General features: G+C 46.9%; 4 protein-coding genes across 4 annotated transcripts; 2 read left to right on the top strand and 2 right to left on the bottom strand.

The window, feature by feature from the left end:
• The first annotated feature begins 14,687 nt into the window (after window positions 1-14,687).
• Window positions 14,688-16,586, top strand: LOC119174897 (uncharacterized). The gene is made up of 2 exons (XM_037426022.2): window positions 14,688-14,835; window positions 15,314-16,586. The coding sequence occupies exons 1-2, from the start codon at window positions 14,818-14,820 to the stop codon at window positions 16,277-16,279; spliced, it is 984 nt and encodes a 327-aa protein (XP_037281919.2). The 5' UTR covers window positions 14,688-14,817; the 3' UTR covers window positions 16,280-16,586.
• Window positions 16,587-26,470: 9,884 nt separating this feature from the next.
• LOC119174896 (uncharacterized) lies at window positions 26,471-31,825 on the bottom strand. The gene is made up of 3 exons (XM_037426021.2): window positions 31,741-31,825; window positions 30,121-30,443; window positions 26,471-26,640 (listed from the first exon to the last, which is right to left on the bottom strand). Exons 1-2 carry the CDS (start codon window positions 31,747-31,749, stop codon window positions 30,177-30,179), a joined length of 276 nt encoding a protein of 91 aa, XP_037281918.2. The 5' UTR covers window positions 31,750-31,825; the 3' UTR covers window positions 26,471-26,640; window positions 30,121-30,176.
• A 22,481-nt stretch (window positions 31,826-54,306) lies between these two features.
• On the top strand, window positions 54,307-59,190 carry LOC119173972 (uncharacterized). The gene is made up of 3 exons (XM_037424752.2): window positions 54,307-54,500; window positions 56,447-56,732; window positions 58,671-59,190. The coding sequence occupies exons 1-3, from the start codon at window positions 54,492-54,494 to the stop codon at window positions 59,168-59,170; spliced, it is 795 nt and encodes a 264-aa protein (XP_037280649.2). The 5' UTR covers window positions 54,307-54,491; the 3' UTR covers window positions 59,171-59,190.
• A 5,246-nt stretch (window positions 59,191-64,436) lies between these two features.
• On the bottom strand, window positions 64,437-71,005 carry LOC119173476 (uncharacterized). Its single transcript, XM_037424285.2, has 4 exons — window positions 70,869-71,005; window positions 67,236-67,457; window positions 65,401-65,623; window positions 64,437-64,665 (listed from the first exon to the last, which is right to left on the bottom strand). Coding segments are annotated over exons 1-4 (456 nt in total). The 5' UTR covers window positions 70,878-71,005; the 3' UTR covers window positions 64,437-64,663.
• Window positions 71,006-72,089: the final 1,084 nt, after the last annotated feature.

Raw genomic sequence — 72,089 nt, forward strand, 5'->3', positions numbered from 1 at the left:
TTCTTCTCGTCCTCTGAAGTGCTCGTATATAAGAAAAAACTGCGCGCCGAAACCCTCGAGCTGAAGAGCGTGTCACGTTGTATCGTGCAGATCTCCGTCGAACCTGTTTATTCCTATAGTCCCGTCCACCTTGTGCACATACACCATGAAAGCCGTGAGTATAACGACGGGGAAAGAAACCGTTATGGCTTTTTTGTTGCTAAATCAAATAGATTGCAAGCGTATAAGCTGCGCGGTACACATCTGCCATGAATTCCTTGTATGACAATGTCCCGAAAAATGGTGTAACTTCTCGATCAGCTAAATAGGTGGTGGTTGACAGGTATGGTATTCTTAACATTATGGAGGTGCGTTGTAGTGTATCGCAATGACAATGTCACTCGCGGAGTCGCTTTTGGAATCTAAGACACAACAGATGCGTGAATTTATAAATTGAACTTCTCGAGCGGTCTAGAGGAATCTTTGTACGAACTCGGGGTGTAGTAACTTGACAGAAACGAATCATTAGAGCCTGCTTCGATTATCGCATTTAGATCTGGGGGCCTTTAGAATGAAGCATGTTAGTGTAAGAAAGAGATAGGGAGAGAAAGAGCTTATAAATCGTAATAAATTATGGTTATTCATTCACAAGCACCGTATTTAAAAGATTTCTCGTTTTATGCCATCGGTGCTCCAAGATTTCTCGCGAGCGGCTTTGCTTCATGTAACCGCGCACCTGTGGAGCGTCCAATCGGCATCTTTCTATGAGCTCTATTTTTCACCGCGTGCTGATATCACACGGATAAGAAATGCATACGTACAGTGCTGCAACAGCTTTCGCCGTTCGCTGAAATAATCAACGTGCAATCGCTTGTTTCAGAAGTCTCGCCATGTCTTACACGCTAATCTCTAAGCTTGTCGATTTACAACTGTCAGCGCGCGTTTCCCCGTACACGTGCTGACTAATCTGACATGATTAGTGGCTTGTCGAGCTGTGTTGTCCTCCTCCGAAGTGTTAATGCGGCCTGCACGACGTCGTTAGCGCTACATGCAACGAAGTCGGCGAGCTCCAGTTACTCGAAACAGGCGGGTCGGGGCGTATCGTTCTACCCTTCGGAAGCCTTGGGAAAAGCGCGCGGCAAATCCCGCTTCAGGCTATATACTGCGGTGGCTACAGCTCTTCTCCAGTGTAAAGCAGCGGTGGCGTGTTTGTCGAGTCGGGCTCTAGATGCTAACCCGCGACACCGTTTTCGACTTATCACGAATCGATACAAGCCCGTTCAAGCCGAATGCTATGGCACCCAAGCGATCGCTCCACAGTGGGAGACAAAGACGGCACGGCAGTATCTCGAAGTATGCGGTTCTTGGTTTACGTGTTCCGTTTGCCTCTCGGCTGCGATACAACGTTCACCTTCTATTCGTTATCGCCGCGCGTCTTTCGCTCGCCCATCTGCAGCATCGCAAACGCTTCAGGCAAGTTAAACAGTATACATGGTACGATTCCTAAAAAGGATGCTGCAAGCAATGCCGATAGTACACTTTGGTATCTCCTCGTTCGGCTGCTATTTAAAAACGCCCGCGGCTCGACACTTCAGTGGCCCTGGTGGGCAAGGTATATACCGATTTCTTCGGGGAAAATGGAGCGGAAAGTGAGCGAGAAATCGAGCGGCACATCGAAGAACGTGTGTGTGTATGCCCGGTGGATGTTTTTCACCTCTCCATTCTTGCACAAGTACAAAGAGCGGCTCACGGCGACGACGCTGGTACTGTCGTACCAAGCCGCGTTATAGTGCGACGGAGCACGCGCAGTTTTCTAAAGCCTTCAGTCATATTGTTAATGGTCTTTTGGCACCTAAGTGGACATCTGGGCACGTTGGTGTTCCATGATGAAGAATGGTAAAGCGCACTGAAAACGAGGACACTAGGAGGGCACACACGCGCATATGCGCTATGTATGTGTGTGTGTGTGTGTGTGTGTGCCTTCCTTGTGTCCTCGTTTTTGCCCTCCACTACGGCGTCTCTCATAATCATATGGTGGTTTTGGGACGTTAAACCCCGTGTATCAATCAATCAATCAATCATGTCCTCTTTTTTAGTGCATTATTACCATTCTTCACCTTTTGGCACCGTTTGGTTTGTTTGGCCCCCTTTCAGTCAAGTTTTATTTGGCCATGCATAGACGTGCCAATGAAGAAACATTGAGAAACCCGATGTTACACAAAATTCAAATCAAATCAAATCAAACACAATTTTATTTCAACATTTGTACAATGTTGAGGACCATGAACAAGAAGCCAGCAAAGCTTGGCAAGGTTCATGGCCCCAATGCACTAATATTGAAACTTTAGCACTCGAAAAGGGACAGCGAAAAAGACGAAGCAGGATGAAGTGTATACAACACGCCCAAACGCTAACTCTAAAAATAATTGGAGAAGTTAGGGAAAGGGATCTTACTAAAGAAAAGATGGCGTGGGTAGTGCGCAATTCCCCAATCCTTTTTTTTTTCTTTACGTATTTCTTTCATGGTGTCTCAACGCAATGCTAATTAGTTTATGCGTTACAACTGCGTCACAATGAACATAACGCGTTCTTACAGGTCCTTAATACAATCTCTGAAAGTTCGAAGAGCACGAGGCATGATATTATATATCAATGGCTGCCTGGACATATCGGTATTACCGGAAATCAATTAGCCGATGATGCAGCCCGCTTAGCCCATGAAGGAACCCGTGTAGTCCCGATTCCTCTATCAAGGAATGATGCAGCACGACAACTTTACCTGCTGGCTCGAGATCTCACACGCACGTTCTGGTCGTCTACCAGCTTCCAAAGGTGTCAATTTTATGAACTGGATCCTTCGCTCAAGCTAAAGCTACCATCACAACTTTCCCGCTCTGATGTGACACTGTTATGCCGCCTTTGGTTGGGTGTTGCATTTACAAAGGTGTACTCCTTTCGCATTGGTATGGCAGACACTCCTACATGCGACTACTGCGGAGCTGAAGAGACCATCGAACACGTCCTGTGCAGCTGCACTTGCTACGACACACAGCGGTGCCAGCTCCGGATGGTTTTGAATCAACTTGACCCCGGACCACTTTGTGTGCAGAAGATACTAGGACCTTGGGCATCTGCCTCAGTTGCGCAGAAGGCGACTAAAGCACTGCTACTTTACTTAAAGTCAACAAACTTGAGCGACCGCCTGTAGACTGTGTGTGATCCCCGAGTGTGCTCGTGATTGTGTGAACCTTCTCATCTCTCTGCAACCTCTTTTCTCCCCTTCATCCCTTCCCCAGTGCAGGGTAGCAAACCAGATTTGCGTCTGGTTAACCTCCCTGCCTTTCTTTGCATCTTTATCTCTCTCTCCCTCTCTCTCTCTCTCTCTCTCTCTCTCTCGAAGAGCGAGGTGTTTCTAGTTTTCCCGGCACAATTCGTGATGACAGCAGTCTGTTAGTATGGCGTCATGAGAAGAAAAGTTCTTGATTGGTTCACTATATGCACGAGGAATATTAGTAGTGAATCGTCTCGCATTTCGCTGAGTCATTCAGCTCGTTCTGCACTGTCAATCTCGCACGACTATCACGCGCGATCAACTGAGTTCACTCTGTTTCGCGCGTTTTTCGACTGCGCATGCGTAGATAACATCTTGTAGCTGAAAAGCGTGAATTTCTAATGTACTCAACGCTTAGTTCGAAAGCTAGAAAGGAGGAGTAGGAACGGCGTTGTTTCAGCCGACGTAACAGTTCCGCGTTTGATATTACAGACGGGGAATGAGGCCGGTATCCCTGAGAAAACGCAACCGCGCTTCAGTTGCCTTTCGGAATTGTGGTGGGACGCTCCGTGGTCTCAGCATCTCCTCGGGGTGCGTTCGAAGTCGCAAGAGCTGAGACTATAGGCAGATATAGATGTACTGCCCATATTTCCCATGATGACTGAACGAACGTGGTGCCACTGTTCGCACCAGTAAATACTGAAGGAAACTATAAGCTTTATAGGGGCGTTTTAAGATTCTTTTGTGATGTGATCCTTTTATTGCCCTCTGTCGTTGCATAATTTCCTCTTACTCTCAGCTGCAGCTCGTGTTCGTCTTCGTCGCTGCTGCGTGCGTCTGCGACGCCAGTGTGCTGCCCGCGGCAGTGCCGGCGGCCCCGTTGGTGGCTGCTGCCCCTATTCCAGCACCGTATGTCCTGCACCACGCGCCGCTGGTTCACCACCCCGTCGTAGCTCACCCTGCGCCAGCTCCCGTATTGGCAGCGGCATTGCCTGCCTACTCGTACACGTACACGTCACTCGCCCAGACGCATCCCGTTGCCGCCGCTGCACCGCTTCACGTGGTTGGAAAGTAGAGCTCGCCTAAGCGTATAGCCGGAAGCGGGTAAAGGCTCCAGCTGTACAGGTGAGTGCACGTTTTCTTGATTAACGGCTGTTAACATGGGACGCTCGTCACAAAGACATCTTTATCCGGCCAGCTCATGGGATCCCCATTTTTCAAGCTTCTTTTTTTCGTGTTATTGTGGCCTAATTCGATCGAGCATACTTTCCGACTCAGCTAAAGGGAGTCAGCAACGCTGGCTCGGCGTATTCTTTGGTTCAACAATACACTTCAGCAACTAGGGGCGCGTTGCCAGGTTTTTTTTTTTTTTCAGGGAAGAAAGAATCCGACCTTTGGGTCAAGGGAAGGGAGGAAGGGTTCCGACTCTCCAAAACACTTCAATAGCTAGGTCACTGCCAGCGTTGAAGCAATTTATTGGCGAGCAGTTCCGTCTCCATCACCTTAGGTGAAAATGATCGTCATCGCTGGCCATTGGCATTGTTCCCAGCTTTGCGTGTGCTGTTTTTAAGTGTATGATACTTAATGAAATTATTAGTTATTTTTGTTTAAATACTATTTAACGTTCACTTATGGTCGCTGAAGACAAAGCCAAGTGTGCACTAAAAATTGATGTCTTTGAATAACGCTTGCTCAGGATTTTCTCCTTCACAGGGAACGGGGGTGGGTGAAGGTTTGTTGCAGCCTGCGCTCCTTTTAAACTATTGTATAGAGTTGACCTTGCGCCCCCCCCCCCCCCAAAAAAAAAAAAGTGACTAGGTGTCCCCTGCTACGTGAGCACGTTTCTGCCTTCAAGTTCCGCAGGCATTTCGTGTTCTATACTTCTCGCTGGTCTGGTGCATACGGTTATTATTAAACTCAGCGTGCGACATCCTCCATGCGGTTGTTCACCATCTGGCAACCACGGGCCGTTGACAGGTTGCCAGGCGTCCGCGTACAGCACTCAACTCCCGATAGCTATCGCGAGTCAATCAATCAATCAGTTTATTATCATGTCATAAAAGAATGTTACAAGGAGTAAAATATACAGAAGAGGGTCCCAAAGTACAAGACTGCAACGGGACCCTCGCTGCAACGGGACCGTCGTCAGAGATCGGTGATGCGAACGATCGACTCGACCTTCAATGCCACTATGCGCGTCCCTGAATTTTGTGCGATGACCTTTCTTTGTGCAGGGAACGGAGTCCAGGTTGCCCAAGCGATCGCAGCGCAACAGTGCTCCATCCACGGGAATAAACGGCGCCGGAAAAAAGCAGTGTCTCCACCGAAGACAAGCGTGTAACGACTCTACAAAGAATATTGTTTCGAGAAATGTGACGCATTGAAGAGTGGTACTATATATGAAAGCAATAAAAGCATTCCAGGGGATGTAAAAATTTTTTTGACTTACTATCTGATCAGATCTACGTTTTCTGGTGGCTAGTGAGACCTCATCAGATATACCTGCTAAACACGAAATTCATGCGGTGTGAAAGGTAGTCTATACTTTCATTTTTTTTCAATTTTTTTTTACAATAACAGAAATAGCGAGTTATTTCTTATGCCTGTTTTCGCACCCTATGCTAAATATAATACTGACGCTAAGTCATCAATCGGATCTAAGCGCGACTAATCAAAGCGCTAGCATTCTGAAAAATCAATGTGATGCGCATGTCCAGGAAACGCATAATCATCGTTGTCATGAAGCATTCCTTTTGACTGCCCCGATATATTTCCTTCGTGAACGTTTGAGAAGTGTCGTCTACATCTCACACACAAACAACTCGTAGACAACAGTGTCTTACAAACCCGTTTCATTTTCTTTGATGACATTCAGGATATCTATACGAATGCAAACGTTGCTACGAGGTTCAAACTTTGTTGGAGTAGATGAGACCACCTGACGCCAACTGATAACACGTGGTGACTATTTGCACAAACACCAATTATACTACAGTCAGTGCTGTCTATTGTGACACAGAGAGGCACTGCAAAGCTGTATAGTTATCGACAAATGCTCAACGCAGCAGTATGGAAACGGTAAACACACAGAATACTTTTTAGGGGCGAAGCTCCTTAGGGCGTGGGCTGTGCGTCCCCTGTAGCCTGTATGTAGCCACCTCTCGTTTAGTTCTTGCAGTGTCCACTAGATGGCGGTACCGTCTCCTGTATGTCGCCTCTTCTCGTTTAGTTCTTGCAGTGTTCACTAGATGGCGGCTCCGTCTCCTGCATGTAGCTACCTCTCGTTTAGTTCTTTCAGTGCTCACTAGATGGCGGGACTTGTAGCTGATGATGAAAAGATGCAAGATGTTATGAACTAGACGGCGGTACTTGTAGTTGATGATGAAAGATGCGAGATGTTATAAAATAGGAATGATGTCACATATGACACGTGTCATTGGTGGAAGGCAATCGTTCGATTTAGTGCGGTGACGTACGCTAGGGGGAGCATTGTAATAAAATCGAGTAGGCAAAATGTACGGAAGATTCATGGTTTACCAGGTTTTCCTCCAGAGCTTCGCCCACTCATCATCATTCACTTCGTGGATATGGCGGCACTTTTTCTCAGCTTGGATATACGGCCCGTTCCCATGCAGATACGCTGCACTCTGGTATCCCCAGCTACACCCAGACAATGTTTTTACAGTTGTTTTACATGTCTCACAGTAATTGAGTTACAAAGTATTTATGTACACCTGGAGGTCCGGTAGTCAAAGGTAGCCGTGGAAGATCCTTGGCAACTACATATAGCGAAACAAACGAAACAGTATTTGTAAGAACTCCACAACAAACAGTGCTGTTTGTTCAAATGTGCTCAAGCTAAGGCTCTGTAGCTTAATTAGTTGAATAACAAAGATACTTTCTCTCGGAAGACAAGCTGAATTAGTTGAATGAGTGGTCGATTCCACTCTTTATGTTTACGAAAGATAGTGCGCTGAAGTTTGAAAGGTCACTAATTTCTGCAAACCATTACGCAGCTTGGTACAGCGTGGATAGGAGTGGTGACGAAGCAAAATGTATAGAGGAGAGCGAATAAGGAAGGCCACAATCTCAAGGCACTCATTCATACACACCAGCAGTGGTGGCCGAGTGGTTAAAGCATCTGCCTCCATTGCGGGAGCTACCGGGCTCGATTCCCAGTATCATCCTTCTATCTAATGGGTGCAGAGGTGCCCCAACTGGTAGTCGTTGTTCTAGGTAGCTATTTATTGAGAAGGTGGCCTCTACTTTCTCCTTTCACCACCCTCTCTCCCCAAACTACGCTGAGCTGCACTCGCTTATGCGTTGCAGAAAAACACCGACGCACAATGCACAAATTCATGGGGTCTCTGTTGCATTCGCTTAACGACTTGAAGGTGAAAGCCACCTTGCTGTTCTTTTCTTCGACGTGTTTGAAGTCACTGTATATGCTCCGTAAAGGTTCCATGTACAGTGGCTTTGTATGAGCTGGTCCTCCGCCACTCCCTTCCGTAAGCTTTCTGATCCTCTTCTGATTTTCTCCTGCCCCTTACCTCCATCATCGGCCCACCCACATTAGAACAAGCGACGATGTCTTGTGAAGCCGTCACGTTATTTGACGCCGTAGTGACATCAGTATGACGTCGTCGAATCCTGGGGATTTGTGACGTAATAACGACGTCATATTGCACCGTCATCACGTCATAATTTTTTTTAATCACTCTTGTTGACGCTACCGACGCTCAACGTTTGCGTTGTGCTCGGCTGTCCAAAGGTCGCGGGTTCGAGCCCTGCGGCGTCGGTCGAATTTTGATGGAGGCGAAATGGCACAGGACTGTGTACTGTGTGATTTCAGCGCGCGTTAAAGAATACCAGATGGTCAAGGTTTTCGAAGCCGTCCTCTGTGGCGTCTCCTCATTATTATATCGCTGCTTTGGGATCCCAGATATTATTACTTTAGGGGCGAAGCTCCTTATAGCGGCACCCGTTCGTCCCTCGTAGCCGTTGTAGTAGTGTGTAACAAGTATGACATTTTGACCTCCAAGGTCGGGTGCCTGTGAGAGATTTCTTCCATGCGTTGTTGAACAATAAAAGATAGTGCTCAGTGCACATGCCAATAGCTGCTAAGGGAGAATGAGAGACAGGAGAATTCGGCTTTTAGTTAACGCGCACGCTGCAAATTTTTTATTGTTCAACAATGCACAGAAGACAAAAAAGGGTTGCTACGTTATACTCGCTGGGCGTAACCTCCTAGGTTTTAGAAAGGTTTAGCGAGTGTTAGGCCGCAGTGCCATGAATACAGTGAACCAGTATATACCATGAACTCGAGGTGTTTAAAGGTGGGAAGTAGACACGAAGCGCAAGCCGTAAGAAAGTGTGCATGTGTCTCCTCTAGTTCAGTCCTTGGAATATCCGCTGGATTTCAGTGCTTCTATACGATGAATATATGATGAAAAGATGCGAGATGGTGGTACTAGGAGTGTTGAAAGGGTGGACGAACGGACACATAGACAGATGCATGGGCGGACGCACGGATGGCTGCACGGACGGATGGACGCATGGACGGACGCAGGAGCGGATGCATGGACGATAGCAGGGGTGGACGCACAGATGAACGTGCGGACGCACGAACAGACACACGCACGGACGGGCGGATGGACTCACGGGCGGCCATACAGACTCACGCATGGATGGACGGAAGCAAGAACGAATGGACGGACGGATGCTTCGTTCCACTATCCATCATTCACTCCGTGGATAGGCCGCCATTTGTTTTTATAAGGTATATGTTGTTTTCGCCTTAAAAGCGCGTTTGTTACACTCGAGCTATTTCTGCACAATCGACCCCCGATTTGATGACTTGGCGGTGGCCCGGCAGCACTCTCGGAACCGAACACAATACCGTCCGCATAACAGACGCACGGGCTACGACAGCAAGACCATACCGGTTGTTTACGAAATCGTGGGTGGAGTTGCACTTTCTCCTCGCCTCATCAAGGTCGCGAGAGCGCTTTTCGAGAAAAGCAAGAACAAAAACAAGTTTCCTCTCCTTCTCGACAGGAAGAGCAACGTGAGTTGCACATGGAAGAGATCGCGGGTGGCCTATCGGTAACGAGGGGCTCGGGGTCGCTACTGAAAGGCAGCAACTGGCTGGAAGCGAGCTCAATGTCGATTGCCGCTAGGCACGTTGCTGCATAGACGCTACGCGACAACGGGAGTTCGCTGTATGTGAACGGGCACGAAGCCTTGCGGTGAAATCGCGTAATAGAAAAGGATGAGGCCGGCGTCGCGATGCGATCGCGTGTGGCGCCTAGCGGGAATTCTCAAGAACGCGGCCGCGTGAGGTATTTGGTAGGCCGGCTTCGGATATGAGGGGCGAAGCTCCTTATTGCGCGGCATGTGCGTCCCCCGTTGTGGCACATACCCGCATACCAGTGGCACATACCCACCCTCGAGCACATATCCGCATGTCCACATGTTACGAAAAACGTAGCCAACGGCGTCGTTATCACGCTCCCAGTGTTAACGAAGCTCTGACAGCAAAAATGTAGCACATACTCTCGTTTAGTCCTTGAATTTTCCGCTGGATGGCAGTACTTGTATATGATCAATATATGATAAAAAGAAGCGATATGGCGGTACTTGAAGTGTTCACTAGATGAACGGACTCACGCACAGACGGACGCATGGACGGACACACGAACGCAGGCACGAACGGACGCAAGTAAGGATGGACTGACGCACGAACGGACGCAAGAACGGACGCCCGTATGGATGGAAGGACGGAAGAACGGACGCTTCGGCACGACTCATCAACATTTATTCCGAGGATATGCTGTTAATTTTTTCGCCTTACCTTGGGCTGCACTCACGCGCCTCCCCTTCCCAAAGGAGCAGGCAGGCGTTGTGCCCCTATAGGTGGCAGTTGTCAGCCTGTTCGCTTCATATTTCCTCTTTCTTCATGTTTTCTATGTACTCGAACATAATATTAATAATAATAATAATAATAATAATAATAATAATAATAATCACGCAATGCCTGTTGGCCCTGCTCGTGGGAGCAAATAAGAGAGAGAAATAAAGAACAGCTGCTCCGAACATAGTGCTAATTAAATAACATAAACACACGCATAGAAATCATAACAGCAAAGCTAAGGAAATGTTACGTAGAAAAGAAGCTAACTTCTTGCTAGAGCATGCTTCTTTCTTCCTTGTGCAAAATAATCATGATACTTTGGCGGGGTAAGGGGGAGGGGAGGGGGAGTATTCAAAAACCACGATATGCATGTGAGGATGGCTCCGAAAATTTGGACGATATGGTGTTCTTTAACGTGCACTGACGTCGTACAGCCCACGGGCCTCTATAGCATTTTATCTCTATCGTAATGCAACCGGCACGGCTGGGGTAGAACCCGTGACTTAAGTAATTTTCTTGGATAATTCTTGCATCTAGTGTTGTTTATACGCCCTAGAGGAAAAGCACACTTGCGAAAATATATTGTATTTACTTGTGCACTAGTTTAGCAGTAACATAGCCAAAACGACGCTTACATGGCCGGCAGTCTTATTGCTCAGCATTACAAAAGCTCATCTCTATTTTCCCATTCCTAACGAACTCGACGGGGTGCTTTGCGGAGCGTTCCTCGCTGACCAATGTGATCGCTTTCCTGGGAGGCGTGGATGGTGCGTATAGTACGTACGAGCACATGCAGGTAGAAGTCGAGTACGGAGAAAGTCCCGCTCCTTGCTCTGATTCTTCTCCCGACGGCTGCGGTACGTAGAATGACGTTTCGGATGACGAACTTCGAGTGACTGTTTTGCTCCCTGAGACAAGTAATCATTGTCTTCTACCTCATGCCTTAGTGCGGTCATCCAGACTCCCAGAAGATGGATGAATGGCAGTCTCTCTTGGGAAAGGAGGTGGCTTTCCTCCGCATTTTGTGACTTGGCGATGCCATTGTGGTCGTACACCTCTGTCTTGTGGCGACCAGAGCTTACGACGAAGTCAGTGCAGGCATGCTGGAGATAGATGAACGCAATTGGGCTAGCCTGTGGGAGATGGTAAGTTGCACATCGATCAACATACAGCTGATAATTAGCCCGATTATGGTTATGGTGCATTTGTACGAGTGGAGGCATGAGTCCGCCGTAGATATTTGCAACGGGAGCTCGAACTATGTTCGGTTTCTGTGCACTGCATTCTTATAAAACAAAAGAAATAGTTACTGTGTGCCAACCGTCAGGGCGCTATGCTTTTATTACTCCCTCGTGCTCTTAGTCCTGCAAAGAGACTAAGGTTATAGTTAGGATTCATTCGTTCGCGCTTAGTTAATTTACAGATGTAGTCCTTTTTGGAGATAAACAGCATGGTAGTCCACTTACAGATCAGCACATGCAGTCCAATGGTAGATGCATTCTAAAACGGCTGAGCACTGAGCTTAGCAATATTTCAAGAATTCTTACTCGGGCGGAAGAGTTCAGAACTTGAAAAGTCTTTTGTCGCCGAGATCCGCGACGTAAACCTGATGTAACTGTGTTGGGGTTTCGTAGCAAAAGGACGAATAAAAACGTTTTCGCCTCATTTTAATAATCAATTTATTATTATTAAACTGACAAATATGTTTCTTGATTATCTACTGCATTAGCGCAAGCTAACTTGGCACTTCTCTGTAGTGTCCGTGAAAACAGCGAGGAGGATAGGACAAATGACGAATTTCTACTATACGGCGCTTCGAAGCTTGTTTACTGCCCCGCCGTGGTGGTCTAGTGGCTAAGGTACTCGGCTGCTGACCCGCAGGTCGCGGGTTCAAATCCCGGCTGCAGCGGCTGCATTTCCGATGGAGGCGGAAATGTTGTAGGCCCGTGTGCTCAGATTTGGGTGCACGTTAAAGAACCCCAGGTGGTCGAAATTTCCGGAGCCCTCCACTACGGCGTCTCTCATAATCATATGGTGGTTTTGTGACGTTAAACCCCACATATCAATCGAAGCTTGTTTACTGAGGCTCATTGTGGCATCACCGATATTGTCTTCTGAACACTTCAATTATTGACGAGCGAAAATTTCAGGAATGTGACATTAGCTAATGAAATTCTTTTCAGATTTGGGTGCACGTTAAAGAACCCCAGGTGGTCAAAATTTCCGGAGACCTCCACTACGGCGTCTCTCATAATCAAATGGTGGTTTTGGGACGTTAAACCCCACAAATCAATCATCAATCAGCTAATGAAATTTGTTTCTCCCGAGTTTATGCTAGCATTAGCTTGTGTAATCTGATTATATAAGTTCAAGGCGCATGTGCAAGATATGAGCGAACATGCAAGTCTTCCATATACACGGTAAATGACACTATCACTCTGGATTATCGCGCGGACAATGACTCACGGGAAGTCTGTGATATCCTGTGTAAAGCACTGACGGCTGCTACATTAAGTGGTTCAGGTCTTATAAAGTTATGCAAGGGACGTGAAATGCGCTGTTAAGAAATCAATGAAAAAAAAAGAAAAATGTCTCCTCAATACTCAGTAATCTTGATAAAAAAACAAAAAATTGTGCGTGGTAAAGTAGCTGAGCCTCCGGGGTAGCGGAATGGAAAGCCATAATATATACGCCGCACCTATTGCATGTTTTTTCCGCTCTAAGACATTTCGTCCTTGACCGAGCATTTTTATAATGCAGATCGAGCGATCTTTTTCGAAGCGAAATGTTTCTTTTGCTCGTTCTGTGACCCGGACTGGAGTACTTTCACCGTGATAGAACTTCGGATAAGGAAGAGCGCAACCGCGTCCTACTTCGCTCCGTGCCTGCGAGAAAATTCAAAGAATTATGCGAAGACGAAAGGAAGACAATGCCGTCTTGGAACTGCCCTACTGACGAGTTTCGACACGTCACGAACACGCGCGCATGATAGAGCACGATGAAATTCGCTATTCAATGTTGGGCTCCCTACACTCTAAATAAAACTACTCGGTACAAGTTATGGCAACTTAGCACTAAGGGGTTTCAAGCCTGAAGGACAGCTGAGCTGGGAGGCCCTCCTTGTTTCTCTTTACATTTTTTTCTTTCTTATCTTTCTCTCTATTTCTTTCATCTTCTTGGTTGATCTGTTCCTTTAGATTCCTTTTTTTATTTGTTCATATTTCTTTATCTTTCTACTTTTATTTAGTTCTTCCCTATTCACTTTCTCTCTCTCTCTCTCTCTCTCTCTCTCTCTCTCTGCTTCCTCTTTCTTTGTTTGTCTTCATTTGCCTCTTTCCGTCTTGGTCTACGTTGTTTTGTTTTTTTTTTCTTTTTTATCTCTGTCTCTCTTTCCATGTCGCCCCTGTCTTTCTTTCTTTGTCTCTCCTTGTTACTCATTCTTTCTCTTTCTGTCTTGCTGTCTATTTCTTTTAATTATCTCTTTATTCGTACCTGTTTCTTCCGCTGTTAAGATAACTTAAAAAGAGAAAAGCGACGCTGAATCTAACGGCGATACCCTCAGAACCATGTCACACAAGGTCTATTTATTGTTGTTACAGAAGCGTCAAGCTTCCTTGATTACGTATATTACCCATGGTCCATTGACCCTGCACGACGGAACTTTCACGCTCGAATCGCGGTTGCAACGCTTGTGCTGCGGAAACTCTCCTACAACCACTCTTTCCTCGGCGCTGACAGTACTGCGACTAAAGGCGATGCAAGGTCAACAGAATATATGCCGCACAGAAGCCGGTGCTGCTAAAGAAGCGCTGGTTTATTTGGTTCTCCTTGTTCGCTTTTTGTTAGGGGAGCGAGGGGAGGGAGTAAATAATGCATGATCGACCTTGCTTGCGATTGAAACCTGGCGCTGTCTATGTTTTATGCAAATGAGGTTTCGCCGAGGTAAAAAAAAAATAAAGTTTCGTTGTTTCCACGGGCACTTCAACATGAAACGAGTACAACTACTGACAAAGAAAAGAACTAATAGGTCACACACACAGAAAAAATACCCGCTGGTAAACGCGAAAAAAATTACAATAAATCCTCGCCAGGGATTGTCTCTGCGATGGCAAATGTGAAAGCCTTCGTTATCGTTTCGGTACACAGGAAAGGAAGGAATGTGAGAATCCATACTAGAGTGGGCGACCGATGCCTGAGACAGATAAATCTGAATCGGAGGAGGAGCTCTGTAAGGAACGGGTGGAGAAGAACGGGCGTTGCAGCGAGCGAGCCAAGCTCACCGTTGTGGCCCTGCAGCGCCAAGCTCTATCTACGCAGCCGCCGCTTCCGTGCACTCGCTCAATCGAAAAGAAAACTCGCTCTGTGTTCCCTTCGAGGTGATCGCACGTGAAGAGCGTGCAGATCAGATGCGAGGCGCTGGCGCGTCCTTTGTGGGCGCTTCAATTCAGCGTCGAGGGAGGATTATCCGAGATTAAGCGAGATACGGGATTCCCGTGAACCTCCTCTTTCCAGAGGCACACATCGTCTTCTGCTCTCTCGGCCCTCTCTGGTCGACGAGGTGCCGGTATATAAGCGCAGCTTCCGACTGTCGGGCTTCTACGGGAAGAGTATATCGTCAGTGGTATCGTCGTTCGTTTTTTTCCCCTCACCAAACATGGCTGCTTTCAACGGAGTAAGTTGAGGATCATTTGATGAATCGTGCTGACCTTCGGATTTTCTTTGGATTGAACGGTTCACCAAGCGTCTCGTACTTTTTGAATGAGAAACTATAGCAACGTTACTTCTGGATACTACCTAACGATTTTTGAGTGTTCGAATTGTCGTACAAAAAAATTCAACCGATCATCAGCAAGACAACTACCTCTTCGCCTGCTTGCTTCTAATTGAGCGACTAGAAGCGTTCTTTGATATTAAAAAGTACAATAAGGAGTTTATTTTATCAGTGGTTTCCAAATAGTAGCTCTTCATCGCTGCTTGTGAGAACTTTCGTACATTTTCTATCACACGCACTTAATAAGCACCCACAGTTTTGTTAAAGACTAATCTGCTTTTTCCAGATCCTATCAAAGAATCATAACTCAGGCTCAACACGCGGCGCCACAGTTATCGCTTTCCTCATCTAAGGAATTCCATTCCAATTATCTTCGCAGGTGCAGCTTTTGATCCTCAACGTGCTGGCGTTCTGGAGCGCCGTCAACGCCGGTGGCCTGCACCCGGCCACCGAGGGATTCTCGCACACCATTGCCCACCCTGACGGCTCCACGCACCATTCCACGTTCATCAGGCACAACACGGACGTGGTGCCGCGTGACCACGACTCCGGAGTCTACGATCCACAGACGGGACACGTCGTGTCCGTCCACTCAGCCGGCGCTCATGGTTACGGCGTTGGTGCTAGTCACGTGGTTGCCTCCAGGCCCCTCGGAGCTTACGGTGCCACAACCTACGGAGGTGCTGCTTACGGTACTGCCGCCTACGGTGCCCTTGGAGCATACGGAGCCTACGCCGCACCGTCCTACTCTGTGGCCGCTGCTCCAGCTGTGTCCGTAGCCGCTGCTCCAGCCGTGTCCGTAGCTGCTGCCCCGGCAGTCGCTGTGGCACACGCACCTGCGGTCTCCGTCACCGCCCCTGCTACTACGACCGTCGTGGGCCATGGAGTCACCGGCTATGGTTACGGCGGCGGCCTCGGCCTTGGCTACACCACTGGTCTCGGTTACGGTGCGGGTTATGGTCTCGGTCTCGGCTACGGGGCCGGTTATGGTCTTGGCTACGGCGTCGGAACCGTCGGAACAGTCGGCACAGTTGGAACGGGAGTAGCCACGTACGGATCCGGACTCGCAACATATGGTGGCGGCTATGGTGCCGGCTATGGTGCTGGCTATGGTGCCGGCTATGGTGGTGGCTATGGCTACGGCCTCACCAGCCTCGGCGGCTACGGGTACGGCTATGGCCAGCCCACGTCCCGTACGGTTGTCCAGAGGGGACCGTTCATCAACAACCGTGTCGTGCAGACGGCATTCGGTGACGTCCACACCCCGCACCACGAGTTCCACCACCACGAGCACCACACCGTGCACCCGACCGGTGGCACCGCGTTCGCTGCCTTCAAGAAATAGGAAGCCCGTAAGTTGAACTGCGGATAATGGGTGGCAATGGGACGAGCAGCAAGCCTTCAAGATCAGCCTCGTCCGACCATCTCGTAGTCACTGCAGTAAAGCCAACGTGGATCTCCACTTCATACTGGCAAACTACACGCCTACGCGGTTCCTGAAAATAGATACTTCGAGACATACACACAAGAAAGCCCTTGAAATTCTGTCAGCTGTATGCTTCATGTAAAAATGCTGTTGCCTGGTTGTTTATTGTTACATATTTATAAATAAACAAGATATTTTTTTAGTAAAAACACATTTCGAAATACGATCATACTGTGTATCATTCCATGGTTTTGACATGGTTTATTCATAGCTCGGGGAAGGCTGCTTCAAGTGTTTACGGTGACACACTCTGATTTCACCATCTGCTTAGAGACATACAGCGGGTGCCGTGAGTTGTACGTAACGCGTTACAAGTAATCGATTACATTTAATCAATTACACTTTACTGAATACTTCCTTGGTGGTTTAAGCCCTTTTAATTGGACGGCTCCTTGCTCTCCTATAGTTGAGTACGAAGTACTCGAAATCGCTAAACACTTTCTCTAAACACACATTTCATTTTCTTTTAATTATGTAGTATAATCGATTACAGTTTCGAAACTGTAGCATTGTAGGCGATTCAAATACATCTTCTTGCAACTGATTACCGGTAATCAATTACTTTTTTTTTAAATCAAGTTCGTAACCATTTTATACGGCAGTTCTCGTTTAAAAAAAATGCAATCACTCTGCAAAAACCATCCATCCTGTCAAACGGGAGCTTCCACTTAAGCCTATTATTTCGTCCCATTCGTGGCCTTATTTGCAAAACCTTACTCGAGCTCCTGCGACAACAAAGCAACGACGTTTCATAGGGGACCTGGGCTCTGGCATCGAAGAAATGCGCAACTACGAGGGGATGCTCAAGGTATTCTTGCATTATAATACCACCCTTCCCTCCAGGTTCCAGCTCATGCATGGAGAGTCTCTCAACGAGGTGTTTAGAAAAAGTGGTTAAAGGTTTAGAGTATATGGGAGATGTGAAAGTCGTTCCGTGGGCCTCACAGTTGATGAGGTGTCATCGACGGAAATTACGCCCGGGCCGAGCCCATCATAACTATGCAGGGCCCGCCGCTGATGCATCAGAAGACGAACACTGACAGGTCGCCGCTGTCAATAAAACTTATAAAAATCAGCTTCGAAAAATTCAAAAAAAAAACTCCTGTTGAAAGTTAACAACTTGCAGAAGCCACAGTAAGCATTCCGGCCCCCACGCAAGCCTCCGGCCTTCCCTCTACAATGCAAGCCCCTGCAGTAGCTCGCCGTATAGTTTGAGAAAGCTTACGTTGTTGTGTTACGGCAATAAAGCTTTCAAGGTAAGCAACGCAAAGTAATCGATTACATTTCCTCAATTCCTTAGCTACTTTTCTGGAGACGTGACTGACGACTGAAACTATTTCCATTTTAAAGGGAGAATGTGTAATACGTTACTTACTTTCCGCAATGTGTACAAGTCTGCGTGATGTAATTGTACCGCATTGTGCACCAGTCCCTATGGCACAATGTAACTAAAAAGCATTCGCTCCCGTTGGTTATGAAATGCAGTCTAAGAAAAAAAGAAGAGTAATGTTACTTTTTCTGGCTAGTCGTAACTTTTCACATGCATAACTTTAATTTTAGAGATAGCCGTTAAATCTATCCTGGAATAGTTACACTCTCTTGGAAAGTCATAGCAAGCGCGGCCCTCGAAGAAGGAGTTAATGCGCATCTTTAAAGTGGTATAGATGAAAATTGATTTGATTGATTTGATATGTGGGGTTTAACGTCCCAAAACCACTATATGATTATGAGAGACGCCGTAGTGGAGGGCTCCGGAAATTTAGACCACCTGGGGTTCTTTAACGTGCACACAAATCTGAGCACACGGGCCTACAACATTTCCGCCTCCATCAGAAATGCAGCCGCCTGGTATAGATGAAAACTAACAGACAATGATGCCAAGAAAAGTGTATACGGAATGCCATTAGAAGCAATTGTAGAATATATAAATTTGAAGAAAGAAAAGTGTACGAAAAGATCACTTGCCATCGGCAGAGACCAAATCTGTGACTTTCGAGTAACGCGTTTCATCCGATGCTCCACTGAGCTACGACGGTGGTCATTCTTCCGTCCTCAGTGGTAGAGCATCGGACTCGGTATTCGAAGGTCCCAGGTTCGGCCCCTGCCGATGGCAAGCTATATTTTCGTCCACTTTTCTTTTTGCTCATGTTTACGTATTAAAGTAATTTCTAATAACATCCCCCCCACTTTCTTCAGCATCCGATTGTCTGTTAGTTCTCATTGATGTGGTACAAAAAATGTGGTCTTCATTTACAAGTGCTGTACACGTCAATTTACACGTCAAGACCCTCTAAAAAGAATATTGCTTACTCCTTTTTTTTTCTTAGAGAACAGTGCAATGCAGTCTCGTTCCCATTCACAAACGGGAACTTCTTGAAGAGAGGCTTACAAAAAAAAATGAAAAACGCTAAGCAAAGCCATTTCGTGTCTTTCAAAGTTGGGTTTATTTCCAGTACCAAAAAATTTCATGACAATGCCCTAGAGAAAGGGAAATGGGCCAAGAGCGGACACTCAGTGATAAGAGGACCAAGCCCTTCCCGCCACCTCCTCGCCCAAATAGCATTCGAGATTTTCGTGTCAAATCACGGGAATCTTGATGCCGGAGAACACAAGCTGTCGTAAGCGTAGTTCTGGCGCTAGCAGCGCAAGAAAAAAACTAAAAAAAGAGGTGTGTGCAACATAAATGTAAAGTTTGTTTGTTTTTTATCTCTTTTCTTCGTGAGCACAGATATTTTTTTGCAGATAAACTGAAAACTTTTGAAAGAACGTTCCGCCACCAAGCGACATCGGCGATGCGACGTCATAGTCAAACCAGCCATGGCGCCTAGTGAAACAGGGCAGCTCCCACTCGTGTTCCGGGGGCATCTGTTTTTTCGCTTATTCACTACAAGTTGTGCTATTCAGCGATATTTCGTGCGACAGTGGCGCTCTTCAGTCCGGCAATACGGTGTCGACTGCTGCAAGGGACGACAGCAAGGTGAGAACCCACACTCTTCTTCTTCTAAGTACTGCATAGAGTATGCGTAGTTAGTAAAAGAACTTGTTGTTGGGCTAGTTGGTACAACACTTCTAAAAGTTAATTCAAGCGCGAACACACGACACGATCACTCACACACGTACACTGTGTGTGTTTGATGTCTGGGTGTGTGCGTGTGTGAGTGATCGCGTCGTGTGTTCGCGCTCGAATTAACTTTTAGAAATGCGTAGTTAGGCTGTGTTGGTTGGTTGTGACAACGCCTCCTTTATTTCAGTGTATACTACGGGACCTCCTTCTGTATGTCCTTTTTTGTACATCTTATTATGAAATAACAATACTTGATTTGATTTGATTTGATTCGATTACAGTGTAAATACGCGTGCATGCTCCTCAAGGAGATGAATGGATGAAAAAAAAAATTACCACCCGAACATTCCGTACAAATGGTTAACCAGCCACAGCTGAAACGTGCGGCCCCGGTGTTCAGCAGTGGGTTCAACCCAACGTGGCACTGAAGCCTTTCACAATTATTGGTTACATATTCGCCATTCTTGATTAGGTTAGACAAACGTTTCGCTTGGGTTACCACAGTGTTTATTTCACGCATCGCACATATATACTGCCTCACATGATCCCGGTCATGGAGTGCAATGAGCGGTTAAATTCGTTTCGCAATGTGGTATTCACAGTGGTTCTTCTCGAACCACAGGTATACTCATAGACATCGTAACCAAAAGCCAAAGTGCCGGGGGAGAAACTCCCGCCTAAAGCGAGCGTTCGTGCCAGTGAACGCGCTCCTGCAATCATCATGTTCGCACAACGCTCCTTGTTCCGCGTAGCCACTGATTAGGTGTCTTTTTCCCTTTTTTTCAATAACCACGCATTCATTGTTCGGCGCGGCGTTGTTGCAAGCGTTTGACATCGCGAGCTTGATTGGCGGCTCGGTTTGCAGGATCGGCCTGCCACTGGCGCTTGCATTACCGTTCGCGATTTAGCGCGGCTTGGAAGACTGCCGGATCATCGGTAGGCACTTACTGGCGGCACTCGGCCTCCCGGGCCTGTTTTAGTGCCAGGATTAAATCATTGGAAGTAATATTGAAAGACGAGCTAGTTGGTATATGAGTGCATCGTAACTTATCTTTAGCGCACATTGACACACGGACAAAGAAAATAAGAGTACTACACCAGCGCTTCTATATATCAACTGAAGGTTTTATCCAGAAAAGGAACATTTATGTAATAATGTAGTCACCCTCTGCCCACTGCGCGCACCGTCGTAAATTCAAATGCATGTCTATCGTACCATATCTCATGTGTTCACTATCAACTTTAGCAGTGACACTTCTTCTTCGAAAATTGTCACTGACGAGTGGCTGATACAGGATCATTGCCTAATGTTGATGTGAAATGCATGCCTGCGCGATCTCTCGTGCGGTGCGATCATGGTGCCTAAACAAGGTGATTGTATTTGAAAAGTGTGCCTCGCATCCGCACTTTGCAGAGTGTAAGGCCAAATGCGTTAGTGGCCTGCCCTTTAAAAGATGACTGGTGCTGCCTTAGGCGAATATTTATGCAGCGACCAGTCTGCCCCACATACAGTCGTCCGCATGTGGGAAGAAGCGCTGATGTTGTGCCCGTCTTTTTTTTTTTTTTTTTGTCCGTGTGTCAGTGTGCGCTAAAAATAAGTTGCGCTGCATCATAGGCCCGGCGATTGCAAGCTCTCACGTTTCTACTGTCGGCGCTCTTCGAAAGTTGTCCGTGGCATACCGTTGTGGAAGGTTTCAGGATAACCTGATGCGCGCGTGGGGACGAGGACGTCACTCACAACGCAGTCAATGGTGCATGTGCTTGCGTACAACGCTGAGAACGACGTAAATGATTCGAAAGTGAACGGAGACCGCTCGTGACACCGCTGCCGGACAGTTTTTCGTTTCTCCTAGTCATATACAGCTTTCGCTGCAAAACTTTGCTATATACATTGATGAATGGGGGGAGAGTCTCTAATCCGGGACTCCATTGGCTCACGCTCTGCTCCTTGCGCGAACCACCAAGGCCTCTAAGACCCCCCAGTCTAGGCTGGACAGTGCAGCCTCCCACGTTTCTCTACTGAAATCCATAAGGACATCTGTATTGGATGGGTTGCTCTGGCGTTCCCATGCCATATGATAGGGTGTACCTATAGATGAGTGTTCCTTAGCCGGCATGTGTGTGAGTGGTACTTGTCAGAGTCAATTTTAGAGGGTACGTGTGGGTTGGGATAAGATAGCGTTTGTAAGCGGCGCCAGGGTATACCTGTGCGGCTTTACCGAGTTGAGGATGTGGTGGGGAATTTTTTTTTCCCCACGCGAGCCTCTGGTTTCGTAGTACTTCATTGGTCAGGTGAACCATCTGACCTGGAAGGGCTTAAGTCCCTGCACTGAAGTTACATCATCATCATCATCATCATCATCATCATCATCAGCCTGACTACGTCCACTGCAGGACAAAGGCCTCTCCCATGTTCCGCCAGTTAACCCGGTCCTGTGCTTGCTGCTACCAATTTATACCCGCAAACTTCTTAATCTCATCTGCCCACCTAACCTTCTGTCTCCCCCTAACCCGCTTCCCTTCTCTGGGAATCCAGTCAGTTACCCTTAATGACCAGCGGTTATCCTGTCTACGCGCTACATGCCCTGCTCATGTCCATTTCTTCTTCTTGATTTCAGCTATGATATCCTTAACACCCGTTTGTTCCCTAATCCACTCTGCTCTCTTCTTGTCTCTTAAGGTTACACCTACCATTTTTCTTTCCATTGCTCGCTGCGTCGTCCTCAATTTAAGCTGAACCCTCTTTGTAAGTCTCCAGGTTTCTGCTCCGTAGCTAAGTACCGGCAAGATACAGCTGTTATATACCTTCCTCTTGAGGTATAGTGGCAATCTACCTGTCATAATTTGAGAGTGCTTGCCGAATGTGCTCCACCCCATTCTTATTCTTCTAGTTACTTCAATCTCGTGGTTCGGCTCTGCGGTTATTACCTGCCCTAAGTAGACATAGTCTTTTACAACTTCAAGTGCACTATTACCTATCTCGAAGCACTGCTCCTTGCCGAGGTTGTTGTACATTACTTTCGTTTTCTGCAGATTAATTTTAAGACCCACCTTTCTGCTCTCCTTGTCTAACTCCGTAATCATGAGTTGCAATTCGTCCCCCGAGTTACTCAGCAATGCAATGTCATCGGCGAAGCGCAGTTTACTAAGGTACTCTCCATTAACTCTTATCCCTAACTGTTCCCATTCTAGGCTTCTGAAAACCTCCTGTAAGCACGCGGTAAATAGCATTGGGGAAATTGTGTCCCCCTGCCTTACACCCTTCTTGATTGGTATTCTGTTGCTTTCTTTATGAAGCACTATGGTAGCAGTTGATCCCCTGTAGATTTCTTGCAGAATGTTTATATATACTTCATCTACGCCCTGATTCCGCAGTGTTTGCATGACGGCTGATATTTCTACTGAATCAAACGCCTTCTCGTAATCTATGAAGGCTATGTATAGTGGTTGGTTATACTCTGAGCATTTAGCTATTACCTGATTGATAGTATGAATGTGGTCAATTGTTGAGTAGCCTGTTCGAAATCCTGCTTGTTCCTTTGGTTGATTGAATTCTAATGTTTTCTTTACTCTGTTAGCAATTACCTCTGTAAATAGCTTGTATACTACAGAGAGCAAGCTGATCGGCCTGTAATTCTTCAAGTCCTTGTCATCTCCTTTCTTATGTATTAAGATGATGTTAGCGTTCTTCCAAGACTTTGGTACTCTTCTCGTCAGGAGACACCTCGTAAACAGGGTGGCTAGTTTTTCTAACACAATCTGTCCTCCATCTTTCAGCAGATCTGATGTTACCTGATCCTCACCAGCAGCTTTGCCCCTTTGCATGCTCTCCAAAGCTTTTCCGACTTCTTCTATCATTACTGGTGGGGTGTAATCTGGGTTACTGCTAGTTCTTATAGTATTAAGGTCGTGGTTGTCTCGGCTACTGTACAGATCTCTGTAAAACTCCTCCGCTATTTTAACTATCCTATCCATATTGGTAGTTATTTTGCCTTCTTTGTCCCTTAGTGCATACATCCGACTTTTGCCTATCCCAAGTTTCCTCTTCAATGCTTTGACACTACCTCCGTTTTTCAGAGCGTGTTCAATTCTCTCCATGTTATACCTTCTTACATCGCATACCTTACGTCTATTAATCAACTTCGACAGCTCTGCCAGTTCTATTTTGTCTGTTGTACTTGACACTTTCATGATTTGACGCTTCTTAATTAGGTTCTTCGTTTCTTGGGAAAGCTTGCCAGTGTCCTGTCTAACTACCCGGCCTCCAACTTCCACTGCACACTCCGTAATGATACTCGTCAGATTATCATTCATTGTATCTACGCTAAGGTTGGTTTCCTCACTAAGAGCCGAGTACCTGTTCTGCAGCGACACTCTGAATTCCTGTACTTTCCCTCTCAGTGCTAGCTGATTGATTGGCTTCTTGCGTATCAGTTTCTGTCGTTCCTTCTTCAAGTCTAGGCGAATTCGAGACCGTACCATTCTATGGTCACTGCATCGTACCTTGCCAATCACTTCCACATCCTTAACGATTCCAGGGTGTGCACTCATTATAAAGTCTATTTCGTTCTTATTTTCGCCATTAGGGCTCCTCCATGTCCACTTGCGGTTTTCTCGTTTTCGGTAGAAGGTATTCAAAATCCGTAAATTATTGCGTTCTGCGAATTCTACTAGTAGCTCTCCTCTGGCGTTTCTAGTACCGATGCCATAATCTCCTCTGCCTGGTCTCCAGCCTGCTTCTTCCCTACCTTTGCATTAAAGTCGCCCATCACTATAGTATACTGTGTTTTTACCTTACTCATTGCCGATTCCACGTCTTCATAGAAGCTTTCAACTGAAGCGTCATCATGGCTGGATGTAGGCGCGCAAGCCTGTACTACCTTCATTTTGTATCTTTTATTCAGTTTAATTACGACACCTGCCACCCTTTCATTAATGCTATAGTATTCCTCTATGTTGCCAGCTATGTATCTGTGAATTAGGAACCCCACTCCCAGTTTTCTTCTGTCTGCCAAGCCCCTGTAACAAAGGAACTGAAGTTACAGTCCTGGTGTAAATGAGTTCGGGTGGAAGTGTGAACTAGCTCGTTGCCTCTGACTCCACAGTGGTCAGGAATCCATATAGCTTGTTTCCAGTCTGCCTCGAGATGGCCGTCTACTGCCTGTGAAAGTGTTCTGCGTGTTATACGGGACTGATCTTGTCTGGACTGATAGGCTTCCATTGAGTCCATAAGGTCGAAGGTTGACGCTGGGTTTCTGAGTGCGAGGGCGATAGCGACCTCCGCCATGCTTGTAACATCTTCTTGTACGGTAGATACGCAGTCGACACACCTTACCTGATTTACTACTGCCAACATGCCCTGCCCTGTAGTGACCGGGCGGTGTCCACGAAAGACGTGCTCTCGTCATCGGAGTATTTATCAGGGGCCTTGGCTCTCACTTTGCGCCTGTCTGCATGGAATAGGGGAGGGGAGGGGGTCATATTCCGAGGAAGAGGCTTGATTATGATGCCTTTGCACCATGCGTCCAGCAACCTGTCTTTGTTCTTAGCATGCGTTGGTGGTGTGATGCTCAGTTTAGCAAGCACCGCCATGTCCCTTCTGGAAATGGCTCGTCTCGTTCATTATTCGATTGTCGAGTTGGAATTTGAATAGCTTTGCTACGGTGTTGTGAATTCCCAGTTCTTGGAGTCATTCTGTGAATGTCCGTCTAGGGAGGTCCAATGTCTTTTTGAATGTATCGCGCAGTATGGTGTCAATCTTTTGTTCGTGTTTCCTATATTTAAGTAGGTAGGGTAGCCATATGTTAATTACCAGGCTGACTATATCAGAAACTTGAAAGAGGCACAGGAGGTCGTGTTCCTTCAGTCCTCTGTGCTTGTTGGTAATCGAACTAATCATGCACCTGTTCCTAAGTGCACGTTAAAGAACCCCAGGTGGTCTAAATTTCCGGAGCCCTCCACTACGGCGTCTCTCATAATCATATAGTGGTTTTGGGACGTTAAACCCCACATATCAATCATCAATCTGTTCCTAAGCTTCTGTATGGGGATCGCGTTGTTTCCTTTGTTATAATGTGCTCCTGGAATTCTGCTGTTTCCGACTTTCTCAACGTAGGGCTCTTCTATCTTGAGCTCGAGAGGTGTGTTCTTTAGATATCTGTGCCGAAAAACGAGCAATTTTGAGTTAGACAGTGAGCATTTATGACCCGCTGCGCCACCGTTTGACTGGACCGTCCAGGCTGCATTTTGGAGGTTGCGCTCCGAGTTGTTGCAAACCCTTAAACCATATGGTCACATCATCAGCGTACAGGGCGTGGTAGATGCCCGGAATGGGTTGGAAGGCATGCGGCAGTTTATTAAGGGCAATATTGTGGAGGAGGGGGTTGGGGGCTGGGAAAGGAGTGGAAGGACAACCATCGATTCCGTACCAGCGTGATTTTCTAGACGACCTTTTTCGAATATTTCGAAAACTGGAAGTGCTCTATTGGCAAGTGCTTGAAAAAAAATAAGTGTCACTCAGTGCTCGAGCTAATAAGAAAATGCTAATAAGAAAGCTAATAAGAAACGAAGAAAATGTTTTTGCGGCGTTGGGCTTTGATATGAGGCCCCCTCGCCTCGCTACGAAGTCAAGTTCACTAACCAATGGACTACACGCCCAGGTCTGCAAGGTTTCAGTATATAGGAAGCTTGTGAATGCGTTGTATTCGCTGTGCGAAACGTGTGTAAAGATAAGAGCACTTTCCAGGATTGCTTTGTTTTATACTCCCGTAGTGGTGTGACAAAAGCTCGCTCTAGAAGATAACGTTGCATGTGAAGCCGACATGAATGGTTGCACATGTCAAGAATACCTCGCGAAATTTTAACGCCATGCTAGCATTTTGGTCATCGTGCGATACGCCATCTGCGGGGCGTTGTTCCACACGCTAACGAACGCTAGAAAGAAGACGAAAGACGTCATGCTGAATCGCGACAACCGTTGAAGGGTATTATTTGTGATTTTTTTTATTCTGGCAATTTTGTACATTGATGACGTGCTGCAGATTGGCCAGTCGCGCAGGTACGTCTACTTCGCACTGCGTACGTAGACCAAGGCGGCGTATGATGCACAGCCCAGTCCTGCAGTTGCCGAGCACCGTCTCGGGCAATGTCGTCGAAACTGCAGGAAAACATGCACATTAAAGGCGTCCTTAAACACATGTCAGGGCAATCATCAATCGACCTCTGTATTAGATTTTAATGTCAGGGCAATCATCAATCGAGAATCCCGGCTGTGCCGGCTGCATTTCCGATGGAGGCGGAAATGTTGTAGGCCCGTGTACTCAGATTTGGGTGCACGTTAAAGAACCCCAGGTGGTCTAAATTTCCGGAGCCCTCCACTACGGCGTCTCTCATGATCATATAGTCATTTTGGGACGTTAAACTCCGCAAATCAATCAATCAATCATCAATCGACCTCTGTATTAGATTTTAATGCAACACGAATCAATCACCGCAAAATTCATTTCGAATCCGTCAAGCACGAGCTCTGTTAAAGGCATTGGTCACTCGCTTTAAGCACTGTTTCTTTTATTTTATCACGACGCACGAGCTGGAAGCTACGCGGGGAGAGGTGACAGGAGGGAAGATGCTACGTCACACGTCACGCACGTGTCACAAATTTTAGCGCCCATTATGAAATGCGATCACTCCCTCACAGTGTCATTGGTCTTATTCCGATGCGTGCTGGTGTTTATACATTACGTATAGCATTCCCACACTTTGCTATCCTCTGAGCATTGGCTAAAAAGGAACTTTGTCACTTCAACGACGTACAGCTTAAATGATACTTTCGTGCGACAACAAGCCTCTCTAGACGGCCTGTCGGCTGTCTGGCGTTAGTAGGAACGATCCTGCCGTAGATCTACACGTATTGTCACAGCAAGGCGCCACATTGTCGGGAGCCGTGTCACGATAGTGACCACTTATTTCTCAGTCTGGCTCACCGTGAGAGCGCTACCACCATGTGGACGACTCCCCAGCACAAGGTGCGGTGAACAAAGGTTCACGGTGTTCGACGACAAAGACGCATTCCGAGGAGAACGGCTCAGTCCGCGTCTGGGCAGCCTCTTTTCATTAACTTCCCTTTTCGTCGGGCGCCGTCTACCGACTGGCCATCCTTCGCATGCCCCAAACTTGACTTACAGTAACTTCACGCAATGGCGTCCAGCGCCACTCATCAGGGAAAAAAAAACAACGTTTTGTGCGCACATAAGCGCGACGAGTTTCACGGAATTATCTAACCACGACCGTGAGACGACCGTGAGTTCTTTTTCTCAAAATCGCACTGATTCGCAACGTAGTTAACCCCAAGCGTCCTTCATTCTAAAAGATATTTGCAAATGGGAGAAATCTTGGAGGCCATATTTTACGTTTTCGTTGAATGCCATGCGGCGCCGCGGCAAATATTCACGCTCACTATCCAATTTCTACTATTTTATGTCTCATTTCAAGCTACTTTTCGTAGAAATACCGGGAGCTTAGTTCAAGAATGCACGTTAAAGAACCCCAGGTGGTCGAAATTTCCGGAGCCCTCCACTACGGCGTCTCTCATAATCAAATGGTGGTTTTGGGACGTTAAACCCCACAAATCAAATCAGCTTAGTTCAAGAAACAAACAAGAACAATACAACTAGAACACGCTATAGAAAAGAGAAAAAAAACTATATCTAAAGTTGTTATTCGAACTCTGGCTTTTTGGAGTGGAAAGCGGGCATGCCATTGCTGCTTTTTTTGTGGCATTTTATCTCTGCATATTTTTTTTGTTTTTCTTTTGTTCTATTACTTGTTCCCAGACATTATACGTACAGCGACAGTGACAAAAAATAACTGAGGTACGTGGTGCAGGTATTGCATTGCTCACGGGCTAATATTCAGAAATTTCATCTTGTCTTCACAGTTTTTGTCTGAGCTTCGAGTTGGAAACAGTGCAGCCAAACGAATCTGTTTAGGTGAGTAAGAAACGGAGTTCCGGACTACCATACCTTTTCATAAGAGAAATGATAAACAGTTTGTTTTTTTTTGTTTTTTTTCGTAACATGAGTGATCCTTTCCTACGTATGGTTCGCCAACCAATGGTCATGAGGGCTGTGCCTGCATGCACCAACTTGGCTGCATGCACCACTCCTTTTTCTATATCTTTCCTTTCTATTATTCCCCTTTTCCCCCACCCAAAATGTAGGGTAGCCAACCGAGCCGAGCTTTGTTAACCTCCCTGCCTTTCCTCTCTATTTATCACTCTCTCTCTCTCTCTTTGGTGGAGCCCCGCACTACTCTTGAAAACGACGACAGATGACGCACTACCAATTGCAGTGTCCCAAGCGGCTTGACTATGCTTGGGCTTCTGTGCATTGGGTGTGGCCGGTCCGAGCGCTCCCCTTTTCTAGGACCCTGAAATCCTACGTTGGAGAAGATTTTGGCTCCAGGTTCGGCTAATCTAAGGCGTCCGTCCAAAAATAGATGAAAACAAGCTAGGACTTTCGCTTATTCTGTGAAGCATGTCCCATGGATGTCCACTTCAGTCGCACTTTTGGTATAAGCGGAATCACTACAGTTCCAGCTCGACCGAGGTTGTTTTTCAGGCTGAGCAAACACAGTTTGAAGAGGTGTGGCAATAATACCCCGTTTCGCAGTGAGCGAGCTCTAAACGACCATTGCGTGACTCGTGTTATTATTAAACAAAAACTATAATTAAGCCTGCAAAAACTTCATGTGGTTGTAGTTTTCAGCTTTCACTGGCACAGCCATTACCATCGCATGCAGTAAGAACCAGAGGCGCGGGCGTCCCTTCACCATTCGAAGATGACAAAACGTAGGTGGAAAAATTCTGTTTTAGCATTTTCCACTCGCTGTCCAGAAAAAACTGCTGCAAGGTTCGACACTTCAGACGGTATGCTCTCTATTGCGACATGAAACAGGATAACTACGAAGCACAGTATAAAGTCAGTTCAATGTTTCCCCATTATTTTAATCATCCTGCCACCCAGTTCTTGGCCCATCTTTCTTTGCGGGTGAGCGCCATTCATACGGCCTTCATCATCATCTGAGCACTCACGGACAGCCATATTCTACTATCCCCTAGCTACGTACAGATTGAGCCTATTGTACAGGCTATAGCACCCCAGCTCACAATTTTGTCGCGCGTCTATTTCACTCTTCGCATTCTTTCCCATCTTTCTTCCTCATTCTCCCTTCCCTTAGTACAGGGTAGCAAACCGGAAGCTCGAATTCCCGGTTAACCTCCCTGCCTTTCCCTCATTTTATTCGCTCGTTTGCTGAAGTATAGCCCCGCCGCGATGGTCTAGTGGCTAAGGTACTCGGCTGCTGACCCGCAGGTCGCGCGATCGAATCCCAGCTGCGGCGGCTGCATTTTCGATGGAAGCAGAAATGCTGTAGGCCCGTGTGCTCAGATTTGGGTGCACGTTAAAGAACCCCAGGTGGTCGAAATTTCCGGAGCCCTCCACTACGGCGTCTCTCGTAATCATATAGCGGTTTCGGGACGTTAAACCGCACAAATAAATCTTCTTAATGTATATAATAATAATAATCCACAATACTCCACCACAGCAGCCCTATAATCTCTAGCAGGCAGGACGCTCACCTGACACGCTTTTGGTCCATTGGACTTTGGAAGTTGCGGACGGTCGCGCCTGCCCCTTAGTGGTAATAAGGCGCGTACGGCAGCTTGACCAGGGCTGGTGCGGCGTGCAACTTGATCACCGGCGGCGGGTGGGCGGCGTGGAAGTAGGAGTAGCTGACGGCCGTGGGCACCTTGGCCACGACGGGCGTGTAGACGGGGGCCACCACCTTGGGCACCACGAGGGCGGGTGCGGCTCCGTAGCCGTAGCCGTACGGCAGCAGCGCTGGGTAGCCGGCGTGCACGACGCACATTGACGCCACGAGCAAGATGGCGGCTGAGAGAACCTGCGGTCCATGCGTGTAATCGGTGATAGCGACAGGAGAAACACAATTTAAATAGTTCCACGACATGCAACTAGTCGGACAGAGAATCTGTAAGTCTGTGTGAGGGTAGATTAAGGCAGCTTAGATTCATTATCGGGCACCATTATCATCATCATCATTAGCGGGCACCATTATCATCATTTATCATTAGTATTTCATTTTTATCAATCCTCCTCTGGTCACGTGACGTGCGTGCCGCCTACTGCTCATTACTACTAAGACGATAACGACGCCACATCTGGTTAATAGGCGAACAATAAACAAGAACAAAGCTTAGAAAGCTTCTCTGCAAAATGACCTTTGACCATTGTTTCTCGTGAGGTTGCCAGCGTGAGAACTAGATTATCACCTCTCATTTATTACAAATGTGAAATGAAAATGAATTGGATGTTATAAGATCATCAAAGGTTTCTATGCTGCGTCAATAAAGCTGTGGTTATCCATGAAAAGGCCGGCGATGTGATTCATATCAACAAAAAGGCAATTGGCAATAGTTGTTGAGCCGCTGAACAAGAGGCTATACCGACAGCTCGGGATAGCAGAATGGCTGTGACTTGCCTATCACGCGATTGAAAGTGAATATCGTGAGCATCAACAAAATTGACACGTTCAATACGTGCTTGAGTGAACCAAAGAAGGACAGTTTTCGACATTTGGCGATTGCGTGCTTGATGGCAGCATGGTAAAAGTGCGCCAGCGCTCAGTCACGCGACCTTTTTCATTCGTGGCTTTACTCGTGGTTCCAAGTAATACGCGAGACGTATCGCACATGAAACAATTCAATCGATGGTGTCTAAAAGTTTTCTGAAAATCTTTATCATACATGCTTGAGTAATTAAACACAATTTATGATAAAGTTAAGGAGAAAATCCATGTAGCCCGAGTAACTATATACGCTAGTTAAAATATCATGCGTTCGGTTCAGTTGGCTTTCGACGCGCCTTTTTAAGTTTTGGATCAAGTAGCATGATACAATTAGGATAAATTCTAGCAGTATATTAGATTACCTTGAGACACATTGGGCTGGGCTTGTTTAGGTCATGTTACGTTAGCTTATGCTACGCTATGTTGGTTTAGGTTATCTTCGGTTGTGTTTGGTAGTTAACGCATCTGACACTTCATATACATTCCGTATATTGAAAATAGAGTGCTGAAGTGCAGGAGCTGAAGTACACCACTTGGCTGAACCTGTCGACACTAATCCGGCGCTGCGCCCGTAGTTCACGAATTCGGTTCTCTCGTCCGGAATGTCACTCACGGCGTTCATGATGCTGGCGTATATGTAGAAGCTTCTCCGCGTATGAAGACACGACACGACTCTCGGCTGAGATGCCACGGGCAAGTTTCGGCCTGCTTATCTCGACAGACGGCCGGCGGGTACCTTTTATACGACGCTCGCCCCGCTCTTCCGCCCCTCTTTCACACATTCCGGCTGTCCGTATAGTCCCCCCCCCCCCCCCCCCACATCGGTCAGTCAGCCCAGAACGCGAACCTTCTTGCCAACCTGCGCAATACCCTCACCCATACCTTTCGACTAGCGAAGAGACGCTCAGTCAGAAAGAGACCACCACCTCGTTTTCGCCCTCTTTCTGTTCATTTACACCGGATGAAAAGAATAGCATGACACGACCCCCCCTCCCTTCTCCCTCCCCTTACATCATCAGCGTTGCATCCGCCTCTTCTCATTCTTCTTGCTGCTTCTTCCGCAAGCCTCGTCGAAAGGACCGCGAATAAGGGCGTTCTCGTAACGAGCAACGGTTACGAGCTCCTTGTGCAAATTTTCGGCTCTCTTTTTTCGAGGCATTGTACGGTGTTTGCTGTTGTCGCTGCTGTTGCATTTAGAGACAGGCAGGCGACCAGTCCCCGCTCGCGGAAGGTGGTCTCGTCATTTTTGTCAGCCTGTTTTGAAAACAACTTCCTGTTTAAAACACTAACACGCGCACCAGTAAAAGAGACACATAGCTCGCCACTGGACTGGCGACTGAAGGTTTATCAACCACTTCGATGCATGATAAAGCAGAACAAACGTCGTAAGAACTACTCTGCTCGTGCTTCGTAATATTTGTTAGTATAGAAAAAGTTTTGTTCGGATGCATGTCTAGTGCTGCGTTTCTAAGCAGCCCACTATTTTCTTTATTTGAATTATTTTTCTGGTAGGCACCCGATGGCCTCAGGCAACGCGGTTAATTTCCTCCCTTTGTTTAATTCGGCAGTTGTGTAAGCGGAAGGTGAGATTAGAAAAAGGAGGGAGGAGAGATACATGCTCCTGCATACACTTGTATTAAGGGTGGTGCTTCCCCCTTGTCCCCTGCCTAATATGCAACACAAGAAGGCATGTATACATGCCCCTCCTCCCTTAGTCATGCAAACACAGATACGCGTCAAAGCAATAGTCCCATGCCGGCGTTAAACACTGAATGTGCGCCCAATCTCTGCTGTAAACGTATAAAAATGTTACGGCGTTTGTTGCAGAGATGTTAATGCAATGATGTCTTACCATATATGTCCATTTAATAGCGTCTCTATCGAAGTGACGTAAGCAGTGTATGCTGATAAACAAGAAATACTACGCACACGTCGTTTACTCATTTTCCTGCCGGCAAGACGGTGGAAAATTGGGTCAGGTTCTGTGACGATCATCTCTTTCCATGCAAGAAGTATCAGCTCAGTGCTGCATGAGAAACAGTCACTTTCGACCGGGACAAAAGTCGGAAAATATCTTCCCACTTGATTAGCACAGTTTCTGTGGTAGTTATTGCGTTTAACGCTTCATGAATGCAAGAGTAAACGTGTGTGATGTTTGGTCAGTGATGCCATGTGCCAGCCTATCTGATCTGCACCGAGTCCTTACCGCATGAAGTTTCTGGGTGTACGTCACCAAACGCGTAAGCTTTCTTCTCGGCGGCACGCAGGACGTCGTTGCTGTGTCCATGGATCACGCAGAGACAATGTACGTGCAGGTCACGTACGCACATATACGCCGTATGTGCGGATCTCACAATTATTATAGTATTTCCTGTAGCAACATCATCATCCACGACCACCGCCCCACGCCAGTTCCCGTTGTGCGGTTGTACCATGAAGACAGAAGTGACTACACTCGGAAAAATTCACGAAACGACGACCACCGGCGACAGCGTGCGTCGCTTTTCCGTTTGAGGTGCGGCAGCGAAAAGCGTCGCTAGCACTCGGGCGAACGCAAACTGCCTACGCTGTAATTGTGCTGCAGTTCCGAAGCGGTCGCTGAAGTGGATTGCGCGCTGAGCCCGTGCAACTCTTGCCAACAGCGTGGGCAGAGCGCGTGCAGCCTTTCACGTCAGACCATTGCGGTCGGGTCAAGCACGGTAGGACGCGTGCCGGCGCGCCTCGGCGCGGTATTAAGATCGACAACTAGATCGCGCGCGCGCATTAACCCTTTGATGCGGCACTGGTCGTGTGTATATAGTGTAGGAAGGAAGTTACGACCGTGAGGCCCATTTCGAAGGCGAGTAAGACGGGGCGTGGAAGCAGTGTCGTAATCGAGAGAGAGCGAGCAGGACAGCGAGATGAACTGAAGGCACTCGATGCAACTGGGAAAAGCGAGGGGAGGAATTGTGAATCGCCCGAGTGTTTTGATAGCGGCCGTCGAAACGGCCGAACGCAGCTGTGCGCTAACGCGCCGCGTTGGGGGGGAAATGGGCGAGGCGGCCACCTCGAAAGGCCTCGTAGCTGCGTTGCCGAGCGCAAATGATGCATTCACGCGACCCTGCCAACGACATGCCGGTCAGTGTGTTTCGCCACTGACTGCTGCCGTTGGCGCTGTCGTGCATCTACAGCCTTCTAATAGTTGCTTCCGGGACGCGTGCGGAACCTTTCTTCCATTTTCTCGCACGTTGATTTGAATGTTGGGCGCACTCGCGTTTTCTTGCCGGTATTCTTTTGTCCGGACCGTGAAAGACCGAAGGAAAAGGTCACCGATCGAGTGTTCTCGTCTCTCGGACGGAGGTCAGTGGGCTTGGCCCTTTGATCACGGCGGCACCGACGGTCTTTGTTCGTGGAGCTTTCAAGGTGACCGCTCGGATCGCGCTGCACGTGGCTGGCGTCCCTCGGTAAACTACAAAACTGGGAAAGACAAAAGAGCTTATACTGTCTGTCTGGAGTTAGGATGGCACAGTGGAGTATGCACGCTTGTGCGTGACATTGGTGGACAGAGGCGACCGTCGTATGTCCCAACACTAACACCAGTTGTCAGTTGAACTTCCCTGTATGCTTGCAAGCATGGCGCGAACAAATATTCGTACCGTTGCTGGCCAAGTGCCACTGATAGGCAAGCTAGCTTCAAATAAGGATCACGTGTGACGGCACTTTTGGTGTATTATCAGCCCCCGAGTGCATTGATTTGAATAGTCTTTCCTACCCGACAGCGCGATATATTTTTGTACCCGTCATTTGAGGCACTTCTTTGCATTTTACTGAACTAGTAGGCCAGACGTCAGCACATCTCTCAACCAGACGGAAATCTTGCGTCCACATTAGATCACCGATATAGAAGAATTTATTGGCAGAACCACAATACCGGCGTGTATAGAAGATCAGCGGTTCACGAAACATATCAACAAACGAAACTTATCCTTAGGATGACAGCTTGCGGATACATGCAAACGTCCCGAAAGTTCCAGATAACGCAGAGTGCACGATGTTTTGACATTTAGAAACCTGCCATGGCAAATGACAGTCAAATGAACAGTGCGACCATGCCAATCCCGCTTTCCGTCAAAATGCGGATAATGAGCGGGAAGTGGCTTCTGCTGCCTCGTGAAGTAGTGAAAACACTCAAACTGCATGCGCGTGCATGTGCTCGTAACAAATATTTGGGGCGGCCTTGTGGTCGCGTAAAAGTCTTCGGTTTGAATTCCGACCGTGTGTATACGTTCACTTCGGTATATGAGGCGATTCCCATTGCGCCAGCGGTAGGTCGATTGCCACCGCCCCTGTCATTGTAAGGCTTTGGTATGCTGTTCGCTGCTGTGCTTTCGACAAAGCGTCGCTTTCGCGTCCATTGTTCCAGTTATTTGCCACGAGGAGCGTTGAAATATGGGACCGCTCCAGTTTTCTTTTCGCATACAGAATGGCCGTGTTGAGTAACCCAAGTCATGGATTTTTCGTTCTCGGCGCCTGCAGCAACAGAAACACGCAATTCGAAAGACAATGAGTCTTCAAGTTCTTTTGTTTGGGAGAAACTATATCGTCTGTTCTCGTTGACAAAGTTTGACAGCCGCTCCATAAGCTGCGCGCACAAAAGGCGTCACGAATACGTAAATTACTGGCGTAACCTAACTCCTTCTTGACCCAGCCGGTAAAAACTAAGCGCAAAGCTTTGCTTGCGCATATATTATGGCATCTGGGCCACTAGAACTGTCACAAGGTGGCCCTCGGAACAAAATATAAATGTGTGCGTAATGTCTAATTCGTACTTGGGATAATTATGTTTACCATTTATAGCCGACTACAAGCTACGGCCAAATATTGTAGCGCTTGCTGTTTCCCACTCTTAAATTATTTCTGGGGGCTTAAAGAGTACTTGTGGGCTATAGTTGCTGGCCATTACAGCGCACACTGGTATAAGAGATGAACACGAGCAAAAGGCTAGCATGCTGTGTTGTACTTTGTGCGTGTCTGTGTGTGCTTTTAATCCGGTGTACGCAACCATACGGCCTAATGTTTCTGTAGGAACATTTTTTTTCTGTATACAACAAGTGAATATACATTTTACCAGCAGAAAGCGTCCTTAGTCAACGAAGGATCTCAGCTATAACAGCTTTTAAAACTTGCTCTTGCTGCTGCAAGTATCGCAGCAGCGCCCGATATCCTATATCAGCCCAACGATAATTATAGCGCGAGAACACAGCGACGACAAAGAGACAAGAAGAACATGAGCGCTCTTTGTCGTTGTGTTCATGTTCGTCATGTCATACCAACTAGCCCAAACTGCCACAATCCTATCAGCATCGCAACAGCGTGGCTACGCCCAATGCAGGGCAAAGGCCTCTTTCATGATCCGCCAATCAAACCGGTCTTGTACTTCATGCTGCCACGTTTCGCATGTGAACATTTTATTCTCATCGGCCCACCGGACTTTGTCTCCACTTTGTGCGTCTGCCTTCTCTGGGAATTCAGTCAGTTGGTTATCTTGCCTACGTGCTACGCGCCCGGCCCTTTCAACTATGACACCCTGGATTCCGGTTTGTTCCCTGACCCACTTTGCTCTGTTCTTGTCTCTTAAGGTTACACCTATCATTTACCTTTCCATCGCTCGCTTCAGTTTTGTGCGTATTATTTTCAGGCCTACTCTTCTGCTTTCCGTGTTCATAGAGTTCAGCAATCATGAGCTGCAATTTGTCCCCTGGGTTACTCATCAAAGCAATGCCATCAGCGAGTCGCAGGTTACCAAGATGCTGTACATTAACTCTTATCCTGAGAGGGCACCCTCCCACTCAACTGGAAGACCAGCTGTTTTGTTCCATTACTGAAGACTGGCAAATCACCATTGATGCTCCCATCGTACCGCCTGATTGCACTGGCTTGTTGCTTGGGCAAAGTGATGGAGAGGATGGTACTTGGACGGCTAGAATGGTTCCTGGAGCATCACAACATCTACCCAGACGCTATGACGTGTTTTCGCTGTAGCCGATCATCAATTGATAGCGTCATAGCCCTGGTCAGCTACGTGCAACACTAAAAAGGCCGTAAGCGTCTTTGCGCTTCTTTAGTTCTTGATGTTAAAGGGGCGTATGATAACGTCACTCATGAAGCTATCCTCGCCGCTCTCAAAGATGTAGGAGTGGGTGGTAGAATGTTTCAGTGGCTACGCAACTATTTCTACGAGCGATCCTTTTCGTGAAAACCGAGGATGGTGACACTTCGCTATACTACAGCCACCGTGGTGTTCTGCAGGGTGGCGTACTTAGCCCTGTATACTATTCAACCTGATGCTAATCGCTCTTCATGAGCATCTGCCAAGTACTGTCAGATTGTTAATGTACGCGGACGACTTCTGGGTTTGTGTGTCTGCAGTAACACGTCTACAGCTGTGAGCACGATTTCAGAGAGCTGACACTCAAGCTGCTATTTACTTCCGTAAACGAGGTCTGGAAATTTCCTCTGAGAAACGTGCACGTGTAGCATTTACGCGGAAACCAATGCAGAACTACAGCGTTCTGATAAACAGCGAAAGGATACTTTACCACCGATCGTACAAGTTCCTAGGTGTTATAATTGACAAAGACCTCTCATGGAGCCCGCTTGTATCATACATGAAAAGGTGGCTGACATGCATCTGCCATTTGTTCAAATTCTTTGCTGTAAATAATTGGGGAATGTCCACTGCCACTATGTTGCGACTATACAGGCTTCTTTTCCTTGTATTCATTCGGTACAGCCTACTTGTGTTAACCAACGCAAGTAAAACAAGTATACGGATGCTTCAAAGTGTCCAGGCTCAAGCACTCCGGATTTGTCTATGCTTGCCCCAAAGTGCATCAACAGCGGCAACTATCGCCATCAAAAGGAACCACCTCATCAAGACCGACATTAATGTTGAAGTACTGAGGACACATATACGACACCTTGCTCGAACTCCTCGACATCACCTATAGCCTCTCTACCAATGGACCGACCACGCACATCTTACTGCAAAACAGTGACCGCACATGATGAGTCGATCCCAACTTCGTTCTCTCCCGCCGCTAGACCTGTGATTCCGCCATGGTGCCTCGCTCAACCAATTATTAATATTACCATGCCTGGCGTCCAAAAAAAGACAATTTGTCGTCATTGGCTCTTAAGCAGCTCACACTACTTCTCTTGTATGGAAAATACCAAGACTCCACACATATATACACTAACGGATCGGTTCAGCCGAACGGCTCAACCGGAGCAGTAGTGATACCAGAGTTGGTCACGACGATTAAATTCAAGACATCCCACGCAACAACATCAACGGCAGCAGAATTGGCAGCACTTCGTGCGGCATTGCAATTTGTCATTTATCAACCTACACACACGCAAGTATATAGACTATTTTCTGCGACTTGAAGACGGCACTGTAGTCTCTACTATCAGCCTTACGTCGTGAACCGCACGATAAGCTGGTACTAGAGATAGCAGAAATCATACACCACCTGACTGAGAAAGGGCATCAAATAACAATTCAGTGGTTACCCAGTCACTGCGGAATCATCGGCAATGAACGGGCCGATCAAGCTGCCCGCTCAGCCCACGCAGAAGATCATGAACTATATACCACTTTCTAGGACAGATGCTGCGCGAAAGCTCCGCTGGCTTGCTCGCCAGCAAACCACATCACAATGAAATCAGCCGTACAAGCATGCCCGACTGTACTCGCTTGACCCTACGTTAAATCTTCAAGTCCCGTCGTGGCTTTGCCGAGCAGATCAGACCCTGTTATGTAGGCTGTGGTTGGGCGTTGCGTTTACCAACGCCTACGCTTTCCGCATTGGGATGGCCGACACCGCGGCCTGTGGCCACTGTGGCAAAGAAGAAACGATCCAACATATTCTTTGTGACTGCCTAGAGTATAATAGACAACGACTATGCCTTCGCAAGGAACTCAACAAATTAGATAATCAACCTCTGTCGAAGGAACGAATTCTAGAATATCGACAAGATGCAACTTCACATAAGAAGGCCCTGAAAGCGCTACTGCAATTTTTTGCGATCGACTGGCCTTTCTGAACGGTTGTAGGCAGAACGCCCTTCCTGCGTGTGTTTTCGTTTTTTCATGAGTGCGCGTACGTTGTTGTTTTTTTCTCTTTATATACTCCCTCTTTCTTGCCCCTATTTCCCCACCCCCAGTGCTGGGTAGCAAACCAGATGCCAATATCTAGTTAACCTCCCGGCCTTCCTTTTCTCTCTATCTCTCTCCCTCTCTTCTCCCTAACTCTTTCCAATTTAGAGTCCTGAGAACCTCTTGTGAAATTATGGTGAAAAGCATTAGAGAGATCGTGTCTCCCTGCCTTACACCCTTCTTTATTGGGATTCTGTCACTTTCTTTACGGATAACTATGGTGGCTGTGGATTCACTGTGGATTTCTTTCGGTATGTTTATGTAGGGTTCGTCGATGTCCTGATACCGTAGTGCCTGCATTACTGCTGATGTCTCGACTGAGTCAAACGCCTTCTCGCAATCTATGAAAGCTATGTATAAGGGTTGGTTGTATACCTTGCATTTCTCTATTACGTGATTGATGGTATGAACATGGTCCATTGCGTAATAGCCTGTACGAAATCCTGCTAGGTCCTTTAGTTGATTGAACTCTAACATCACCTCAATTCTATTAACTATGATTGTTGTAAATAGTATGTAGAGGACGGACAGTAAGCTGATCGGCCTGTAATTTTTCAAGCCCTTAACGTCTCCTTTCTTACAGATTAATATGGTGTTGGCGTTGTTCCAAGATTCTGGTACCCTTTCCTTAAAAGACACTTCGCATATAAGGTGGCCAGTTTTTTTAACACAATTTTTCCGCCATCTTTCAGCAGGTCTGTTCTTATTTTATCCTTACCAGCGGCTTCGACTACGTGACAAATTTGTAAAAATAGCTTATTGACTACAACGTGTGTACCTGCAGGTCAAAGCCGATGGCTCGGTTTCAGCAATGGCAAACACACTTCGAGGTTATCGAAATGCGAAAAAAAGATAATCTTGCACGCACTCACAATCGGGTGTACGTAAAGAACATCCACTTATCATAATCATAGATCTCTTTTCCTGAAACTTACTGAAGATCTCCGCTAAGACGTGTTTTATGATAATTTTGTAGCCTTGTCACGAAGAACGTCAGAAATCAACCTTTTTTTTCATGAGCCTGAAAATTATCCACCGGAACGTAGGCTTCAAATGATCAGTCGTCCCCGTGGCTGACTCCAACTTTCGAGTAATGACTACGTTGCACGACAGCCAATAACATATCTAGCTAATAAAACGCGATGCAAAAAGTTAAGTCTGGTCACATCGTGGTCAGAAGATCGCGCGAACTTGGGCACCTACAGGAGTCATAGACTGAAATGCGAGGTCCTTTCGTCTTTTATTCTTTAGTGTTCTTAGTGTAACGACTGCTATTTCTAATCGCTCGTGATAATCAAACTATTTATCTAAAAAACTGACCACTAAAGGTAATGTTAGCTCTCGTGTAAGAGTTCGAGTAAAAATTACACCGATAAGCAACGAGCCATTAAAAGAAGCTACGTTCATTACGTATCCCTAAATTTTCGGATCCCAACAACATGCATTGATAGTAGGCGCGAGTGGTCTGACGAAACCGTGCATGCGCTAAGCTCTTCGGACGGAAGAATGACCTGCAAACAATTGTTCTCGTTGTTCGCTTTTGTTGTGAAGCAACAGTCTTCACGCGCCGATGTCGTATCTCATCTTCCCATCATTATCTTGCTTCACTTTTTTTTTCTTGTGTCTTGTCAGCGAGTTGGGGGAAGTGGGGAGGGGGCAGATTCGTTAGTGGGGTGACTGGACGGATCCGCCGAGTCGAAACAAAAGGTGATTCTTGCGGGGCATGGACCACCCGGTAGCAGCGCTTTGCTGCTTCCGAACCCGGTCGCACAATGGCCTCGACTCGCGAAGCAGTGAGCTAGCCCTGCATGGTGCGATCGGACAAGCTTCCCTTCCGGCACTTTCTCCGCTGTTGAAAGGGTTGCGAAAGAGGGATTTACTACTTCCAGAATTGGAAGGAACAGCCGCTGCAGCGCTAACGCCTTTCATGTTCGCGTCGTTCGTTTATCATTTAACGTAGCAACGGTTCCTGCTTGTACTTCACCCTCATTGGCAGTCCACTAGCCATGGCGTTGTTCTGCTGAGCTCCAGGTCGCAGGTTTGGTGAAACGAGTTTCAAAATTGTTCACGCAATTTTTTTAACAGAGTCTTGATGAAGAACTTCAAGTTATGGAAGTCCCCCAATACACAGAGTTTGTCATAATCAAACGGTAATTCACTGCTTGAGCCTCTCGTAGCGAGGAATAAAATTCTTAAGTGAACAATGATGTACTAATTACAACGCTTTTCTCGCGGAGTTGTGTGCACAATGCGATAGAGATACTATGCATTAGCCACTGTCCTATAGTTTAGCACACAACTTTTGCGCGCCATGTTGAGACTTTGATTTACTTCTTAGTGTGGCCAATTACGATGCGAATGGCTATGTAGCACCACGCTGTCTAATTCGGAGAGAATGATAACAGCGGATGAGACAAATGGAAAAGGAAATTATTGGAAGTTCATTTAAACCCGAGAAATTCCAGAAGCAACCATAATTAAATAGAAGGCTATGATCATTTACAGGACTGGAATATGGAATCTGGAATGTGGAATCTGAAGTCGGAGGCATGGCTTCCAGCTTTGGTGACTCTTCCGCCGAAACTACTTGGTGGTAAATTACAAAATTGCACCTGCTATAATTGCCAGGGTACGTCGATGAAATTGAAAAACTAGAATAGACGTTTGAAAAAAATCTTTTAATGCTTTGGCGCAGGTGCGTAGCCAGAATTTTTTTTCGGGAGAGTGGATCGGGAGCACCATTTAGATCGCAGGCCGACAGATGTGGTCGACTGACATTCTGGGCTCTGTATGTCATGGTAAAAAAAATCACAGCATATCCACGTAGTGAATGATGATGAGTGGAGCAAAGCGTCCGTCCATCCGCCCGCCCGTCCGTCCGTCCGTCCGTCCGTCCGTCCATCCGTCTGTATGTATGCACGTATGTATGTATGTATGTATGTATGTATGTATGTATGTATGTATGTATGTATGTATGTATGTATGTATGTATGTATGTATGTATGTACGCATGCATGTATGTACGCATGCATGTATGTACGCATGCATGTATGTACGCATGCATGTATGTATATATGTATGTACGTACGCATGCATGTATGCATGCATGCATGCATGTATGTATCTATGCATGTATGCATGCATGCATGCATGCATGTATGTATGTATGTATGTATGTATGTATGTATGTATGTATGTATGTATGTATGTATGTATGTATGTATGTATGTATGTATGTATGTATGTATGTATGTATGTATGTATGTATGTATGTATGTATGTATGTATGTATGTATGTATGTATGTATGTATGTACGTATGTATGCATGTATGTATGTATGTACGTACGTATGCATGTATGTATGTATGTATGTACGTACGTACGCACGTATGCATGCATGCATGTATGTATGTATGTATGTATGTATGTATGTATGTATGTATGTATGTATGTATGTATGTATGTATATGCTGTACTTGGTATACGCCGGAGGGATGGACTGCCATAGACAATAAGGAGCTTCGCCCCTAATTTCAAGGGAGGGGGGGAGGCACGGGCCTGGTGTGCCATTCCGCTGGCTACGCCACTGCTTGGGCATACGCGTTCGCTTGATGGCGGCAGCGTAGAGGCGAGACGTAGAGCAGCGGGACCTACTGATAATGGTCGCCAAGGCACTGCGTACCAATTTTTTGTTTATTTGTTTGTTTCAAGCTTCCTCTGCCCACACATATCTCTACACGTGCTTCAGGTCCGTCTATTAGTACAGTGGACGGGTACTCGACAGCTGTGACGTGAGGATATGTGCGACTTCGAGAATGAACGTGAAGAGGCTACCAACTTCTGCGAAATGACGAGCGAGACGTTAGGACAGATTTACGCGGTGTACATAATGCCAATGCGGGGCTCTTCGCGACTCGCAAGGTTCTTCTTCGCCAGTCCGTTTCGCCGGGTCACTCCGTCCACTCAAGGTGCGCGTTAGACCTTGGCTTCAATCGGATGCCTCGAAAGCCCGAGCAGAATGGCACTCGTGTCTCTTCGCTCGGCTTTCGGGCTGACTGCTTTGATGCCTGACCTCTTCGAGGGCATTGCGTGCTCGTTCCAAATGTGAAGAGCGTTATAGGAAAGCGGCTCTAATGCTCGCTCGTTGCGGACGAGTGCATGGTGCGCGCTTTCGCTTGTCACATTTCGCGTTATGTGCATTAGTTTCATCACGAAACTTCGGATGCTTGTGCTCAAGATCTGAATGGTATTCGCAGTATTGCGAATGCACATGGATCAGGCCAAGGTTCGATTTGAATCAACCTTGCTAGTTTTTCTATCCTATGGCTAGCTGATGGAGCTTGGCTTAATTTGCGCATTAGCTTGTGCATTTGCGTTTGCTTGGTTAGGTTTACGTGTGTGTGTGTGTGTGTGTGTGTGTGTGTGCGTGTGTGCGCGCGTGCGTGTGCGTGTGTGCGTGTGTGCGTGTGTGTGTGCGTGTGTGCGTGTGTGTGTGCGTGTGTGTGTGCGTGTGTGTGTGTGTGCATGCGTGTGTGTGTGTTTTCACTTGCACCGGCACACGCACAGACACAAACGATTAATGTGTTTAAAAATCTTGAAGAATCCTTCTCGTTTCCTTCATGCAGAAACTCATGACATAAAAATCAGGTATAACTTAGTTTTCCAGCTTACTCACGACCAGAAATTTAGGATCACATTTCTGGTGTCTGAATAGCCTTACCAGCAAGTCCGTGCTCAGAATTTTTTTTTCTTGGGGGGTTGGGGGTAGGAGGGTGACACTTGTCTAATACCCTGACTATTTGGGGAGAAAACCTATTGTATTATTTATTTCTGCTAAAAAAACATTGTCCATCAAAATTTTGGGAGAGGGGGAAAAGGAAGGAAGCTAGGGGGGGTGCCACTATTGGATGTAGGCCTGCTTACCGGTATAATCGCGCTCCAGCAGCCCAACCGCAGAATGCAACACTGTATGACGTTGGCCTTCAAGAGTGCCATCAGTGATTATCCACTGGACACGTTGGACCTTGTGGTGTCACGCTCGAGCTCCTCGACCTTTATTAGAACTGTGCAGTGAAAAAGGCGTCAGGCATGTGCATCTCGCTTCATTAGATTGCAGTGACAGTAAGCTTAGGGATGGAAACCTTCGCACGGTATTTCGACTGTAACGTGCCTACATTTGAGCCTTAGCCAACGCCGTCTGCGACATTGAAGCGCTGTTCATAATGGCTCGGGGTTGTCATCTCAATCTCACCTTTGAAGGCGGCATGAGTTCGTAGGCGGCGTGACTGCTTGACATGCGACAGTGACTTGCCAGTAAACTGAGCTCTCCCTTCAAGAGCGCTATTATAATTATCAAAATAGCGTTTTAAAAATTCCTAATGATGCACCACTAGACCATGCAGACAGAGACTAATTTGTCGTCGTTAACTCCAGATAACTGTCATTCGAAGCAAGATGTCTGTGATGTGTTTATTAAATAATTTATTTATTTATTTATTTATTTATTTATTTGCAACGCGATGTTGTGGGAGGCCAGGGGGGAAAAGCTGATACAAACAGCTTGAGGGTGTCCTGGCCACCATACACGTGCTACAGCGTAAAAGATGGCAACAAAGGAAAAACAAAAATGAAAAAAAAAAGAACGGGAAAATGAAATGTACACATAATACATTGTAGATGAATATCCTTCATGCAAAAAAATATGTACACAAGATATATTGTGCAAGACTATCCTTCAAGCGAAAAAGAAAAGGACGGTGTTATTTATGAGGCATATTCATGTTAGTGGTATTGTGGTGAAAATTTTTTGTAATTCATAAAGTGGAATGTTGAGCCAGTTGGTACAATATAATGGGGAAATATATGAGCGCACAAGGTAGAAGGAAGGAAGCACTTGACAGAAAAGACGCTCAACTTACAACTGAACTTTTATTAGAAAACATTCATCGCACGAAAACATAGAAACGCGCAGGCGCAACCAACTCCAAGATGCCACCCTCCCCCCCCCCCCCCCCAAAAAAAAAAGGTATGTTTATCTATTTTAACAGCTCAAAAAACACTCCTCTTTTTCACCTATTGCTACCGAAAGAACACTGATACACGTGCTTGCGTTCGCCCTAATCTGTTCTGCTTCCGTGATTTCTCTGGTCATTCTGAGTTTAGATTTCTCAGGTCAATCTGAGTGTACCTCTATAAATGAGGTTTCCCGAATGCTAAAAAGCTGCTTTTTGCTGATTCTATTCAATAAAGCTGAGAGCGTGAACCGAAGCATTTGTTGACCAAATGCTTCCGTTCACGCTCCGAATCGAACTATATAAAGGACGAGTTTCCGCTGCTATCATATCTCATCGCTGGGTCCTTGCACGTTTAGGCGCACACAAGAATCATTGCTGCTGCATATGCAGCATAACCTACGATACACTTGGCAGCATCCTATTGCGTAAACAAAAGCAGTAGCCTTGGCGTCAACTTATCGACGTCTTTGCTTTCACAAAATGCCAAATCGATTCGCCCTATCAGCTGAAAATTAAGCCTCTTTGCCAGTTTATGGTCAGACCAATTAGGCTTCACCCTCTTGCGAAATGTTTATCGGCATGCGGTAGACCTTCAACGATTTTTTCTATGACATCTGACTGGAAGTTAGCAAGCGTCTCCATTAGCGTTCACGGGCGGCCTACAAGCTGTCAGAAACCCTTCACTTTGTTTCTTGCAGTGGGCGCAGAGGTTCCTTCAATGACCGGGAGTCCGATTCTTACTTAAGAGTCCAGTGTTTGACCCCGTCCAGAGCGCTCGTTCGGCGAAAGGGCGACCTGCAAAGCGGAAATGGCCGTCAATGCCTTGTGTTCGTATGAATGGTAGGCGTGCCGGTGGACGGTGATTGACCAGTCGACGTCCTTGGCGTGAGTTGGAAGGGGGGGGGGGGGGAGTGGGCTATGGCTACCAGTTGTCGTTAGGTGAACGCCCAACGAGGCATACTGCCTCCTATCCGATCCATGGGAATCGGCCTCTGCAGCATGTCTCTTATCGGGGACTCCAAAAAAGTGAAGGAAAATTACGTACAGTTCTTATTTTCAGATCTTAGATAGAGAGAAATGCATCCCATCATGAAAACGCATTAACAAATTTTGTGTGAATTCCTAGGTTTCTTGAATAGTGTAATGAAACGTCATTGAACAAGGATCGTAAATAGTGCCAGCGTTCCGACAAGCAGACTCGCTTTTTACACCTTGCATCTGCGTCCTTTTTAACAGGGACAGGTAATGTCGCTTTAACTCGTTGCACTTGCATTTAGAGCGTAATACAAGTCGTCCCAACCACGCAACGTGTCACAATTGTTCACCATCACGGAGTAGCAGGAATGGGCATTCTTTACTAAACTCGAGTTTTCGTTCCATGGCTAATCATCATAATCATTGTTATCAGCCTGGTTTAGTCCACTGCAGGACGAAGGCCTCTCCTACTGATCTTCATGTTACCTTATCCTGTGCGAGGATTCCATTTTATCCCTGCGAACTTGGGTAAGGTAGCAAGAAACGGTTATCAACAAAAAAGGCTTTTTGTCAAACCTTGCCAGGTGACAAGGTGATAAAGTGCCGTTTGCGCACTGTTCCCATCTGGATATTGCTCAAGCAGCCAATCGGGGGCGGAGTAGTCTCGTGGCTGCATTATTGAATATAGCGTGTAAGAACAGGCGTGTGTACTGGCATCGGGGAAGGGGGGTGGGTTTATGCAATGTGGGGCTGCTTCCCCCCCTTAATCACATGAGAAGGGGGTGAGGGCGCTGCTACAAACCTTCACCTCCCCTACCCACCCCCCCTTAAGGAGAACTCTGCGAACGCCTTATGCGCGTAAGCATTTTCGAAAGAATCATCAGGCGTCGAGATGGTTGTTCGGCGAGAGAGAAGGAAATACAAGGCCGGTATCCCACCGGCGCATCGTTTGTGGGCGTCATGGAGGTCTTTCGCTCTTTGTGTTGGTCACTTTGTACCGTTTCCTTTTGTCTTCAATTGTTGTCTTTTAGTCACGAAGCGCAGACCTCTTTCGCGGACGGACCATCGTGTCGTGGCCCGTGGAAGAGCCAGGAAGTGCTCAGAAGGATGGCATTTCAAAAGAGTGCACGCGAGTTCTTTGAAATGGTGTTCGGACGAACGGTGGTCGGTGCGGTCGTGAAACCACTGCCGGAGCGCAAGTGGGTTACTTTTTTCTTCAACCGGAAGAAAAAAACACACACGCAAACTAAGAAGTAAAAAAGAACTTCTCAAATCTAGAAGAGAAACAGAAGCGGTTGGAATCAGTCTAGGGCAGGAAACAATCTTGGACGCTTTTCACGCCGCGACGAAAGTGAAACGATACTGCCTGGATAAAGAAAAGGCTACAGGCGCGTTTCGCGAATCTCGCACGCTCTTCCGTCTAAACGTTACCACACGGTTAGCGGACGTCATTTCCTGAGGATTGCGCTTTTTTTATTTCACTGACGCGAAGCTCTATTACGGTGACAGTGGGGGCCAACAAAATCGAAGTACGAGAACGAACGGAAAACGCGATTTCGCAATAAACGTATACCCGTCATGGTGGTCTGGTTATGGTGCTCTATTGACGACCTGAAGGTCGTCGGTTCGAATCCCGGCCGTGTAGGCTGCATTTAGGAGAAGGCGAAAATGTTCGTGACCTGTGTACTTGATTGATTGATATATGGGGTTTAACGTCCCAAAACCACCATATGATTATGAGAGACGCCGTAGTGGAGGGCTCCGGAAATTTCGACCACCTGGGGTTCTTTAACGTGCACCCAAATCTGAGCACACGGGCCTACAACATTTCCGCCTCCATCGGAAATGCAGCCGCCGCAGCCGGGATTTGAACCCGCGACCTGCGGGTCAGCAGCCGAGTACCTTAGCCACTAGACCACCGCGACGGGGCATGGCCTGTGTACTTCGCTTTAGGTGTACGCTAAAGAGCCCATCCCCTGCTTCACTGCCGCGGATTTGTATTAACTTACACCCTCGAGGTTCTTTAAAGTGCACCTAGATCTGAGCACACGGGTGTTCTTAGCATTTAGTACCCGTCGAAATGCTGCCCCCGTGGCCGGGACTCGAACCCATGCTTTCAAGCCCAGCAGAAGGACGCAGTCTGTCAGAACAGCTTATTTACGTAGGCATTAAACATGTGCTTTTTTTTTTAATGTTAAGTAGACAAAAAAAAAAGGTACGCGGGCACAGAATGGGAACACTTTCGCTCTCGCTCGAGTGATCTCTTAAAGGCCGCACAGCTCGCCTTTGCCGTACGTCAGCCGTTCACTAACAGTCGACACGTTTTCGCGCTTAGATTTCCCGAGTCGCGCTGAATATATTACGCGCCCTGTTTCCCGGAGTGACTTTAGAAGCGATGAATGCAGCGTTTCAGTTCCGCATGTCGCGTTAAACCGCTATTTGCGACTACCTAATGTTCGTCGCTTTGCGCGTACTTTCACAGCAGGCTTGGTTGCGTTTAATGGAAGATGCTCAAGTCACGTTTCAATATATTCCTTCAATGCGACCTTATACAAGGCGCTGCTATGTTACTTTTTTTGCATGCGTTTTTTAAAGGTTAACTAATTATACTTTTTAGTGTTTTATGTCCAAAAACCATGATATGGACGCCGTAGTGGATGGCTTCGGAAATAACGACAATTTGGTGCTCTTTAACGTGCACCAATTCGGTTACGTTCTTTACACGAGCCTCTAGCGTATTGTCTCCATTGAAAGGTGGCCGCTGCAGCAGGTATTCGATTTCACGACCTTCGAGTCAACAGCTCAAGCTTATATAACCAGTATGCCACCATGGCGGGTTTAAGGAGACACTAATCAAAACTCATGATTACTGAACAGTACACGGAAAGCAGTAGATTATAGGCCTGAATATCAATATGCATGAAACTAAAGTAATATACAACAGTCTCGGCAGAGAGCAGCGCTTTTCGATATGTGGCCAGACATTGAAAGTCGTAAACGAATACGTATACTTAGGGCAAGTAGTAACATGGTAGCGGCCTTTGCCTGACAATGGGCGTAGTCACGATCACGATGATGATGAGGGGTAAGAAACAGAAATCTCATGTTCCCCGTATTAGTAAATTATTCTTTCGCAACACCAAAATCACCGTGTGTATCTCGAAAAGAAAGACGGTCGGTAAGCGGGAAAACACGCAAATATATAATGGTATAGCGGCGACACCCCCTTGGCACGGTCGCAAGATGTCGCCGATTGACGGCTTTTACTAGGGCTTACGTACTTCCTGGTTGGTAGAAATTAAAGATACTGTTCTTTTAAAAGGCCAGAGGCTTCGCATATCAAGTTTCAAGAAATTTCTTGGGGCCATTATTGCCAAAATACGAAACGCAAACATTGAAATCAATGACATCACGCGGGGATAATTCCGCGCGAAATTTTAAAAATTAGACATTGACCTACACATGCTGCTGTGTTAATAACTCGAATTTAACAATATTAAAGTTTTCAGAGTAAAAATTGTTAACTTAAAGTGAGTGTCTAACTAAAGTGGGAAAGTGAATGTCCCTTTAGGTGCAGAGCTTCAACACGTAACCATTTAGGTCAAGTGACGATCATGGTAGCATAGGTTGTTCGGCAAGTTAGTAAATTATGGTGAGCCCAAATGGCGCGAAAAAATGCAGGACAGGCATATGCGCTTGTCTTGTAGATTTGTTTGAATTTAAGGCTCGTTTTTTTCGTTTGGTACCCTATTATGAGAACTAACAGACAATGATACAAGGAAAGTATAGGAGATGATATTAAAACTAATTACTTCTCATAACTTTGCCTATACTTTCCTTATATCGTTGTCTGTTAGTTGTCAATGATCTCCGTATGAACTGTCTTTCCATGAAGTCACGGCTGAGATAATCTAGGTAGAACAAAAAAAACTTCAGTTTTGCACAAATTCCAGGTCATGTTCCGGAAACAGCGGAAACTGTCAGACGTTTCTTCTTTCCTTAATCCGTATCAGCTGAATATCAGCGAACTGCAACATTGTCCTAACTTCAACACTCCTCCGCTATCTCTTGTCGCCCATTTTTACCACGTTTGTTTTTATTTTGTCTCTCCCACACCAGAACGTTGGCCTCCCTGTCTTACAGCCTAATATAACCAGCATGGCCAAGGGGTCCGTGCTATATACCGCACTTAACCACGCAACGTTACACTCTTACGAACGCAATCTGCCTCCGTTAGCGGTAACTCGGTGTCACTATCAACTACCTCACTTTTTTTTTTTTTACGCCCTGAAACTCTCGCCCTCTGTGAGGAACCAGCCGGCATGCTCTGTGTGTGGGGTGATGCACATCGCTGTCGACGAAGGCAACAACAACAACAACAACAAAAAGAAGAAGACACAATCCTGCGTGGTCGGCCACATTGCAGGCCATCACGAACGCGGAAAACAAAAGAAATAAATGTAGAGCGCCCGGTATCTCCCCGCGTCTTTCGTCTCGTTGCCGCCCTCCTGGAAATACTGCGACCCACAGATGGCAGGTGCGCGGCGGCACTTCTACCGAGACGATAACGATTAACGGACAAGCTCCGCATGCATTTGCATTCGGCATTGCTTCAATACAATATATATATATATATATATATATATATATATATATATATATATATATATATATATATATATATATATATATATATATATATATATAACTACCTCCTTCCCTCTTGTTCCTTCTCTCCCACTATCTATCTCACTCCACGATGTGTTTCTTGACTGAATGTATCTCTGAGAAAGGAAGTCCCCGCCGGCCCACATTCAGGTGAACGGTCGATATATTCCTTTAGACCACCACCTGCACAAACTTGGTGGTATTCTGAGCATGTTTCAAGTGACATCAGAGCTTCTTCGAGCACTGTCCACATTACATCGAAGCGCCCCGTATTGCAACATGCGGCAGCTCACACCAGGTTACACAACTAACCCGCACGCAAGGGTATACGACACAAGCGACACTCAGCGTTTGTTTCGCGCCTTTGTGTGCGTGTTCTTTGTGTAACCTGGTATGCGCTGCCATATGATGTCTTATCAACTAGCCTACATGCCGATACGTTTTGAGCAAATTTATTCTAATTGATAAGCTTCAATATTAATAAATGTAGCCGGGTGATCAGGTGTTCACTTATCGACATGATATTGCGCGACAAAAGAATCACCACACACTGCAGAACACGAAAAGTTCACTGTGTTTGACTGTACTGCAATCCGCTGATTGCGGTAGCGAATCCCGGCCGAGGCAGCCGCATTTCGATTGGGGGGAAACGCTACAAGCCCGTGTGCTTAGGTTTATGTGCGCGTTAAAGAACCCCAAGTATATAGTTGAATTTTTCGGAGCCCTTCACTGTAGCATGTCACATAATCATGTCATGGTTTCGGCACGTGAAACCCTGACAGTTATTACAGTTATGAACAGTTATACGGGGACGCTTTCTTGTCTTTTGTCTCATGATCCGTTTTCTGGCTCTACATGTGTCATCTAGAAGTTTTGGGCGGGATTTTTGATGTGGACAGCCCTTATTTATTTATTTTTACTAGTTCAACACGTCTAGAGAAAGTATTGTTTGGCAGCACGCACAGCATGCTTTTTCAGATCAGAACGATGAAGAAGCGAAGTTATAAGTATGACCCACGTATACTGCGGCCACATTATCAATAACAGCCACAAATACGCAGCATACGAAAATATTAGCAGATCAGTTAAGCGGCAACCCACACATTGCGGGGCAATGCATGAAAAGTTTTGCCCCGCCGCGGTGGTCTAGTGGATAAGGTACTCGGCTGCTGACCTGCAGGTCACGGGTTCAAATCTCGGCTGCGGCGGCTGCATATCCGATGGAGGTGGAAATGTTGTAGGCCCGTGTGCTCAGATTTTGGTGCACGTTAAAGAACCCCAGGTAGTCGAAATTTTCGAAGTCCTCCCCCACGGCGTCTCTCATAATCATATGATGGCTTTGGAACGTTAAACCCCACGTATCAATGAATCAATGCATGAAAAGTATCCCTCTCCCCTGCTGACAGTGGTGAACAGCAACGCGACAAGGTGTATCGATTTCTCAAAAAAAAAAAGTATTGCAATAAAAAAAATTGCCTATGCCCGGGGCCTTGTTAAAACCACACAAAATAATTTATCATCTTACTCGACACTCTGTTTCGTAAATTCGTACAGGTTTACTTCAAAATTTCATGGTGTCGTCAAGTAAGTGCAAAAAAAATACTAATGAATTAAAGAATATTTGGTTCCAAGCTTGAAGAAAGTGCAGATATAGGTGGCCTGCCTTCTTTCTCTTTTTTTCCACTATTTTTTCTCTTTATTTTTGTCTGTGTTTTTTTTATATCCATCTCTATTTTTCTCTATATGCCATATTTACTCGATTGTAACGCGACCACAATTTCAATGCGAGGGATGACTTTCCGTTGCATGCAGGATTCGGTATTCGATTGTAATGTGAGGGCCGGCTTTAGGTAGCAAAATTCTGGAGCAAATTCGTATTTAAATTGATTAATTATTATACGGTATTCCTACCTATTCCTCACTCCTATCTTTCTGTCTCTTTTATTTATTTCGTTATCTCTCTGTTTCTCGCCTCCTCTATCATTCCATCTCGGGTCTATAAATTTCTATTTATCTTTGGTTCTCTCTCTGTGTATTTCCTCTAATTCTCTCTATCTTCATCATTCTCTATCTGTGCTACGTTTTACTATCTCTCCCCTCCTCCCCCCCCCCCCCTCGTCTTAAGTTTTAGTTCCACCATTGTCATGTTATAGACCTATTCCATGTTCGTAAACAGCGGTAAGCGCCATCGACACACTGAGGTTCTTGTAGCGAGGTCGCTATAGGGCCAAATTTTTCATCTAATGGCTATTTTTTGGCGCAACATACACATGAACGAGAAGAAACAGACATGGCACCACGGGTGCAAACAAACTTCATGGCGGTTTGACAACCCTCGTCTACTGATCTGCCGGCTTCTTAAAAAGCATGCACCTGGAACGGCGTGTCGCGAGCGGATTGTTTCCTCCCTGTATTCGTGGTCGTCGATTGCCTCCGATTTTTTGACAGGGCCCCCTTATATAATCAAAGAGTTGGCTCTGTGTTGGTGCTAGAATGATTGCATCGTCAAGTTCTTGTGGAAAGTCTCTTATGTACGTCGTGCGGCTCCTGTGAGAAACGAAAACACCCAATTTTAGAGTGTCCCAGATTTGTTAAGCAGCGAACACTGCTTGTCAAGAATTATGTACTTATTTGACTGAAGTGTATATCCTCGATTATTCTTTGTTCTTAAGAGATTGGGCAGCGAGGTGGGACCATATATATAGCGGCCCACTAACTTTCTTTTAAAACATCAGTTTGGCCCCGCGTTTGTAGACATTTTTTATGCGAGCGCTTATTTGTGTTTACGTCTGCGCTATTTCGTTCCTCCTTTATCATCAAGTTTCTTTCTCTTTCCTCACATCTTCCTTTCCTCTGTCTCCCCTTCCCGAGGGAGCAGGCAGGCGTTGTGCCCCTGTAGGTGGCGGTTGTCAGCCTCTTCCGTCCCTCTTTTCCCTCTGTGTTTCGGTGTTTTCTGTGTATTTAAATTGAATAAATGCATAAGTTACATCCTTCAAGAATAAAGCACCAGTAGCGGAGCGTCGGCCCCAGCGACACCCACGCTCAAGAACATTTCACCTCTTCTGCCTCGACATTGACACCTACGCGTCTCCGGCTTGCGCAACGACTCCGGAAGCTTCCAGAGCCCCGTTCGGTGACCGATGCTCGATTGAATCGAAGCAGCAGCGAGTCGCCGCGAAGTCTTATCTCACGTCTATGCGTGCCATCACACAGAGCGAGGAGGTGTCTTTGATCTGGACCACGGCACCGGAAATAGAGACGCGGTTCGGCCGAATATCGAACACGCCGGATAAAAGCGAGTCGCTTCCCTCTTACGTGAGTCTCGTGGACAGAAGGAATCGGTATCGTCCCCCGGGATCACTCGTGGCCAGCTTCCGGTGCCTATAAGATGCGCCATGGCACCCAGGACAGGCCCCATTTGAGCTCTCGCTAAGGAGGACCACTGCCACGCACCGCTGGTGGCCGGCTGCCTGGGGAAAACAACGACACGCACGCGCGAAATCGCCATGAACGCCGTAAGTTTGATTGATTGATTGATTGATTGATTAATATGTGGGGTTTAACGTCTCAAAACCACCATATGATTATGAGAGACGCCGTAGTGGAGGGCTCCAGAAATTTCGACCACCTGGGGTTCTTTAACGTGCACCCAAATCTGAGCACACGGGCCTACAACATTTCCGCCTCCATCAGAAATGCAGCCGCCGCAGCCGGGATTCGAACTCGCGACCTGCGGGTCAGCAGCCGAGTACCTTAGGCACTAGACCACCACGGCGGGGCATCACCGTAAGTGCAACTGCGCGCGTTAACGCGTAGCAGACGTCGCGAATTGAAGATTCGGGCCCTCTAATTGTGCAAGATTGCGTGTGTTGAGGTATTTCTGGTGATCGCATTAACTTGTTTCGTGTGCGGCTTTCCTATCTCCTCTCTTTTTATTACGAACTGCTTCAAAATGAATTGGTGTATACCCGGACGAGCTAGAGGATGCGGTGGCCGTTCTACCTGAACGCCTCTGACACGGCAGCGATGATTCACACGGCTTTCAGGAAACCCATGTTATGCGCACGCAGGAATGTCAGCGGAAAGGGAAGAGGAACTTGTGACACACGTATTCGATAGCCCACTCGGGGACTGAATTTCCTTGGCCAGATTTCTTTTCCGCAAGACGTCCCGCTGTTGCAGCTAAATGAGAACTTCCGCCATCACTGCCTCGTTTGGCTTGATAGCCGCCGAGTATTCTAGAGTATAGTGTCGTTCGTAGGGTTTTTTTTTTTTGCCATCGTGGTTTACGTTTTCGTCATCCTCTCTGTTCACGTGATGGTTGAGCACCTGCACTAATATACCAAAATATTTTACTCTGCCAACCATGCGTAGATTAATCGTAATATTGACACCATTTATCATCTGTCGGAGCAGCCAGCACAAGGGTGGCGTTCCAATCTTTGTAGTCGCATACTGAGTGGGCTTTGGTGACGTAATTTGGCGACCTCCACTTACTCAGAAGAAAACAAGCAATCTTAATGTCGCATAAACATTGATGCATTCGATCTTTCATGAACCAGCCTCACCGTTAGCTCAGTAGCACTCATTTGAAATTCTCCTCATGAGACTGCAAGTACAACACGAAAGCAAACATTCGGGGTACCAATCTCTTAGTTACGTTTGTGATTGCACAATGTCAGATGACTGTAAAGAAAGACCTTTGGGGGTTGTCGACAAATATCTGCCCTAGCTTGAACTATAGTTCATTTAACTGCCTACTTACTGAACAACGCTCATATGCACAGTTATGAACTACTGTTATACTATTAAGCATGTAGCCACAAACGAATAATCCTTTGGACATTGGAAGAAAAAAAATGTTTCTCGTTAAAAAAATTATCCAGAGCTCAAGGGCTCATGGCCAACATTTAGGCGGGCATATTCACCCAGATTCCCGAATAACTCGCCAGACTTTTTTTTTTTTATACTGTTGCTTCCTTCCCTCTCTCTCCGGAACCAAGTAATGAACTACGTAGCTTCATGCTACACTAATCCCTTTGTTTTTTGTTTATTTTTATTATTAGAATCAGATGCAGCATCTTTAGGCTTGTAGCCCCGCCGCGGTGGTCTAGTGGCTAAGGTACACGGCTGCTGACCCGCAGGTCGCGGGATCGAATCCCGGCTGCGGCGGCTGCATTTCCGATGGAGGCGGAAGTGTTGTAGGCCCGTGTGCTCAGACTCGGATGCACGTTAAAGAACCCCGGGTAGTCGAAATTTCCGGAGCCCTCCGCTACGGCGTCTCTCATAAACATATCGTGGTTTTGGGACGCTAAACCCCACATATCAATCAGTCATTAGACTTGTAGACAAGCTAACGACTGAAGCTTCACACTCACTCACTCGTCATTCTCCCTCTCTTGTCTTCACCCCCACGACATTGGGACTAAAACGCTGAGACCCCGGTTTCTCTTTTCTGCAGTTGGTCCTCCTCGCTGCTTGCTGCGCACTAAGCGGCGTGCACGGCCAGTTAGGTGCCGTGCGTGGCGGCCACTTTGCCCCTGCGCTGGCACTTTCGCCCGCTGCAGGCTTTGCCGGCGCCGCCTACCCGTACGCTGCCGGCGCTGCTGAGGCCGCGCTTAGTGCGGGCGCCGGGGCCCCGCAGCTGACGCTAGCTCCGGCTCCGGCACTGTTCGGGCACGCCCACCAGCAGCAGCAATTTGCCGCGGCACCTGCTTTTTCACCAGCCTTCCTGGGAGCTGGATACGGTACGTCACCCTTATTACTTCTGAGGACGACTCGCACCGGCTTCTGGTGCCCTATATGAACCTCAAAAATAGACCCAGTGAACCAATGAGCATGATGAATAAAACAAAAAGAAGTTCATAAAAGTCAAGGTCGAAGGAATAAACGATTAATGAGCCTGAACATTCGAATAAATGCCAGAACCTAAATTGTCTGCCCTTAAGATTTGTCTCTGTCTCACCCGTCACCTACCAACTGTTTTTTATTCAACACAACTGGTGTAAATCACGGGGAGGGGAGGGACGTCTTGAACCCCCTTGTAATCAAGCTGGGTGGGGGGGGGGGGGGGGCGCCTTTTGTAAGTGTTCCTTATTGAAATATATCTATGAGACATACATTTAAATTGCTTGAAAGTTATGCATGGTGTTTTTAACTTCTTTTAATACTAATAGAGCTTTTGATAATACATTTAATAATACTTAATTTCGTAGTGTGTACCTGCGTCTCATATTCCTCATCTGTGTGGAACTACTGCGGTCGCAACTGCCACACGAACGGCTTCAGAGAGGTCTCAACAGAACAATGCAATTACGCGAGCTGGCAACTTGTTTGTTTTTTCAATTTTGATTTCAAAACGTAATTTTTTTTTATTTTTAAAATAAATGCAAGCTATATTTCCAAGAAACAAAATGGCCACCTCGTGCAGATGTGTGTCCCCCTTGGTGATTTTCCGGGATTAACGCCACTGTTCAATACATAGTCTATACAGAAAGCAAGAAACAAAGTGACACGAGGTACGCATATAAAAGGAACAACTTCATACGAAGTATGCCAGACAAGCATCTCACATCATGGGCCAAGTGCCATTTAAAAACCTAAACTCCCTTTTTAAGAGGTTAATCGACGTCTGGTGAACACACGCGCACATTCCCCTCTTGTCAATATAGTATATGCTTCAACGATTTCCCTGGTGGATCCACCCTTATACCTATATACCAGGGTTCCTAAGCTCACCTCACCTAGCAGGCAAGTAACAAAATTTAGTTTAACATTGGGCAGACGGGATCTTGGCTCAACATTCGTCTTAGGGAGCATGCTAGCTCTCTGAAAGGTACACAATCTATGCAGCTTGCCCTGCATCGTCAGCAGTGCGGCTGCGCAGCTGAAGAAGAATGGCGATTTGGGCTAGTTGGTTTGAATTCATAGTAATAAGGGCTGCAGCGCTCGTGTTGCATAGTAATAAGGGCTGCAGCGCTCGTGTTGTCCTCTTTTGCCTTCCGTACCTCGACTTTGTCTGTTTCTTCTAGCACATTCGTGCTCGCGCTGCAGCCCTTATTACTATGCGCAGCTGAGTTTAACAAAACCGCTGTGTTGATGAGGCACGTGTGAAGTGATCAACGAACGTGTGAAAAGGCTGAAGCGAATAAAATCATAAGAGCAGGAAACAGGTGCGTGAGCTGGCCTTTAATCGCTTTCACAGGTGCTGAGATTTCATATCTCTACAGCATACTTGATCACGTGCTTGGATGGGCGGGGGGGGGGGGAGGGGGTCAAGGTTATTTTATGCCTTCATGTTTGCATATATACGACACGTTTCTTCCATTAAACTTTCATTTGTTAGACAGCGCTTGTGCCGTGCACTTCCTCGTGTTTTCGTTCTTTTGTGTGTGTGGGCTGATCGCGGTGAGTAATAATACATAACTCCCATCTTTCGAGTCAAGAGCTGTGGGAGCTACAACTCCGCACTTCAGGTGGTTATTCTGAGGTGGGCACTCGTGTTATAGAGGAGACCTACCAAAAGACCTTGCCCTTTAGCAGCCTCTTTCCATTAAGGCGTGGTACGTACATAAAGACACTTATCTCTCTCTTCTCTCTGAGTCTTTGTGTCCTCGTGCTGTTCCAAAACGAAGATTTACCAATAAGCCCCAATGGCTACGCTGATCGTTCCTTTGTTCGCGCAGGCGCCCAGCCGCCGCCTCAGCTGATCGTGAGCCCCTTAGTGCACCAGGAGGGCGTGGCGGGACTAATGCCCGCCGGCGCACCCAACTTCGTCCGCACCACCGTGACTCAGCAGTACGCCAACGGCGGCAGCTCCCACGTGACCCGGTACCAACCAACGACGTACCAACTAGGAGGCGGGAACGCCGGCGCTGCCACGTCCGGACTGACGTCCACGAACCAGTTCCAGGCGACGCAGCTGCAGGCGGCGCCCGGTTCCCCAAGCGCGCTGTACCGCGAGTCCAAACAGCTGCCTTCTCTCAGCTCGCTGAGTCAAGTGCAGGCGGCTGGCGCGCCTGCTGGCGGTGCTGTCACCTACCAGGAGGTCGGCCAGACGACGCTAGGCGCCCTGCAAGGCTACGGGGGTGCAGGGACTGCAGGCGTTTTCTCCGGAGACGGCGCTGCGGCAGCGTACCCGGTGGCCAGGACAGCCGGCTACGGAGCCGGACTGCGGGCCTACTAGAAATGCGATCCGCCTCTGCCGTAGGTTGAGTCCTTAGTTATGAATGCCTGTCACGTCACTAATTTTAAAGGGCACAGTTTCGCGCATGAGTAAATTACACCTTCATGATACCGAAGGCACCGCGAGAAGATTCTTGGTAAGTGGGAAAGCGCGCGCAAAAGAAAAAAAATGCAAGTGGTGACGCCACCTTGTATTCAAGTTTCTGGGCTTGTTGTCACGACGTCATACATTTCGATGACATCTGCTAGGGTCTTTGTAGTTCTTAAACAGCCAAAAAGGAATACTAAATACATTGTCTTCTGATGGAGCCAAATACTTAAAATATCGAGTTTCAGCACATCTTGTTGAGCCAATGGGGCCGAAATACGAAAAAAAAAACGCTCAAGTTCAGCACAAAACCATCAGATCTGTCTGCGGGAAATTTAAAAATACGACTGTTGACAGAAATTTTATTATTTATTAATAAATCTATAGTTGTGAAATTATAGACAATAGAGTTTTCAGCATAGAGTTCGGGAGGCTTAACTCATTAACTATTTTGCTTTAGTGCCCATCAAACATTGCTGCGGTGGTTGGCAGGCACGAAGCAATAGTCTAAAACAAACACTATATAAATAACAATGACGCGTTTGGTCGAAAATTTTTGAATTGATCATGTTCTTGCTTTGCTGATGTTGCTGTACATGGCTCTTTCTTACTATAATATACAAGTACGAGTACCTTTAGTCACATTTCCTGTGTGTCCTAGGAGATATTGGGTTAGGTTCCCTAACGCATGAGCATGTGATTTATGTTGCAAGCGTCCAACACAATGGGAGCTTGCAGCCTAACACACAGAATGTCAAGGCGTTAGTGGGGCAGCCAATATATTTCCGATTGGATGTTTTCACTACACGAATCATGAATTTTAAGAGCAGGTGGTAACCGTATACATGAAAGTGAGAACCATGACTGCGGTGTATAGTATATGGCTACTTTACTTTATTATATATTGCTCTATCATCCATACTGTAACGGGTGTTCATAACGATCACCCATTTATGCACTTACACTGCATACAGTATAAGGGGTCGCTGATTTATCTGTCCATCTTGCAAGCATCTGGCTGAGAGAAACATTGTTTCAGCATTATTTACCTGGGAATTGTTTCTTATATCTATTCCTTCTTTCTTTTCTTCAGAAAGAAACGTGAAGAGGGCTGTTTACGGCAGTTATTTATTGACCACAGACAGAGAATGCACCAACCAACAACACCTCACATCGACATTTGGACGCAGCTACGCGTGAGAACTGGCGCTGGGCTGCTGTGGCAGCTGCTGCGTAACCATTATTGTGTGAAGATACACAATAAACTTCACATTCTCGCGACATTTCAATCTTACTACCTGTTTCTAACACAGAAATTTACTGAGTTTCTTGTACATTCGTCTAAGAGGATGCGAAAACAAAAGGCACCCTCTTTTTCTACTCATTCGATTATGTTTGTCCCCCGAAAGCCACACCCTACGTGGGGTGGTACAGCCTCCGAGATCGGCACGCCTTTGACCAAGCGACAATTTTGAGTTATGACGTCATCATTTGGCTTCATGTCATTACGTCGCCCCGCCGCGGTGGTCTAGTGGCTAAGGTACTCGGCTGCTGACCCGCAGGTCACGAGATCGAATCCCGGCTGCAGCGGCGGCATTTCCGATACAGGCAGAAATGTTGTAAGCCAATGTGCTCAGATTTGGGTGCACGTTAAAGAACCCCAAGTGGTCGAAATTTCCGAAGCCCTCCACTACGGCGTCTATCATAATCATGTGGTGGTTTTGGGACGTTAAACCCCACATATCAATCAATCAGTCATTACGTCATCGTGACGTCATGACAGCGTCCCATATTTTGGCGATTTTTGACGTCGTGCTGCCATGTTCACATGGTAGAGGCTTTGCCCTTCAGTGACGAAGTTATAGATGATGATGACGTCGTGTTGACGTCACCGGGTGCCGCCATCGCATAATTTTTTTCTATCACTCGTGTTGACGATGCCACCGACGTCACTTTTCGCGCTTTATGAGGAATCTAAGTCTCGCCTTAACATATTAATCGCCGGGGTTTTTAGGAGCCCGAAACCATCGCGGAAGCATGAGGCAGGCTGGAGTTCTTTAGCGTGCACTCACGTGACATCGCACGTTCACGAGCATCTACTTTTATTTCCCATCGAACTTCAACCGCCGCCGCCGGCCACGTCGAAGCCACATGTTTCGGATCAGCAGCCGACACCGTTACCGCGATGCGGCACCTCGGTGGTTTTCACTGCCATCAGTATCCATACTTGCAGGTTGCAAAGGGAGGAATGCTTACTTCTACTCTATATGCCCCATAAACATAAACACGCATATACCCCGCAAAGTGGACGAGGGGATGACCGCCGCCATAGATCAGTTGGTACAGAGAATCGGGGCGCGTTATTCGAAAGTCTTAGGTTCGGTTTCTGCCAGAAGCAACTTATCTTTCGTCCACTTTTCTTTCTCCACATTTACATTACAATTGCAACAAATAACATCCCCTATACTTTCCTCGAGGCTTACAAAGAGGGTTCAGCTTAAATTGAGGACGACGCAGCGAGCGATGCAAAGGAAAATGATAGGTGGAACCTCAAGAGACAAGAAGAGCAGCGTATCGGGGAACAAGCGGGTATTAAAGACATCATAGTCGAAATCAAGAAGAAATGGTCATGAGCAGGGACACGTAGCGCGAAGGCAAGATTACCTCTGTCATTAAGGATCACAAACTGGATTCCAAGAGAAGGCAAGGGGGTGAGGGAAGGAAAGAAAGTCAAGTGGGCAGATAGATTGGGAAGTTTGCGGGTATGAAGTGCCAGCAGTAAGCAAAGTATGGAGTTGACTGGCGCAACATGGGAGAGGTTTTTGTCCTTCAAGGGGAATAGTCAAGCTGATGATGATATTTTCCTTGCCACCATGGTCTGTTAGTTCTGACTAATGTTGTGTCTATAACAAAGAAAAAATTCTGCCCGTAAATTTCCGCTTTTTCTAAGCCCATTATCCGTAATCACAGAAAAATTCAAGTACTCGGTTTCATTACTAAATTACGTGACCACTAAGGCTGCTTCTGTTTTCAAGAAGGTTCAAGGTAACAACCGCGTAGTCACAGTGCCGACAACACTTTTTAGGGGTAAATGCTCGCATATAACAATGTCTGGCACTTTATAACAGTAATTGGAGAGGGATCAAACAGCATGGATGATTTCTCCGGAATAAACTCGTAAAAAGTTTTGTGAAGGAACTGCGCAGTCACCCCCGAAAAGGGCTTTTTGCTCCTCCTAAAGACGGAATGCGCGCATTAGATTGCACACTAAAAGGCATGAAGGTGCACTTTCCTCTTTGTAGAGTAAAGCGCCTGTTTTTTGGAGTAACTGCAGAAATGTTCGCCCTGTGTGCAAGTGATCCATCAGTGCCTGCACAAGCCTGTTTCCCTTCAGACGGTGCCTTAGTGTGTTATGGTGTAGTGGTTAGTGTACGCGCACGCTGACCTAGTGGTCGTGAGTTGGAATCCCGTGTGTTTGCTGCAAAGTTTCCAAAGTTATTTCTGAATGTGGTGATTGCACGTTAATTGTACGTCAAATCAAATGGCCAGCATGCACTTCGAAAGACTGGTTAAGCCAACCAAAATCTGATTTTTCTTTTGCTAAGTGTTGCTCCTTTGAGGAGTAACCAAGAGAGTGTGGTTACTTCTTCGCAGTTACTCCCAAAATGGTGCAATGGGTGTGGTAAGTTAGTTGCTCCTCTAGAGGAGCAACCTCGACCCTCCTATTCCTCATTTACTGCTTGGAGTGTAGGAATCGGCGCTTGGCGATACATCTTCATTCTGACGACTAACGTCCACGATCAATGAATTAACGAAATCCGTACGAGTGTAGTTAACGGTGAGAGATCAATCAGAGAAAGCGGTGCGGTCAGCTAGAAGAGCGCCGCCGAGTTAACGCAGAACTTGGACTCGCCTGCTCGCGGCATGGTATCCCATGTCGGTCGACCAGGATTTTTCACGGGGCGAATGTAAGCGGGGAAAGCAGTGTTACCTTGTTAAAAAACGTAAGCCGATATCAATCAACCCGTTTCGTTACTATATACTGACGGGCTTGAATGAATTGTCCAAATTTACAAGGCTCACCGAGTCTGTTATTATTGTTAGAGAAATTTTTAAATTAACGTTGTTAACGATATTGCCATGTATGGTTTACCACCCTGCCGCTGGTCCAATATCGGAGTTGTACCTCCATGGTGAATGTAAGCATCGGCAACAAATTTATGAGCTCATAACTGTGTGTCCCTTGCAACTGGAGCCCACTTGCATCACGAGCTCGCAACCGTGCAAAAAAAGGAAAAAAAGTTAGAGAACGTCAACGAAGCACGGATGTCCACGAAGTCTCATGAAGAAAAAGAACTACACAGCGGGATATGCAATAGAAAGCATGAAAAGATCGACACCTCGCTACATACGACAGTATATAGTAGTGAATACATTTATTGATTATAAGGTTTCTGAATAAGTACACATGTCATATATATCGGGATTAACGTAGTTTATTTCGTGGCTTGAAAAACGATACAGCTCACTGAAGTACGTGCCACGACTGCCCTAAATAGAGCACAAAATACAGATTTTACGAACTTATTCTTTGTGGACAAACTTACCTGTTCATAATTGGAAACCTTGTAAATCAATGAATCACCGACTTCAAAGCTATCGTCATTTACTCAAAACGTTCAGCAATACTCGCTCGTGTTGTCTTAACCAGCCATCAAAATACGTAATGTGCATTTGTTTTTTTTTACTACGCCGACCTTTTTATCAAGCCACCACGAGGCCGCTGTTCGATACACAGATCATTCGCATTGTTGCTTACACGAGATCTAAATAAAACTTTGCGAACAGTTGCACGACAGCTGCTCACTGAAAAAAGTGGTATTAGCTGATCGATAGCACTCAGCCTCGAAAGCCAGAACTTTCAGCTAAATTAAGGGGCTCGGGGTTTTTCAAAATGATACGGATGGGAGCACACAGTGGTATATTTGTCTGCTGCCGGCATCGTCTGCTGCCGGCATAGCTGTCTGCTGCCGGCTATTAGTAATCGCTATTAGCAATCTTTGCTATTAATCTTTGCTAACAGCTATTAGTAATCGTTGCTGTAGCGTCTGGTGAAGAAAAGAAATGAACAAGCGGTCGTTCCTCGTATGAAATAAAAAAAGTGACAGCCACACTCGACTTTTGCACACACAGAACACGTTTTATTCACACGCAACGTTTTTTTTTTCTTTTCTATACAACATTTACACATATCTCACAATTCCGAGTATTTTGTTTTTCTTTTCTTTCTTTCGCTCTTTTTCTCGTTTATTTTTTTTCTGCAAACAACAGAAGTCATTTTCCTATCACCCTTCTGCTTTACGTGGCGAGTTGAACCACTTGTCATCACCGCTTTTCAGGGGTGGTCTCTGAAAGGAAGAGAATCGAGGTGTGAGAACGAAACATTTCTGGTTACATCGCGAGATCGATGAAGACGTAAGGGAAACAGATGAGCGCTTATACTCGCGACTGAAAGTTTTACTTGAAGAACACATGAACGTTGAAGCAATACAAATTCAAAAAAAAAACAAAAGTGATGAAAAAAGAAGTGTACCAACATTGCGCAGAAGCGTTAAAAAATAATATAAAAAGTTACATAGCGCATCACCTAACGGCACATGTGCTGAGAAGATATGACGAACTCTTATTCCGTAAGATACATCGATATCTCACTGATGCATGCTTCATCCTTTTTTTTTAACATAAAAATCTTCTGTCACTTCTGATATCGTGCTATTACCAAAAACGCATCCCTATTAAATAGCTCAACATTTAATACTATTGTAATGGAACATTTTACAAATAGCTGCAGCTCAATTACACATGACAAAGATTGATCGTGCGCGTATTCAAGATCAATTATGCATAATATATTGACTGCACAATGGTGAAGACATGTTAGTAAGGCTCGTTAAGCGCCGAAGCCTTAATTAAAGGTATGCACAACAAACTGCTACGAGTTTGTTCGTGCTACAAACGAGTCGTGCTACAAACGAGTTGTGCTACAATTCTTAGGGTCCACTTGCGAATTTGAGCCAAAGGGTAACCAGTGAATCGAGGGGCACTCACACAATCTGCGCTGTAGAGAGAATGTGATTACTTACAGTAGTGCTTGTACCCGGCGTAGTAAGGTGCCGCCGCGTAGGCTGGTCCGACGAGCTTAGCGGCGGGCGCTGCGTAGGCGATGGCGCCGTAGGCGGGGGCAACACCGTAGCCGTAGTGGCCGTAGCCATGTCCGTAGCCGTGGCCGTAGCCGAGGGCCAGCGCAGGGTAAGCCGGGGCCACAGCCTTCACTACGGGGGCAGCGTACGCCACTGGCGCGGCCACCTGACGAAAAGTAAAACGAGAAACAGTTCGCTTGCATCCCGAAATCGCCAACAACAGGTGAACACTTGAAACCGATAGATCACTAGTGACTAGTCCCCTCTATAATGTTGTGACGTGCTTCATATGACCATGTTTGCTGATGATGTACGCTGATGCTGCCTCACGAGTGATTTCCTGCCCGACTGAAAGTAGGCATGAAGGCACATCTTTTTTTTTTCAAGGGGGTTGGGGAGAGGGGCATTTTGATGGAGGCCGAGCACGCAGATGTGGTCGAGTGACATTTACGGCATAAACAATTAGGAGGGGGGGGGGCATGAGTCTGGTGTGCCACCCCCTGGCTACGCAACTGCCTAAAAAGTGGCCTCATTTCAACAAATTTTGGTTCGCGCTGATGTCAGTGTAGGCCTATTTGGATTGCATTCTATTTGCGCTTGCGCAGACTTGATGTAGCGTTGTCTTACGTTTACGAAGTGTTTGCGCAACCTACTTCTATTTGAGATCAGTATTTGTGTTGTATGCGCTCTTCACATACAGAAAGGGGCCGATAAATCCACGCTCAATTATTGTTCCACATAGCTACATTTGTAAAGGAAGTTTCGCCTTTGTTCGTTAAACTTTCGTGTGATGTGCCCTCGTTTCCGTCAGCTACCCTACGTTTTACAACTCGCTTGACAAAGAGTATATATACTAATCGAGCATTAACAGCATTCTGCCACGCGAATAACTACGACGCGCACCTTTCTTACTCGATGTTCTTTATATAGGTTTCACGGACGTCACCGAAACTGGTATGTCGGAGTACCAACGTGGCGAGTTCGCAAAATTTGTGACGTCACTTCAGTGTATCAATACGTCGCATGCAGCTTCTTTCGCCACTCGTGCGCAGAAGTCAATAACGTTTAAGCAGCGTCGTTATCACATTGAATCGGGTTCATCACCACGCTCTGGTGCAGCTTTGGTGTCATCAATACCATCCCGTTGGAGTACCAGTGCGTTACGAACAGGCGTACAAAGTCGTCAATATGCGAGTTGAATGCCTCATTGCTATTCACTACATCATAGAAGCTAACATTTCGTACATAATTCGAAAAATTAATGTGTTTGTCGGCACCACAATTGTATGTCAAATGATGCACATTTCAACATGGAAGCATAATTAGCACTCTATCTTTACTGGTTTGAATAATAAGGATGTGTTAACCATGGGTGCGGTTGAGGCTCATGCAGGCTTGCACTCACGTCATTGAAAAGGCCGCGTTGGTGCACCGACGCGGTGGGGGGCGCGCTTTGTGACGTCAGGTTGGAGTTAATCAGTAGATCGCGTACTGGTTCCTTCATTATTCGTGCACAGAGGCCCCAATAACGTTCCAGCTACGTGGTATGTCACTTTTGAACACGTCAATCAACGTCATCTAAGCCGCCGTGTTGGAGACACGTCGTGCATCCGTGATGCCACGTGCACAGAGCCCCAATAACGTTCCAGCTACGTGGTTGTCACTTTTGAACACGTAATTCAACGTCATCTAAGCCACCATGTTAAAGATGTCACGTGCAATCCGTTCATACAGCGTCCTCGTGAATCTGTCGCGGCTGGAGACCGACGAGTGCTCACCTTAACGGCGGGCGCGTAGACGGCCGGCGCGGCCACCTTGAGGGGCGCGGCAGCCAGCACGGGCGCAACCGAGTGCACCGTCTTGGTCGCGTACGACGTGGCCACGGGAGCCACGGCGTAGCCGTGAACCAGGGGCGCTGCGTACGCCACCGCGGGCGCAGCCACAACACCGGCATGCACGGACGTGCACGCGGCGACGAGGAGAGCGAGGGCGCTGATCACCTGCGAACGAAAAAGAGTGTCACACTTGTGAGGCCCCTGGACCACAAAGGTGGGAGAGTGGTTACAAAGGTGGGAGAGTGGTTACATCTCGCCCTCGCTATACCCTCCCTACAGGCGTTATTTCGCCTTCGCCGCTTATTAACGACGATATCACAGAACACATATATATCTAATCAAGGTGGACGATTGGACCAGTTGGGGGATACATTACATGATCTATGAGTACTACGAGGTAGAAGACACGGACGTGAAAAAGACAAGGACAAGCGCGAAGGTCTCGGAGACTTAGGAGTAAGGCAGCTTGGGCTAGTTTGTATGGCATGACGATAGTTATAGCGCGAGAACAAAACGACGACACAGAGACAAGAAGGTCCTTCGTGTCCTTCTTGTCTCTGTGTCGTTTTGTTCTCGCGCTATAACTATCGTCTCAGAGACCTTCGAGCGAAAATTTTGGCCTGTCTGTCTGTACAGTCGACTGTTCCTACGCCATTAACGGTGCCCTTAAAAGACAGCAAATAATACCCCAAACGGCGGACCCCATCTGCAGTGCTCACTAATATTACTCAAGTTTTAGCAATCGTACTTGATTGTCAATTGAAAAGCGATTATTGCGCATATCTGAGGCACCATAACACGTCAATATTCTGTATGCGTGCCTTTATACTAGACAAGGCATACATAAGTAATTCTAAGGGCAGTAGTGTTTATCACGCTGCACTGATAATGCAGCGCTTGAACGAAAAGGCAAGTGTTTCCAACGCTTTGCTAAGACGCCACGGTGGCGGCACCTACCCGTCGCTTTGCTTTCTACACCTTATCGCCTTCAAGACGGGTGCGCACGCCGCGCGTTTCGTTTTCTAAGATAACTGCTGCCAGATAGCGCTCATGTCTCACGTGTGACGTGACGCGATGCGCTCGTTCGCCTCCGCTGCACGCTCGAGGCACTCTGACGCAGCGCCTCCAGAATACCATTCACCGATTTTCTTGCGCAGAACATCAAATAAACGTTTTGTTCGCTCTCTCCAAATGCAAGACTATCGTCTTTCGACGACATTTGCAGTGTAACATCCAGATACGGGGCCAGTTTTTCTTCATAAAACACGCAGGCACTGCGCCGTGTCGACCAAGAGGAAGACAGAAATTAGGTGCCTTCTTCCCTCTTTTCTGAATCACTCAATCGATCAATAAAACACGTGGGCAACGCCAACACTAAGCGATGAGCATATCAGGGATTTCGTGCTTTGATGATTGATTGATATGGGGTTTAACGTCCCAAAACCACTACATGATTATGAGAGACGCCATAGCGAAGGACTCCGGAAATTTCGACCACCTGGGTTCCTTTAACGTGAACCCAAATCTGAGCACACGGGCCTACACCATTTTCGGATTCGATCTCGCGACGTGCAGGTCAGCAGCCGAGTACCTTAGCCACTATAGACCACCGTGGCTGGGCCCGGTGGTCTGCGGGTTGCCAGCTCCACACCGTAATCGCTGTACCAGCGCGTCGGACAGCATTAGAGCGTGTGTGTACGCTGAGTTATCAGGTCAGCCGATCGCCGTGACACTGCCGTGTGCGCGAATCGGGCAGTGTAGTACATATTCAGATGTCAGAATTTTATTAAACGCCCCGTACGAGCACGTATACACGAGGAAAACGAAAGTTGCCGTATAAGCTCGGCCAAGAAACGGTGACGTGAAACTCAGGGAAACCTCGGGGAAAAAAAAAACGAAAGCACCACGCGCCCATCATAATTCAGCTGCTGCGATGTTTTGGGAACGCCTTACGTTGATCGGACACGAGAAGCTGTGGAGCGTGAATGGATCCGCGCACGCCTTCACGCGATAACCTTTTCCACTTAGGTCGCATTCCTCGTCACGTCTCAGTGACCGGGCTTTTTTTTATAGGGTCGTAAAGCGGTTCGTGGTAACATCCCTCTTATACGTCTCAGGTAAACTTGCACCGATAATCCAGGAAGAACGGGGTTTGATCGTTTCGTTGGTTTTTCGCGACCTTCGTTTCTCGGAATTCACGGTCAGGGTGGAACGTAGCGATCAGCTTGCTTTAAGTTTGCGACGTGCTAATAAACAAAGTAAGATAGATCACCGTTTTGAAACGCCATACCAGCTAAATCAGCTAAAATAACTGAATAGAAATGCTGAGAAAACTGGAGACACTGCGTAGCATCGTTCCCATTTATCTAGACCACTGTTTGCACTCGATTGCAATGATTGTAATGCATTTGTATAAGTGCTGTAGGCTTACCCACGGGACCGCTTTATGCTCTCCCATAGTAGAGTGATCAACGCTCTAATTCGTTAACCACTTTTTCTGCACACACGAGGGACGGCTTTACGATCTTCCATAGTAGAGTACAAAGTACTCTAAATCGCAAACTATTTTTTCTAAACACACGCAGCTGACCAGCCGTGAGTGCACTAGATCCTCCCAAATTAGTCTGCTTACAGCTGTGCCACAGTTCTGTCTATGAAACTGTGATTCGCTATATTTGTATTATAAAAAATGGCACATCCCACACACTAGTGAGCATCGATTTCATGCGAAGCAGTCGGCGATCAGATTACACTCGCAATAAAGTAAGTATAACTTGTAAGGCTCAGTCATGCTGCAACGCTTAATACCGTTCAGGAACGTCGTCTAAGCATTCAAAATGTGGCCGTGGCAACAATTTCCGGCAAACTGCTATGACGCGGCCTCCAAAGCTACCGGTTGACACGCTTAGCATCATTAGCATAACACAACTTGAACAGCTCTAATGAAGATATTGCGAGCTCCAAGGTTTTTACGGTACGTTTACGGCACGTACACCCAGTGACCATTCATTATACTTCAAATCATAACCTAGCCTGCGCTTGTTCACTCACGCTGAAACTCGCTACTTCAGCTCCACGACCAAACCCGATTTAAACCCGATCAATACTTTACACTACTTCTCTCGAGTATCCGAAGGACGGAAAAAAGGAAACAATGCTACGAAAAGGTGTCAAAGATGGGGAAAAAAGCAAGCCAGAACAAAATGCGCTAATCCTCGCCTTTGAAATACCGGATATAACGAAGAGATTAGTATAACGAAATAGTCCCAGCACATTGTCAAAGTACATGCCACCTGGGGCTAAGTATCAGGCTTCACTAGCACCTAATTTGCACCAAAGAGCGCATTAAAAGAAGCTCATGGACGATAAGTTAGACACCCAGCGAGTAATCCACAGTAGCTTCAAACTATCCAGACCTGCATGGCGACTATCTTTGACAGTTCGACTAGTCCTAAGTTTTCTATCCTTAATATTTGAAATTTTTTTCCCGAATTAGCCACATTATGCACAAGTTTCCTTTAAACGGTTAACGCGCTACCGGGTGGAACCCTGGAGGTTCTCACGTATTCCACTTACGGTGTTCATGTTGACTCGGTGGGGGAGGATAGCCTGCCGCGTGGGTAGGAAGGGGTCGTGCGGTAGCCGCGGTCGGGGAAGTGGTAGTCACGAGTGTTCTGGAGGGGTAGGACACCGTGTGGCGATGGTCTTGAGACCCGACGGTGGGCCGCTTTTATACAAAAACGCTCCCGCCTGCACTTCGCTAGGAACCTCCGGTTGCCGGAGGTTCACGTGATTCCCCCTCCCCCTATCACTTTCTCTACCCTCCTCTCTCCTTGGTCTTGGCCTGTCCGCCGTTGATGGCCATTTCTGACGTGGGGCGGGGAGGAGTTGCCGCGCGCTTATTCAAAAACCGAGGAGAGAGGGCGCGTGGACAAGTCACCTCGCTACGGCGGTCGCTGCAACGAACGGGGGCGAACGTGTAACCCCCCTCTCACCTCTGAGCACTCCTCCGCCGAACTGCACGCGGCAAGGAAGCGAGAAGGGAAGGGGCTACGCGTTCCTGATGACCCAGGTCGCCTCACGCGTGAGATGACGGCGTGCTGGAAGGAAGCCGGAGAGTTCCTTCCTGGGCCGCGCGAGTCATGACCTACTCTGGCAGGAGGCTTTCCCTTTCTCGCACGCCGTTGAGGAATGACATCTCAGGCTGGTCGTTATGTTTGCTTGTTTGTTTGCTTGCCAGCCAGCATCGCCACCCGCTTAGTCGTCGGGGGGCTGTAGATGGATTGCGGAGAAAGGCACGGTAGAGCACGGGCATGACGGCCGTGTAAACGAATCAACAACGGAGAAAAAAATATATTTCGATCTCACCCTCACGTGCGCGCGAGGACCAGACCGCGGCGAGGTGGAACTTTCGAAATCGAGGCGACCCTTTCCGGTGCCTATTAAGCGGCAGATCTAGAAGGCCGTGACAAAGTGCACCGGCTGGGGGTCAAATGGTTTGTCAGCGCCCCGTACGCGCGCTGATAAAGGCGAGAGCACGAGGTGTGTCACTGCGACGTTCGATTAAATGTTTCCTTGCTGCTGCGATCCGTCATTGTCATTGCTTGTCGTCGTGTGCCAGACGTGTGGGAATTACGCGGGAGAGTCTGGGGCAATCGTATCGGCGCTTTTCGATACTAATTGTACGGCAGCGCAGCTTCTAATTACGAGATTATTTTCAAGTCCGGTTTAAGTGCATTCCCATATACATCATGCTGTATCTGACAATCTAGTTCCAGGTTCCCAAATCAAGACAAC

The sequence above is a fragment of the Rhipicephalus microplus genome, chromosome 5 (assembly GCF_043290135.1).
Source record: "Rhipicephalus microplus isolate Deutch F79 chromosome 5, USDA_Rmic, whole genome shotgun sequence".
Lineage (NCBI taxonomy): Eukaryota > Metazoa > Arthropoda > Arachnida > Ixodida > Ixodidae > Rhipicephalus > Rhipicephalus microplus.

Bases quoted from the DNA above. Each gene is read 5' to 3' on its own strand.
- LOC119173476 (XM_037424285.2), bottom strand. The intron at 65,624-67,235 runs GTGAGCACTCGT...ACTTTTCGTCAG, and splicing joins TCTACGCGCCCGCCGTTAAG to GTGGCCGCGCCAGTGGCGTA.
- LOC119173972 (XM_037424752.2), top strand. The intron at 56,733-58,670 runs GTACGTCACCCT...TTGTTCGCGCAG, and splicing joins CTTCCTGGGAGCTGGATACG to GCGCCCAGCCGCCGCCTCAG.